At 27.8% G+C, this 67,753-nt stretch overlaps 4 protein-coding genes, 1 long non-coding RNA gene and 1 other non-coding gene across 12 annotated transcripts; all 6 read right to left on the bottom strand.

Moving 5' to 3' along the window:
• Positions 1–12,893: 12,893 nt before the first annotated feature.
• LOC114190875 (squamosa promoter-binding-like protein 9) lies at positions 12,894–16,526 on the bottom strand. Of its 2 annotated transcripts, none has more exons than XM_085675638.1 (3): positions 16,072–16,526; positions 14,101–14,240; positions 12,894–13,832 (listed from the first exon to the last, which is right to left on the bottom strand). In XM_085675638.1, exons 1-3 carry the CDS (start codon positions 16,440–16,442, stop codon positions 13,228–13,230), a joined length of 1,116 nt encoding a protein of 371 aa, XP_085531764.1. In that variant the 5' UTR covers positions 16,443–16,526; the 3' UTR covers positions 12,894–13,227. The 2 variants fall into 2 exon arrangements, with proteins under 2 accessions (XP_085531764.1, XP_027935739.2); XM_028079938.2 differs by having other exon boundaries at positions 12,894–13,829; positions 16,072–16,517.
• Positions 16,527–16,917: 391 nt separating this feature from the next.
• LOC146884527 (uncharacterized) lies at positions 16,918–18,742 on the bottom strand. Its single transcript, XR_014996505.1, has 3 exons — positions 18,623–18,742; positions 18,419–18,497; positions 16,918–17,178 (listed from the first exon to the last, which is right to left on the bottom strand). It is a non-coding gene; the product is annotated as an uncharacterized LOC146884527 (long non-coding RNA).
• An 18,218-nt stretch (positions 18,743–36,960) lies between these two features.
• On the bottom strand, positions 36,961–38,868 carry LOC114189598 (myb family transcription factor RLI1-like). The gene is made up of 7 exons (XM_028078207.2): positions 38,493–38,868; positions 38,277–38,412; positions 37,997–38,073; positions 37,868–37,907; positions 37,619–37,673; positions 37,462–37,531; positions 36,961–37,337 (listed from the first exon to the last, which is right to left on the bottom strand). Exons 1-7 carry the CDS (start codon positions 38,808–38,810, stop codon positions 37,266–37,268), a joined length of 768 nt encoding a protein of 255 aa, XP_027934008.1. The 5' UTR covers positions 38,811–38,868; the 3' UTR covers positions 36,961–37,265.
• A 4,825-nt stretch (positions 38,869–43,693) lies between these two features.
• Positions 43,694–46,846, bottom strand: LOC114190599 (uncharacterized). Of its 3 annotated transcripts, none has more exons than XM_028079550.2 (6): positions 45,664–46,842; positions 45,381–45,561; positions 45,064–45,180; positions 44,876–44,927; positions 44,675–44,744; positions 43,694–44,238 (listed from the first exon to the last, which is right to left on the bottom strand). In XM_028079550.2, exons 1-6 carry the CDS (start codon positions 46,249–46,251, stop codon positions 44,029–44,031), a joined length of 1,218 nt encoding a protein of 405 aa, XP_027935351.1. In that variant the 5' UTR covers positions 46,252–46,842; the 3' UTR covers positions 43,694–44,028. The 3 variants fall into 3 exon arrangements, with proteins under 3 accessions (XP_027935351.1, XP_027935350.1, XP_085531807.1); XM_028079549.2 differs by having other exon boundaries at positions 45,381–45,576; positions 45,664–46,835; XM_085675681.1 differs by having other exon boundaries at positions 45,381–46,846.
• A 9,508-nt stretch (positions 46,847–56,354) lies between these two features.
• Positions 56,355–60,382, bottom strand: LOC114192271 (uncharacterized). Of its 4 annotated transcripts, XM_028081938.2 has the most exons (7): positions 60,201–60,355; positions 60,014–60,075; positions 59,745–59,845; positions 58,123–58,599; positions 57,845–57,988; positions 57,343–57,752; positions 56,355–57,125 (listed from the first exon to the last, which is right to left on the bottom strand). In XM_028081938.2, exons 1-7 carry the CDS (start codon positions 60,237–60,239, stop codon positions 56,508–56,510), a joined length of 1,851 nt encoding a protein of 616 aa, XP_027937739.1. In that variant the 5' UTR covers positions 60,240–60,355; the 3' UTR covers positions 56,355–56,507. The 4 variants fall into 4 exon arrangements, with proteins under 4 accessions (XP_027937739.1, XP_027937740.1, XP_085531515.1 ...); XM_028081939.2 differs by lacking the exon at positions 60,014–60,075 and having other exon boundaries at positions 60,201–60,382; XM_085675389.1 differs by lacking the exons at positions 59,745–59,845; positions 60,014–60,075 and having other exon boundaries at positions 60,201–60,353.
• A 2,170-nt stretch (positions 60,383–62,552) lies between these two features.
• On the bottom strand, positions 62,553–62,635 carry TRNAL-UAA (transfer RNA leucine (anticodon UAA)). Its single transcript has one exon. It is a non-coding gene; the product is annotated as a tRNA-Leu (tRNA).
• Positions 62,636–67,753: the final 5,118 nt, after the last annotated feature.

Below are 67,753 nucleotides of genomic sequence, written 5' to 3'. Positions count from 1 at the left end.
AGCATTTCATTATTTTAAAATTTTCAAAGCATTGGTTGAAAAGGAGACTGAAGAGAGCATCTTATGCTTACGAACAAATAGGGGAGAAGAATTTACATCCCAAGAATTTGCAGACTTTTGTCAGAATCATGGAATTAAAAGACAACTTACTGTTGCTTACACTCCTCAGCAGAATGGAGTGGCTGAGAGGAAGAATAGGACCATTATGAATATGGTTCAGGCTATGATAATAGGAAGGAATGTCCCAAAAATATACTGGCTAGAGGCAACAAAATGGTGTGTCCACATTCTCAATAGAAGCCCCACACTAGTAGTACAAGATAAAACTCCTGAATAGGCATGGAGTGGAGTGAAGCCAACAGTAGAGTACTTCAGAGTATTTGGATGTCTAGCTCATGTTCACACACCAAACCAACAATGAATCAAACTGGATACCAAAAGTAAAAGTTGCATCCTACTTGGTATTAGTGAAGAATCAAAAGCATACAGGTTGCTTGATCCTATAAATAACAGGATCATAATCAGCAAGGATGTTATTTTTTAGGAAGGGAAAAATTGGAATTGGGAAAAGAATGATCAAGAGAGCCATCAAGACAATTTAGATCGGAGAGATGCAGTGAGCAGCACTAAAATCAATGATGCAGAACAACAAGATGCAAAAATTTCAAGTGATGACTCCATACAAGCAGAAGCCCATAATGAGCCAAATATTCCTGCAGCTGAAGCATTAGTTGAAGGGAGGGCCAGAAGGAGCAAACAACAACCAATCTGAATGGCAGACTATGACAAAGGAGAAGGTCTTTCAGATGATGATACTACAACTGTAATGTTGGTGACAGAAGATGATCCAGTTACATTTGAAGAAGCCATCAAGAGATGCCATGAGAAGAGAAATGGAGGCAATAGAAAAGAACAAAATTTGGGAATTAACTGACTTGCCGAAGGGAATGAAACCAATTGGAGTAAAATGGATATTCAAAACAAAGCTCAAAGAAAATGGAGAAATTAACAAATTTAAGACAAGATTAGTTGCTAAAGGGTACGCACAACAATATGGAATGGACTACACAAAAGTATTCGCACCAGTCACGAAACATGACACCATATGGATAATACTCTCAACAGCTGCACACCATGGTTGGAGCATTTTTCAGTTAGATGTGAAAAGTGCTTTCTTACATGGAGAACTAAATGAAGAAATTTATGTACAACAACCAACTGGTTTTATGAAGATTGGTGAAGAAGAGAAGGTATACAAATTGAGAAAGGCATTATATGGACTCATACAAGCACCAAGGGCTTGGTACAACAAAATAGAAAACTATTTTCTACATAATGGTTTTGAGAGATGTCTCTGGGAGCACACACTTTTCACCAAATCAGTTGAAGGAGGTAAACTTTTAATTGTAAGTTTATATGTAGATGATTTGATATATACTGGAAATGATGTGAGCCTATGCCATAGCTTCAAAAAATCTATGATGTCAGAATTTGATATGACTGACCTAGGAAGAATGAGGTACTTTCTTGGAGTGGAAATTTTACAGGACTGAAAGGAAATTTTTATTTGTCAAAGGAAGTATGCCCAGGATGTACTGTCACGGTTTGGGATGAAGGATTGCAAAGCTGTCAAGAATCCAATTGTTCCAAGAACAAAATTATCCAGAGAAAATGCAAGGACCAAGGTGGATGCCACTTTATTTAAAAAAGTGGTAGGTAGTCTCATGTATTTGACAACAACTAGACCATATCTTATATATGGAGTCAGCTTGATCAGTAGATTCATGACCAACCCCATTGAGGCTCACTGGACTGCAACTAAAAGACTACTAAGATACTTGAAAGGAACTACAAAGCTTGGGATATATTACAAGAGAGGAGAAAACACTAGTATAATTTCCTATACAAACAGTGATTTTGCTGGAGATTCAGATGATAGAAAAAGTACTTCAGGATCTGTGTTCTTCTTAGGATCTGGAGCAGTTTCTTGGTCCTCTAAGAAGCAACCAATAGTTACACTATCCACAACAGAAACTGAGTATATAGCTGCAGCCTCTTGTGCATGTCAAAGCATTTGGATTAAAAGAATCATGGAGACTTTTGGTTTCAATGAAGAAAATAAGATTCTGATGTTATGTGACAATAATTCAGCCATTCAACTATCCAAGAACCCAGTTTTTCATAGAAGAAGTAAACACATTGATGTTATATTTCATTTTTTAAGAGATCTTGTTAAGGATGGAAGGATTAATCTTAGTTATTGCAATACACAAGACCAAGCAATAGACATAATGACCAAACCACTTAAATTGGAACAATTTTTAAAACTTAGACGCATGCTGGGAATGGTTGAAGCACAGGAAATAAACTAGATGCAAGTATTTAGTTTAAAGGAGGGAATATTACCAGTTAATTGGTTTTAAATTGCTTTTAATTAGTTTTAAATTCTTGTTTAGCAGTTATTATTTGTGAATAAACCAGGTCAATAACTGAACCTATATTCTAGGTAGTACTAGAGCTAGCTATTTTCTAGCTCAAGTATTAGTCTGCTATGTCATTACTTTATGCGTGAGTAATGGAGTAGTTATTTAGTTTCCATTGACTTTAAATGTGTAATCAGTTTCAGTATTCAATAACAATTTTCAAGTACAGAATTTCAAAGCATATCTTACTTGTTAAACATTCACATTATCTGTATACAAATATATGGTATAAGAACACTACTTTCTATCATGTGTTTAATTATACATATGTTTATATTTTTCATTTGATACTCATACACTACTATAAAATTGTGAAATAATGATTAAAGTTATGTTTGCTTTTAATGTATACTCGATGATATCTATAATTTGTTTTGAGGGATATGTGAAAATTGATCCAGGGAAGAGAGAGAGGATGAATCGATCTTCTCATAATAGAGAAGATTTGCAGAGTAAATTACAGTATTATATATTATTTTACAAATTTATCCCTAACTTTTAATTAATAATTTGTTTATTATTATAATTTCATTTACATATTTGAATTAAAAAATATTAAATATTTCAATATTTACAGATTATAAATTAAATCAGTATAAACATAAAGTACTTCAAAATTTTACTGTTTATTTTACCCATTTAATTTTTTCAAACTCTCCCAAAATTTTCTGCTCTAAAACTTTTTTTCATTTTTATTTTCCACAGTAAAATTTTTTATTTTCCATTTTCGTTTCCAAAACAAGCGCTACATTAATGGCCCACTGCCTCAATGACTTTTTTATGCAATAGTAGCCGAAAAATTTAGAGAATGAAACATACAAAAAATGAGAATGAAAGAAAAGGTTGGTGCTAAGTGAACTTAAGAAGGATGCGTGGATTTATTGATATGTATTCATTGCAGTGCTCTGAGTCTTGCAGACACAGAACCGAAAGCATTAATATTCAAATAGGTAGGTTTAAGATAGTGTTAGACTGTGTTCAAGTCGTAGTGATAGAATTTAGATTCTCTAAATTTTTTTGTTGTGCTTTTATTTTTTATTATGCTTTTGATTATCAATTTCACGTTTTAAAATATATTAAAAAAATATTTAAAATATCAGTACATTATATTTTTAATATTCAGTAAAAAATAATAAAAAAAATTCAGTAAAAGTAAAAGGATCTGGACTCATGATAATAATAATAGTGCTAAACTCATTGTTAATCACAGTTATTGATACAAAGCTATAGAAACTTTCTTGAAAAAGACAGAAGAGTTTCTCCTTATTATAGCACGACAGCATGGAAGATTAAAGGCACACAACATTACATTTTACTGTAAAATCCACATTGCTTTATTAGTTATCTTTGGATGTTCATGGTCTCATTCACCCTCTTTTGAAGGAATAAACATTTCTAGATAAAGTTCTCATTCTGAGCTTCTTCCTTGCATTCTGAATATAATCTGAAAAAGGGTCTTCGTTTTGGTTCTTGTTGGTAGCCGGAGCCACATGATCTGCATGTGCAGGGTCCCTCTGATCCTCATTACACCCAATGTTTGAGTTGCTCCTGATTTTATACTTAGTACGTTGGATGTAATCGGAGAAAGTGTGATCATCACATAGTGGTTTCTCACCTTGTTCTTCTGTTGGGTACGCCCTAACACTCACCACTTCTGGATTTGTTGAGTGTTTCCTTTGCATGGAAACAACAACATACTGTGCCTGTGGTTCTTCGAATGAAGCAACCTTTGCTCTCAGTGCCTTAGAAGTTGCTGAGTTTTTGTTCCCCATTATTGATATTGCAAAGGTTGACGAGTTCACAAACTTTGAGGATCACTACTATAAGGGTTTTTGCAAAGAGGTTTAAAAGATGAGAAGATTGTGGGTTAAGCACACTTTGGAAGAGATGAAAAGGGTTGGTTTTATAGTGTGTAGATTGGGGTGAAAAGAGAAGAAGGGTTTGCAGAAGGTGTATATCTTTCAATTAAGATAAGATTCTTGGCCACACCATGTGAGACTTTCTTTTTTCTTCTAACTTTATCCTTTGAACCCACCTGATTGTTGGGAATATGAGGGCAGTTTCCCTAATCAAGAATGACCCTTTCAATAGGAAGAAGCCTTTAATTTTTTTTTTTGAATTAAATATGTTTTTGGTCTTTAGAGTTTCAGTGAATTTTTGAATTGGTCTATCTTCGAAACTTTATACCAATTTAGTTATTCATCTTTAAAATGCGTGAATTTAGTCATTCTTACCAAATTTTGTCAAGTTTATTTGACATTTTAAACGTATTTTATGATAATATTTGAGTTAATTTTGAAGCGAAAATGTGTCAAATGGTGTAAACAATTCAAATATTATCATAAAATGTACTTGAAACGTCAGATAAATTTAACAAAATTTGGTTAAAAGATTAAATTCACGCATTTTTAAAGATAAATGACTAAATTAGTCAAAAGTTTTGAAGATAGACTAATTTCAAATTCCACTTAAACTTGAGAGACAGAAAACATATTTAACCTTTTTTGTTTTTTATAAATAAAAGATGCAGTTAAACTAAATTTGATAGTTAAATATAAAATATAAAATATTTGAGTGAATTTATATAAACATGAAGAATGAACCTAATAAGGTAACAAGGCAAGATTGATTGATATATTATGATTGAAGTTATTTGAAGATAAAAGAAGTGAGGAGTGTTTGGGCGGTAGCATAAAGCAAAGAGTGTGTGGTTGTGAATATGGGCAAACAATAGAAAGGAAGATGTGAAAGATTCAAATATTCTGTCATATTTTCACACATGAAGATTTCATTCTGGGTACTCACATATCTCTACTCAATTGGATATATTATGATCATTTTCCACCGTCTATACATTAGTTTTTTCTTTGGTCAAGAGTAGAGCTCTTTTAAGGAACCATCTTCTATTGGATTTTTCACATCAGTATTATTTTGATGCCTCTATCATCTCGATGAAATTTAAATTTGATCTTCAAAAGATTTGCATTCATTTCCTTGTTTTAATTAGCTTTATATGAAATCCTTTCAACGTTTTATTTTCTTGTTAAAACTAGTTTTAGACGTGTGACGCACATGTGGTTTTTTTTTTTGTTTTGTTTTTTAATTTGGGTTAAATATTTTTTTTCCTTAACTTTTAGTAAATATTGAAATTAGTTTCTCTTCCAAACTTTAACTTAATTTAGTTCTCAATTTTTTAGAAATACATGGATTTAATTGTTTTTACCAAATGTTAAGTTTTTTTGATATTCTACACGTGTTTTATTGATAGTGTTTGATGCATTCTCGCTTTAATGTCAGCTGAGATGTTATCATGAAATATATTTCAAAAGTCAAATAATCTTACTAAAATATGATTAAAAGAACTAAATTCACCCATTTCTAAAATTAAGGGACTAAATTAGTTCAAAGTTTCAGAAATGATTAATTATAATTTTCAATGAAAGGTAAGAGACAAAAAATATATTTAATTCTTTTTAAATTGTAGTAAAAAACAATGAAAATATAATAATTATTATATTTAAATAAATAATTTATTTATATAATTATATTTAAATATTATATTTATGTATAATAATAAAAGTAACATTAAGAATTGAAAAAAAAAGAATGTTAAAAATTAAATATAATTATTGAATAAAATCATTACATTAATAATAGCAATAATAAATGATAAATATATTACAAATTAAGAAAGGGATGTGAATTGATTTTTGATTTTTTTTTTCAAAGTTAAATATAATCATTTTGATTAAAACATTTTGTTTCATTCAAATTATAAAAATAAATTAATATTAAAACTGATGTAAATAAAAGTAATAAGTATAATAAATATTTTAAATAAATATCAATTCAAAATTTGCTGAATAATAATTATACAAAGAATTTAAAATGAAGTATATTTATTGATTCAAACAATAATATAAAAAACAATAGTAATTATAATATTATTGCCAATTGATAATTAAAGAAAACACTTGAGTACAATATAAATATTTATTAGAATAATAATAATATTAAAATTAGTCATTAAAGAAATAAGTTAAATAATTGATGAAATCAATTAATTGGTGAAAAATTTTAAAAACATATGAAATAAAAAACAATTCATTTATAATTAAAAAATTCAAAACAATCGAATTAATCAGTTAATTAATAAAAAAATTTAAAAACAAATCATATAATTATTGATTATAAAAACAAATTTAAAATAATTCAAATTTAAAATGAATATTACCGGTCATGTCCAAAATAAAATAATTAATATTTTAAAATAGATAAATTTATACAAATTTAAAAAAGAAATAACTAAAAGATAAAAAAATCAAAATATCTTTTTAGAATTATGTAATAGAGGTTTTCTTCGGTTGTGTGCGAGTAATTTTTCATTTAGTTAATATATCATTCGTTTCTTTGGTTGTTATAGATGTTTCATTCGCTGCGGTTTCTTAGCAAGAAGATGTCCTCCCTAAGTGTTACGATTTCATTTTTTCTAGAAGTCTATCTCCACTTAATTTGGAGAAGGTAAGTGAATTTTTATTTGGATTTCGTGATTTGTTTATATAGGATTTGATAATCCTTATTTGTAAATCTTATTTTAGAATTTTGTTATTGTTTTTATAGTATTCAACAGTTTCACCATTTTTAAAAGTGAAGGTTTAAAGACGGTTTAAAAACTCATTCTTTTTTTATTTTTTGAGAAGTATTTTAAGGATAAAAATGTGATGGGACCAAGTTTCAAAACATACATCTCGAATTCATGTAACATTGATCCTAATGATTTTCCTGGGATCAAAACATTGATGAACTATCATTTATTATCTTTAGATGGATTGTTTTGCATGTTGAAGTGTGTATTTGATTTGAATTTGAATAAAGTTCAAAAAATCATTTTATAGGTCGTGTGTATGTTTGTATACATTGTTTTTGTTGAATATAAGGCTTGGGATTTATCTTGTGTTATTATTTTGTGGCAAAAAAATTCTTAAGTTTTAAGAAGGCTTTTACCGTGAACGGGCCAACTATTTATTGATTGGATCGAACTAATTCCAGAATCCGAAAAGGAATGTGCTCAATATTGAATTTGAGGAATCCCTACTTAGGTTGAGAAAGTTTAGGGTTTCATATGAGATTTTAAAATTTTATGATTTGGATGATGTTAATTATGTTGCTACCTATTTTTTTGGTGATAGGTAGCATCTATGACACTACTCCCCCACCACACCCCACCTCCACCACCATGTTTCTCCGCCACATCTACGACATTACTCCCCCACCACACCCTACCACGACCACCATCTTCCTCCCCCACCACCCACCACAGTCCCATTTCTCTGCACTACTCACAAGCCCACACTACCAATGCATTCAATTCACACACACCCCACATCTGTTTTTGTTGTTATAGAGGGACAATTTCGTAATGTTATACAAAATATGCGCAGATCACCTCAGTTTTGGGTGGATGAATTAAACCCTTCATCCCCGAAATTGACGCTCTTATTTCATTACATATCGCAAAAACCGGACACACTCTTTGCATGAAATATGTGCTTGCAAATTCACTTGAATATTGCAATCCATTGAAAGGAATACTACATTAAGTGTTACAATTCAAATTTTTTTTAGAAGTCTATCTCTACTTAATTCAGAGAAAGTAAGTCAATTTTTATTTGGGTTTCGTGATTTGTTTATTTGGATTTTGGTAATCCTTATTTGTAAATCTTATTTTAGAATTTTGTTATTGTTTTTATCGCACTCAATAGATAATTCCACTTTGTTTAGAAGTCAAGGTTTAAGACGGTTTAAATACTCATTCTTTTTTTAATCCTCTTAGGAACATTTTAACAACAAAACGGCGATGGAGCCATGCTCCAAAGTATACAATATCTCGAATGCATTGTAATTAATCCTAATGATGTCCATTTCTGGATCAAAACATTGATGAACTATTAGTTATTATTTTTAGATGGATTGTTTTGCATGTTGAATTGTGTATGTATTTGATTTGAATTTGAATAAACCTTAAAAAATCGTTTTATAGATCGTGTGTATGTTTGTATACATTATTTTTGTTGAATATAAGGCTTGGGATTTATCTTGTGCTATTATTTTGTGACAAAAAAATTCTTAACTTTTAAGAAAGTTTTTATCGTGAAAGTGCCAACAATTTGTTAATTGGGTCAAATTATTTTCAGAATCCAAAAAGGAATATGTTGAATATTGAATTTGAGGAATCCCTACTTAAGTAGAGAAAGTTAGGGTTTCATATGAGATTTTAAAATTTTATGATTTGGATGATATTAATTATGTTGCTACCTATTTCTTTGGTGATAGGTACTTTGAAATGAAGGTGGTTTACCTTAGATCGGGATGAAATTGATTATCTTAGTCTAGCATATTTCTATGCTCGTTCAATGTGTGTTTCCTTTCATATTTTTTTCATCCTTTAAGTGAAGTTTTCTCCATCAAAGGTGAACTTTTTGATTATTTTTTACATCCTTGGAAGGAATTAGAATCTTCTAACTGTTGTAAGATGCGATTATGTTCTAAAAAGAACGAGAGATTACAAAGGATGAAGATAGCAAAACGACAAGGAAAAATCTTAAAGAGAAAAACCTTTTCAAAAACTTATTTTACAACCTTATTTATAATATATCATTAATAATCTAATAGTAAAATTATTCTTTTTACTTTAAATCTTTTTATCATAAAAATATCAATTAATAACTACCAATAGTCTCATCAACAATAATTTGTCATGATTAAAGTTCTAGTAACTAGAAAACACAATGAGAACTATATATGTCAAAATGATCAAAAAAAATCTTACAATCGCTCTTTTCTTAAACATTACCACCAGCAACTCTTTTTAATAAAAAGATATTTAATTAAAACATAAAACTTAAGGAACAATGGAGTGTAAAAAAATAATGGGTTGGATAAAACAAAATTGGGTGAAAAAGTAAAAGAATTGAAAAACTAAATAAAGTAAAGGAGACAAAAGTATTTTTATTGAAATATTACTATATCCTGAATGATACCCACTCAAACACAAAGACAAACTTTTGCTAAAGATACAAGAATTTCTGCTTATTCTAACGCACTTGCCACAACAACTAAGATGAACTGCAGAACAACACATCACGAAAGTTGAATGTTTTTGATCTTACCCTCTTCTGATGGAGCTATTCCTTCTGGTTACAGTCCTTAACCTCTTCCTAGCATTCGCAATAAAATCTGAAAAATGATGATCTTTTTCATTTTCCATGTTTCTGTCGTTGGATTCACTGGCCACATCCACAGGAACAGCGTCGCTATGATCTTCATGGCCTCCGATGTTTGACTTGCTCCTCATTTTAAATTTTGAATCTTTGATGTAAGAGGAGAAAGTTTCATCGTTTCCCAGTGGTTTCGTACCATGTTGTTGTTCTGCTCGGTGCCCCTTTGGCCTTGAAGAGAAGTTTCTTCGGTTTGGAACAACATGGTGATGGTGGCGGGGTGGTTCTTTTAAAGCAATATTCGCTGCATGGCTGCTATAGTTTGCGTTTGAAGGTGTTGAGCTTTTGTTCCCCATTTTTGCGTAGTTTTCTGGAAGGGTTTTGAATCAGTATTTGCTTCTGAAGGAGAGTTTTGGTTTGAAGATTGTGGTTAAGTGCTTACTTGCTAAAGTTGCAGAACAATAGCTTGGTTTTTATAGTGATTTGAGCATTGGTGTGAAAAGCATATATTGAAGAACATGGGACAGAGAAAATAAAAAGATGTTATGGACTGCGTGAAAACCAAACAAACAGTTTCTGCAGAATCATTGTCTCATGGAATATGTTAGGTGTAATTAATCGGATGAAACTGTAATTTTATTTCGATGTGAGAGTTTGATACTATTTTTAAGAAGGTACCAATTGAATTATAATTTTTAAAAGGATACTTTTTAAAAATAAAGACTAAATTGACACAAATGAATATCAAATTGACATATCTAAAGAAAGTTAGTATTATGGAACTAATTAAATTTATGCGCTTACCAAAATTAAAAAAAATAAAATAAGGAATATATCTTTTAAAGCAATATTATGTACTTTATATACTTTATATTTTATTTTTCAACAAAAATAGAACATAAAGTATTTTTATAAATAAAATTCTATACTAAATTATAATATAATTTTTACATGTTAATTAGTAGTTGAAAAGAATATTTTAAATGATTTTTATATATTATAGAAATAAAATATTTATAATTTAATGAAATTAATCTTATTAAAACACTTTAAATAAAACCTTTAAGAAAAAAAAACATACTAAAAAAATTCTACGTATGAAGACAAAAGCCCTATCCAAAGTTTGAATAAATAGTGAGTTGTAAATTGGGGGCATTAGGTTGCCATTGCCACCGTGTGCCACTACAGCATTTTTTTCATCATGCTTTCCTTGTGCCCCTCACGTATATCAAACAACCCTCTATTTTCCTTTTGTGGACACAAATTAGGGTTCAATCAAATCACATAAAAGAAAAAAAAACGATTCTTCTTGAGAATAACACGTTTTGGCTGGCTAAGTGCATTCTTAAATCATCCTATTTATAGAATAATTATCTAATTTAAAGCAAAATATATCTTGAGTTGATGAAAAAAATCTCAAGAAAATATACCATGATAATATTTTATTTTATTTTTCTTGTAGAGTATAGTATTTTACGAGTTTAACCATAAAAATTATGATAATATAATTATGATTAGATGATAGAGTAACATTGTTTGCATAATTAGAACATAGGTTATTTGATACACAAAAACAATTTTGAAACTGTCTTACATTAAGTGTATTTTTGGATTAAAATATATTAGGGGAAATAGAGCTTATGATGAGGATATGATAAAAGGAACATGTTCTTTTACAAGAACAAATTCTTAACAAGATTAAATAAACAAAATTTTAGCATATGCTTTTTCTTAACATATAAATATATATTCGATCCTAACAAACATGAACAAAAGCTTTCGGCATTCTTCTCCTCTTTCATTTCACACCATAGCTGCTGCCACGTTTTTGCGTTTCAAGTTCAAGGTAGCTACACTATTTTGTTGAACCTCTTTTGGGATCCTTTGCATTACTATTACTTTACTACAACTTTTATAACAAATTTAGAATATGAAACTTTTTTTTTTTCTCAAATACATGTAACTACCTTTAGAAAGCTAGGAAGTATATTTTAGGATTATTAAAGAATTGACTATACTCAATTTAATTTTGAATAAATTGAATTCAATTAATTTGAATATTTGTTCAAGTTAAGTTTAACCACAAAATTTACTTAAAACGTCTGCATGGTTAAAACTTCTACAAGTTAAATGAACAACTACGAAAAATAAATGAAAAGAAAATTTTTAAATACTTTTTTTGTAAGCTAAAATCAACTTCTCATAAGCTAATTTATAAATATTCTTTCATATAGTTCTTCACTTCTTTTTCTTAACAAATCTTTGAATCAGAACTGCTTCTGGCTTTTTCTGTTGGGCTGATAACTGTGCTACTGTAATGGGGGCAAATTCTTTCTGCACCTCCAGATTTTTCGTTCTGTACTTTGATGATTAGGAAAATTCTTATTTTTTCTTTTTTTTTTGGATCATATAATTTGAAAGTTATTTTTAAAAAAGAAAAAGACTGCTGAATTATATAATCTAAAAGTTAAAATATTTGTAAATTATGTAATTTAAAAACTATTTTGTTAATCTTCTCCAATTTCTAGTAGTCATTTTTAAGTTTCTAAGTTTGTAATTATGCAATCCAAAACCTTTTTGAATCATGCAATTCTGGACTCTATCCAAAAATTTCTGGATTGCAAAATTCAGAAGTCATTTTTAAGTATGGGAAACTTAATATTCAGGGAGTGCAGGACGAAAATACATAGGTGTAGGAAGAAAGACCCAGTATAAAAAAGGCCATGTTTGCTCTAATCTTATCTTACAAAATCGTTCACATTCTTGTCAATATATATATATATATATATATATATATATATATATATATATATATATAGTTACTGATTAAAATCTAATATTATAAATCGCACATAGATAATAAAGATTTTAATATGAAGCGCTTATCACTGAAAAGATTACAACTTTTAAAACTTTGAAAGGAGGGCAACACTAAAAGGATTTACTCTAGAAGTTCTAATTTTTGCTCTTTTAAATAATTATACAAAAAGAGATCAAATTACTCCAAAAATATTTCTACCCCATCATTCATTTTTCTTTAAATTTGACAATTAAAAACGAAATATTTTTCAAACCATTAGATCATAAAAAACTATAATTTCATCAGCAAGTCTAAAGATTTTGGGGTGACTAACATTACCAGTTCTTCTAGATGCAATACAACATTAAAAAGCATTCAGTGGAATCTCAGACCTAGATGCAAGAAAACATTAGTCATGCCACATTCATCAAATGATCCATGTCTGAAATTTCCACAAAAATAAAACAAGGATACCCATCTTGCTAAAAAGTTCCAATACCAAGATAACAATGTCTGAAAAGTTCCACAAAACGAAACAAGGCTACCAACCTTGCTCACAACTTCAAACAAAATAAGAAAGTTTCAATTTTCAAAGTTCCACAACCAAAGGAAGGATACACTCACCTTGCTGCTAAGTTCAAAGAAACCATAAGTGTTTGGTAACTGATCAAGAAAGCACAGATTCCCCTCATTACCATTATTATGCATATGATTGCAAAGAAGATCTTTAAAGTGACCACTGAGAAGACTCACAGGCCCTGGAATCCCCAAGATCCATGTAATGCCTCCTACCCTGATGTGGCAGATCAAGCTCACCATGAAGATGGCCATGAAGAGACGGCGAAATTTGGCCTAGGCCGAGATCAGGAACACCCTCCGGCGAGTCAAGGGCCTTCAGGTACCATGAGGTGGCATGTGGAAGTTGATGGAAGCCTGCAACCTGTGAGGAAGCAGCAGTGAATTGTGCTATGGATGTCCCATTGAAATTCAACAAGTTATTGTTATTGTTGTTATTGTTGTTCAGTTCAACACTTGGTTGTGTGGTTCTGGAACCCCATGTTTGATTTGACAGAAGAGAGAGAGCACAGTTTGAGTCGGTGACTCCGGTGTAGCTTTCCACAAAAGGATGTTTGGAACCAAGGAAGCTTGTTCCACCACTTCCTGATCCATGCAGGAAGAATTCAGATGGTGTGTCTGAGCTCTGCCAGGTTGCAGCATGATTTCCAGGTAGTGGCTCGGTTGATCTTGGAGTTGGCAAGGTGTTTCTCAATGTAAGCTTTGGATATGAAGCAAATTCCATGAGAAAGCCACCAGCTCTACCATTGTTATCTGCTAAACATGAGTGAAACAGTTGAATGTGTTTTATAGGCAAGGAAGAGCAAAATCTGAAATTATTGATACGTCCTAGGATACATTAAGTGTGTGTTTGGTTTGGCATGGAATCCCGAATCCATGTTTTGGATGCAAAACATGGAAATTACTCAAAGTAGTTTCAGTTTGGATTTGGATTATGAATCAACATTTGACTTGATCCATGCCAAACCAAACATGCACAAAGCACATAAGGAGGTTTGAAATTTATGTTCTGATAATTTCTAACCAAAAATAGGGGAAGAAAGCCTGCCATAGCGAGAGGTTAATATGGAGCTGGGTGGAGGCTTTCTCCGGCGCTCATTATGGCCGGCAAGTCGCCGGCGGCAGCTTCGCTTTCCTTGATCAAATTCAGAGAGCAGATGAAACCTGGGCAAGGACTAACAAAGAGGATATTACCATTTCTGAAATATATATATATATATATATATATATATATATATATATATATATATATATATATATATATATATATATGCCATGCATGCTATAAAAGATAGTATGAGCAGACACAAGATTTCAGAAACATAACCAGGTTTAAGTAGTATGCTACAAAAGAGAAAGATTGCTTCTTATCAACATGCAGGAAATGTTCATGCATTAGATAATGGATAACATAATTGGCAACAGAACCAAAGGTTTTAAACTCAGGGTTGCAATGGCATGGGCTACAACTCAACTTTAAGTTCAATTAGTAACCAATTAGCCACAAATATTGGATATTCAAAACCATATGTGTGTCTCAATGCACAAGAGAAAAAATAACAACCCAAGTCTTTTTCCCACTCAAAGGGTTTCAATATGTACAATATCCATAAACCAGGATAGCATTCAAAAATTCACAACATTTTTTAGTTGTTAAATATCATTTTTCAAAATAACTGATTAACATCCATCATTTTCAGTCAATAAGATTAAACATGAAATCACTTGGCTGAGATTTCCTTTCAATAGTTGTATGAGATCCAAGATCAGTGAAGGTGTATGAGATCCACCATTATATTAGAGCACAAATTCGTATGTATGTTTCAATAGTTGGAAATTTTACAAAGGGTACATCTTAATCTGAAAATTTTAGTTCTTCATGAAGAGAATCAATCCATAAGATATCTCAATCCAGAACAGTAGCAGAAAAGTAGCAATTTGCCATCATGATAACCTTCCACTTACACACATGTCAGTATCATTTTGCCACTAAAAACATCCCAAAAAATGCCCTGTAACATTTGTTGGCACAATGAGTCACTGAAGAGAAAATTGATTTCAGATCTAATCAAGCTTGAACTATTAAACAGAAAAGGATAAACAGTTTTTAAGAGCTGAATCAGAATTCAGGTGCCATAATGATAATCTTTATTGAACAATAAAAAACACAGAACAATCCCTCCTCTGTTAACATCTAACTTCCAAAAGATATCAGTCTCTTCCTCACTTTCGTACCCTCTTCATATACTAGATTAAAAGGGGGAAACCTTGGTAACTTCTTTTCTATTCTATGCTATCATTTATAAGTCACAGTAACAATAGGTACATCAAATCCAGAAACATGAGCCATTCTAGAATCAATTAGTAGCATCAGAAACCAAAAAACAAAACAAAACTTGCAACACTTCACTTCACACACTTAATTTATGAAGAGAAGCGCATGAATCAACAGTAACAAAAGAAACTCTACAGAAAGCAATCACAAGGAACAAAAAAACAGCTTGCTGAAAGCCCTGAAATTTGTAAACAAGCAACACTTTGAAAATAAATGCAAAATATATAGTCAATAACCATGAAAAAGTAGATGCACCAATTTGATGTTTACCTTCATCAATGGAAAAAATAACTGATTATTTCTAACATTGAAACTAATCCTAGCACATCAGTAAATTAGAGTGCCAATTAACTTTTTTTTTTCAAAAAAAAAACAATATTAAAAAAAGCACTCAAAATAGAAAAAAGCACTCAATAGGAAAAGCACTGAAAATAGCAAAAACCAAGATGCAAAATGATGAAAGTAAGCAAAACTGGTAAAAATAGCAAAAAGCAAAGCAGGATGTAAGATGATGAAAGTAAAACAAGAAGACTACCCAATATAGAAACAACACCAAAAATAGCAAGAAGCTAAAGAATAAGAAAAAAAAAAAGATTTTTTTCCTTTATGAAGTCAATAATAAACAAAAACAGAGAGAGAGAGAGAGAGAAAGAGGGTAACCTGCTACACTGTTGGCAAAACCTCTGTTCCAGACCAGCCACAATGACCGTTGGGGACTTGGAATGCATGGCACAAACCTTGTGCCTAGAATAGTAAGCTTTGGCTCCACTCAGATCTGCATTGCAACCCTGAACCTGACACCTAGGAGGCTGAACCGGTTGCACTGAACCACCTCTTCCCTTCTTTGAAGAAGAAGAAGAAACCCCAGCACTGGTTTTGGCCCCTTGAGTGGTTGGTGCAGCTGCAACACTGACATCCTCAAAGTAGATTTTCTGGCCAAATTTCAAGCCATCAAGTGACTCAATGGAAGAGTTGGGTGATGAGGAGGAAGAGGGTAGTGCTACTTTGCTCACTGAACCAGAAAAACTCATTCTTGCTGCTAGCTTCTTCTGCTGCTGATGCTCAAGCCTCCTCTAGCTACCCATTTCTATTTTTCTTTATTTTTCAAAATTTATATTAATCTTTTCTATTCTTATTATTTTTATCTATATTTTAATTTTAAAATAATACATACACGTATTTATTACGTGGATGAAATAAAATACACAGCTATTTTCTTAAAATTAAATGAATTTATTTATATAATTCAGGTTATGAACATTAATACTTTACTTTGAATTATTTATATATTTACGTATGATATTTTAATATATTTGATTAATATTTATTTGTGAAATATTTAATTTATAAAACTATAATATATTTTTATAGTAAAAATATTTTTTTATTTTGAGAATAATGTATGTAAATTTAATTTGAATTTATACTAATAATTATATAATTATAATGTGACATCCCATTTTTAATAGATTAAACTGCTAAATAAAGTATCACAAAATTATAATAACGAGAAGCACTTAGATGAACATAAAACGTAGTAAAGGTAACTGTTACAGTCATCCAGAAGTGTACTGTGAAAACAAATTTGGACATACCACTATGCCATAAACAACATAAGAGAAAGTTAACAGTCATGCAAAAGAAAAGCTCCTAGAGCTAGAAATTTCAAGGGCACTAGGGCCATAGAATGCTCCTGAGAGTCACACAAACAGGTCCCCTAAGCTATACCACTGCTACCACCGGGCCTGCTCCCAGAACTTCCTCCATCTGCTCCCACCAAGGGTGATCATCGCAAAAGAGAAAACACAACAGGAACATAAACAGAAATGCAAGGGTAAGCTAGTGTAATTTAATCTTATCATGACATAACGGACAAGTACTTAAACATTCCTTAACATGCAACACAATAGACACAGAGCATCATGTTATAGCAAACAAGCAGGACATTATGACTCAATTATCCGGATAAATATACCAATATCAGATTCATTGGACGCTTGCACTTGTGGTGGCCTCTATTGCTCTGCAGAGCCATTGCCAATGGGTTTCACCCTACCACGCACAAGGTTAGCCTTTAAACGTCTAAGGCCATTATCCTGCCTGTAGACTAGGGTCTCCCGCTACTCTCACCACTTGGGTCAGTTTACTCTACTTGAGACTCACTGACCCTTTAGAGCTTCGGGATGCGATCCTTACTTGAATCCATACCTTAATATATACACTACACACCACCATGAGGTCTCCCCACGAGGCTCATGAAATTACGCCTATCACACAACAATTTCATGTTCCTCGTAATACAACCACCAATTATTTTCTCAACATTGAATTCCCATGCACTTTCTCAACCAACAAAACATAATCCCATACAATACTCATGCTAACATACAGAATTTCAGTGCATACTACCCACACAACTCATGCAATTACACCAAAATCATACATATTCGAAGTAAATAGCCACCCCCAAGTAAACAGGAATTAAAACACAAATCTGCATTGTCCTCGCCTGAGCCGCCGCGACCATCTCGCTTAAGCTAGGTCGTCCCGCCTGGGCGAGACCTGGAACAGTGGCCCTCTGCTGACCCTCGCCTAGGCGAGACCAGCTCGCCTGGGCGAGATCGCCTTTCGCCCAAAAATAAAACTCCCCGCTTAGAAGAGGATGCGAGCAGAGTACACCAGGTTTTCCTCGAGAACTCGCTTGGGCGAGTCACTCTCGCCTGAGCGAGACAACGCATCGCTCAAGACAAGAGCCCTCCGCCTGGGCGAGTCGCTCCAGCAGAACCTGGGCGAGTTTCTGCTATTCTCGCCTAGGCGAGATGAGCTCGCTTGGGCGAGAATATGAGGTCCCGCCACTGTTTCCCACATGCAGTACCAAGAATAGTCAACCCAAACCACGCAGTTCATTCATACATGAGTACAAGCATCCTTTAAATCATTTCAAGCATTAAACAAAACTTAAACACACCACATACTTCAAAACACAGAAGAATCTAGCTTCCCTTACCTTTTCTAGACACGAGAAAAGAAGCAGCAACCCAAGGAACGCAACCAGTCACAACAACTCTACGGACTAAACTGGTGAGCTGAAACAGAAACTCCAAGACCCAAAACGAGAGTAAGAAATGGAACCCTAACCGCAACAAAACGCCCAACTGGAAGAAGGTGGAAAGAGAAAAGGAGATGCTATAACAGATTCGGGGATACTTACCAAAAAAGAACACTGAGCTAGCTTGAAGATGGAGTTTTCTCTATGCCCTAGCAGAGCTCCTTGCTTGAGATGTGGGATGGAGAGGAGGACTGTTTCTGAAAAGGTGACAATAGGCAAATGAGAAAACTGAGTGGGTATAGAGGGTTCCTTAAAGGGCTGGTCTTGGGCCTACTAAAGGGCAGGCCCAAACTTCTTTGGGACAGCAAAAAGGGGCTTACATATAATGTTTATAAGAATTTTTAAATATTTTTTAATATGTATATCTAACATATATTAAAATTCAAAAAAATAAAATATTTATATTAAAATTATGTTATTATTAATTTAATTTTTTTTATATTAATATAATAATTTTAATCAATGTAAATAAAATATATTATTAAAATTTTAAAAATTAAACTAAATAATAATTTAAAATATTTTTAATTTGAAGATTTTTTTTAAATGTTTTTAAATTTTATTTTCTTAATTTTATTAAAATTTTTAAATTTAATGAATGTTTTCATTCTCATCAAATTTTATATAATATTTTAATTTAAAATTTATATAATTATTATTTATTTATAATATTTAATATGAAAAAAATAATTCATTTTTTAATATTGAATTTTTAGTATTTTTTATTTTTTTATTATTTAAAAATGAAATAAAAATTTAATAAATTTTTTATTTAATAATTTTTATTTTTATTATTATAAGAATTGCAAGACATGTCCCGTCCCGCACCATTGGGATTTAGCTATCTGATCCGTGAATACAGATTAATATTTCGTGTTCAGTTTTTAAAAACTGCAACTATTGAAAAAAAATATATATATATATATATATATATATATATATATATATATATATATATATATATATATATATATATATATATATATAACTATATTATAAAATGTTGCATGTAGTGTTTTTATAATGTATATTTTCTGAGCATGTTAAATAATTAAAATATTTTATGATATTTAGAAAGTAAATTGTAGAGCAACCAACTATATAATAAGTGTTCATATCTTTTAGATCTACAGTCTAATAGGTTTACTGTCTCGTAAAATGAACTTATCATTACAAAAGTTCATTCGTTTTAAGCACAACAATCAAGAAAATATGCACTGTCCACTTAAATATTCCAACACAAATATATACAAAATAAAGCTGCAAATCCTTATAAAGAATGTTCAACATAGTTGAAACTATTTTCATAAACCAATAAAATCTAAAAAACTAAAATATCTAAGTACATAATTAAAAGAACCTACAACATATTAATGTGATGTTATTACTAATACTCTCAAATCACATAAAAACTATGTGATTTCGAATTATCACATATTTATTATCTCAATGAATCTTTATCTAAATAACTCTATTTTTTATAATAGATTTAATTAGTCGGATGATATTCAATTTTTTTCAAATGTATCAGTTTAGTAGTCATTTTTAAAAACGTGTCAATCCAGTCCTAACTTTTGAAAAAATGTCTTAACCAGGTCTCTTTCAGACAAAAATTACTAAAATCGTTAACTTAACTCATGACTTTTACCACTAAATTTTGATATAAATATCAATACTTAATTTTGTAAGTCATTTTAAATATCAATATCATTAACGATGTTAATATTTTTTTACTGAAAATAACCTAATTGATACATCTTTTTAAAAGTTCAAACTTAATTAACATTTTTTTTATAAACATGTATCAAACTGACACATCTAAATAAAAATGATTATCATCCATCTAATTAAACATTTGATGATATATGAAAAAAAGTTAACACAGACATATTCCATGCTTCATTTCTTTCTCAATTTTATTCTTTAACTTTTGATGTCTTACTATTATTACTTTTTTATTAATTTTATGTATAAACTCAAATAAATGTTGTAATTATCACTTTTGTACTTCGAACCTACTCATATTCAAAAGATTCCGTTAATGTGTACGTGGACGGTTATAGATGTGAAAACTATTATTGGAATCTTAAATTTGTTAAGGTAGCATTATCTTTATCATACCTTAAAAGAAAAATATTATAATGTCTTGAATAGTACTATCTTATGTATTAAAAATTTTGGATAAAACTAATTAAAGTCTTTATAGTTTACTTTAGTCTTTCCTAATATTATATTACATTTTTTTTTGAGAAATTTTATTTTAATAAAATTTATTATGTTTTTACTTTGAAAGAAGGAGAGAGAATAAGTGGTAGAGTTACATGTAAAGATAAAAGAAAATAAAAGTTACTTAAAAAAAGTTGTCAGTGAGATGTGTCTGTCCAAATCCAAGGAGAACACAGGTGAAGAATGCATAGACAGAAAATGGAGCTTGTACTTTTTCTTACTATTTTTTTTTTTATATTTATTGTTTCCTTTATATTAACCACTATTCCTTCTTTATATTCTTTAATATCAATGGTACTTTTCAAGACAAAAATAACTTAATATTTAGTCATTTCATACGGTAAAGTATTGATATATTTATTTTTAATATAATAAAATAAAACTAGTATTTGATTTTTAATGATTATTATGTATTTATTATTGTTGTCGTAAAACTCGTGACAAAACACTTCTCTCGAAATTAGAATGAAATACGAAGAAAATGGGTTCCCTTTTCATTCAGTTTATTTTTTGAATTTTTAATGATATGAAAATATTTTAATTAGTGATAATAATATTTACATTAAAAGTACCATATAATTTAATAGTTTTTTTTGCATATATTCATTTTTTTTACCATTTTATCCGTATAATGATTATACTAATTTTAATAATTATTTATACATTTTTTAAAATTTTTTTATTTGTGACAATTATTTTTCTTACTGTAATAACTATTTGTTATTACAAAATATGTGTATCCATCGGTTATTTTCTGTTAGTGCTTTTGGTGTCTCTCACCAACACAAACTAGGTAAAAAGTTATTGCATGACGTTAACACATCTCTCGTGTCAAAGTGGGAACTGTGTCTGAAAATGATGTTACCAAACAAAATAAAGAATACTATATCTTTCTTTTCTGGATCTTGTTCGAAAATTTTAAATCAAATTCTTTATTTTGAAATTTAAAATAAATAATTTTGAAATGGTTTACTTTTTTTTTATAAATTTATAAAGGGGTATTAAATAATTTAAAATAATTACGAACTAAAAAAAATTAAATAAGAGAACAAAAAAAAATTCAAATTTATAAAGAACAACAAATTCAAATTTAAGAGACTAGAATATATATTTTAAAATTAATTTTAAAGTAATACATGCATGAAAATTAAATTAATTAATATAAAATTATGATAAATAAAGATCTAAAATAAATTATAAAAAAGTAAATACGTCTTTTAAGTATTGATTAAAAGGTATATAGAACCTAAGGTTGTCTATTACATAATATAAAATCTGAAAACCTGGTTTTCCATATTCGTTTCATATTTAGTTGCATGTATATACAAGGTTCTCGAGTTATATATATATATATATATATATATATATATATATATATATATATATATATATATATATATATATATATATATGTATATATATATATATATATATATGTATATATATATAGAATATGAAGAATGACAGGTTTCATCTGACTCATCGATAGAAAATATCACTTAAGTTATTACGATCAATTTTTCGTTTAATACCTTCACTTAGTATTAGAAGTATTAAAAGTGAATTTTAAGCCTAACTCAAATTTATAAAACCCGTTTGTAAATTGAGAATTGTACTCACTTATATATTGTGAATTGGCTTTATCTCTAGTTGATGTGAGACTTCCAACACACTCCCTCACGCCGGCCGATGAATATTCATCTCGTGCGTGGGACTAAAAATTAATGGGTAGTCGGTTAGCAACCCGATAGCGGATGGAACAGAATGTCCAAGAAATGTCGGTAGGATAAACTCTAACTTGACTCTGATACCATGTTATGGAAGTGGAGTTTAAGCTCAACTCAACCCCACAAAACCGGTTTGAAAGATGAGGATTACACCCACTTAAATATTGTGATCGATGTGAGACTTCCAACACTTAGCAAAAGTATAAGTGTTTAAACGAAATAAGTATATTTTGAATCAATCTAATGAGTAATTAGCTTCACATTTTCACACAATCTAGTTGTCTTTACTCAATTTTGATAGAAATGAGGATGAGACAAAAAAATCATATATATTAAAATGAAAATGAGAACAAGAACAACTTTTTAATTTAAGAATTTATAAGTATGAAAAATACTTATTATTGTTATTTTATTGGACCTCTTAATTGTACTCAATCATGTGTTTTGTGGGAAGTTTTAGATTGTTTTTAGGTTTCTTTTAGGTTATATATATTTTTGTGTTTTCTTGGAGATTATTGTATAGGAAAGTGAAGGATTGGAGAAGAAGTGAGGTTATTCTGTCAGGACCTAGTCGCCCAGCAAGATGGATCAGTCACCCAGTGAGTGTGCTCTGTCACCCAGCGAGTGATCATCGGTCGCCCAACGAGTAAGTCATCTCGCCCAGCGAGAGGAAAGTTTTCTGAAGTGGTTATAGTTTTGAAAGTTGCACGAAACTGTTGTGATGAAGTGTGGGAACGCGACAAGACCAGGAAAGATACGAAAAAGTGCCATTCTAGGGCAAGGAGACTTCACATTAATTCATCCATTCCATCAAATTCATCCATCCTTTGTTCTCTAGATGCTTAGGAGTGACTAAACTCCTCCTTCATTGGGGTTGGATGTAATGAACCTATACTCTTTGTAATTTTCCTATGCAATGTAATCTTTTTCGTGTTCATATGTTCTATCTCAATTATAAATGTGCTTGATGGAAATCTTTGCTATTTGCTTGTATCTAATTATTGGAAAATGAATTGGAACTTAACCTTAGATAGAACAACCATGAGATTGGATTCTAGGAATAGACGTAATTTCTAGGTCATTCTATACACTAAATCTTAATGCAAGTCATGTGTTAAAATAGTTAAGGAATTAATATTCTAACTATTTGACTTAGAACTTACTTCAAAGGAATTAGGGGCTAGTAAGCTTATGATGAGGATGTTTAAGCAAGATAGAGAAATTGTGTAGGAAATATTACGTTAGTATGGTTCATGACATCCAACCTTGGTGAAGTCTTTCCTAATTTCTTTTATCACTTTAGTGTTTATTAATTTTGCATGTTAATCTTAAACTAAACCAATCGTTTATGTTGGCATTATTGCTAAAATTAGTAAATAATCACACTTAGACAAACGAACACAAATCCCTTGGAAAAACTATACTTGGACTTCCTTTTTTACTATTTGTAACGAATTGGTACACTCCCCAAAGAGTTAACAAGAATAAAAATAAGATAATCAAATAAGATAACAAAGAATTGGTACACTGTGATATCTTTTAAGTAATTTTTAAATATTTATAAATTAAAAAAAAATGAAAAGTCATTTAAGAGATATCATCTCAAATTGTAAGAAAAAATTGTTAAAATTAAGTTGTTAAAAAATATTTTTTATCAGTAAATAATTTTTAGGACATATAATTGATGTATGAATACTAATATCAATATGTATTTGATGATTTGTAAATGTACCAATTTATAATTTTAACATCTCCATATTTATGATTGATATAAATGTTCTCTGTACAGGAAGAAGTAAATTCAAGTGCAAACTTTTAAAGTGGCCTTTAGAGCTTTTGTCTGTTATGTTATAATGTCCCTTTTATGAGTTTGTTTCTTTTGTAAGTTTTGGTGTACATGGATTAAATGGTTAAAGGTTTTTTTTATTGAACGTTACAAGTATAATACCACAATTTTTTAAACCACAAGAAAATAAATACAAAGAACATCTTATTTAAATATATAATAGGTTCATAAATTATTATTTTTAATTAGATCTTCAAATTTTTAAAATACATATAATTTAGACTTTGATTTCGGGTAAATTTTATAACTGGATCTCTAAAAGTTACCATAATTTCGTACTCCAAATATTAAAGTTATTAATTAATCACATTTTTTTTTAGAAATCAAGTTAAATATTGTAAAAAACAAAATTCAAAAGGCAATATAGCAAACCTTGTTTCAATTATTGAATACTTTTTCCCACTTCTCCTACATCTTATTACTTAACCCACATGACAATGTTCCTGATGTTATTATATCTAGAGATACTTGTGGTTTAAAAGATTACTTAAATAATTATTTAAGATATAAAGTAAAAATATGTTTGAAAGTATAATTCTAGATAAGACATATAATAAACATGAGCACACATAAACCTAATTCAAATAAGTTGTTTAATAAAGTATAAATTTTAAAATATAAAGAAATTCCATTTATAAGCATAAATAAAAAAATGTAATTTATAAAATTAAATTCTAAATTATTTTCCATTGATTAATATTTTTATTAATAACTTTAATTTTGTCTTTTATTTTTTAAGATATTTAAGTAAAATTATCAAAAAATAGTGGATATCCATAAATTAAACAGCATAATATCATATTTATTATATTAAAAAAGAAATAATTAAAATATATACTTATTATTTTTCTAATACCCGTGTTTAATTATTATTTTATATTTTACCTGTATACATTCAATTTATTTTTCATCGAGTGTACTATGTGAAACTAAAAATATTTTTCTACTTTATAAAATATTATTTTTTTTACTTTATAAAATAATATTTCTCTACTTCATGGGACACAATTGAGTAATAATAAGGGCATGTTAGTGTCGTACTACTACTTTAATTGGGAAATGCCCCCTGCTTTGGGGGCTTCAGTGCCTTTTACTTTGGAAAAGAACCTTTTCTTCTTTATTCTTTCTTTATAAGTCTAATTACTTTATATCACTGTTGCATCCGATTATAAAAGATATTCTGGGGATAAATATTTTTTTTCGAAGTAATTACTCAACTAAAATTTTTTATACTACCATAAATTTTTCTTGCAAATTGCTAAAAAATTTGTAAAAAAAACCTTTTTCTGTTATTTTTTTAAAAATTTTAATTGATAGATAATTTTTTTGTGAATAATTATTTTTTATAAAATTATAAAATTTGTAATTATTTTTTACAAAATTTGTTGCGAAAAATATTTTATACAAAATATTTTAAAAAAATAGTAACATTTTCTTGCAATTTTTTTACAACAAAATTTATATATATTTTTTACAAAAGAAAATTCAAAACAAAATTAAAAAAAAAATATGAATTTTCTTAACAATGTTAAAATTAAAAATAGTTACTAATCAAAATTTTGATATCATTTAGTATGTATTTTCAAAAACATTAGTTTTGATTCTTACATTTCTAACAATGTTAAAATTTATTTTGGTGATGATTCTGACATGTTATTTATTTGATTTTTAAAATGAAATAACACTTTTTTAAACATTATTAATAATATTTTTGAACAAAATTAACAAAAAATATGAATTTTCTTAACAATGTTAAAAAAGAAATAGTTACTAATCAAAATTTTGATATCATTTAGTATGTATTTTCAAAAACATTAGTTTTGATTCTTACATTTCTAACAATGTTAAAATTTATTTTAGTGATGATTCTGACATGTTATTTATTTGATTTTTACAATGAAATAACACTTTTTTAAACATCATTAATAATATTTTTTAAACATTTTAAATAACACCTGTTGTTTCTGACTTTTAAATTTCAATAAATAGATTTTATGAGTAAATTGTTAATAAATTTTTTTAAATATAACTAGTGAAAATACATGTTATTTTGTAGATTTTTTTTATTAAAAAAATTATTTCAGTTTAAAAATAAGTAATTTAAAAAAAATAAAAAAAATAAATTTATTAAAACGATTACTTACATAATTATTTTAATTTTAAAAAATAGTTATTTATTAAAAGATAAAATTGAAAATAAAAATATGAACATCAAGATGAGATATCTTTTATGTATAGGTATCAACATTAATTTTTTATATAGATGATATAAAAAAATCACATTAATTTAAATAATCAAAATAATTAAGGAAATAAGGCCTAATCATATAATATTTTCAGAAAAATAGAAAGGGTATCAACAAACGAATTATGAAAATTATATCAATTTGTAAGAAAATGCTTTTATCAATATTAGAAGATAAAGTTTAAAATTGGCGAACAATTATAATTTTATTTTAAATTAAAAATGATATATATATATATATATATAAGTTAGAATAATTTTATTTATAAAATTATTGTTTCTTTAAAATTAAATTTTTGACTTTTGTCTACCTCCACTTTATCTTTTCTCTAGAATGATTCAATAACGATCTTCCATTAACTTTTTTATGGAACTATCAGTTAATTATTAATTGAAGTTTATTGTAATGTAATTATTTATTAGGCTTTTACTTTTGGGAATAATTAGAGGATTTCGCATTATCAACATCATTATTGTTTTAGATCTAAGAGAGTACTTTTGAGTAAGACATTGTTCCGAAAGGAACCTTTATTTGAGTTAGATTATGAGAGTGGAGGAATCAACATGTACGTAGAATAGTTAGATACAAATTTAACTTGACTTTTTTTATCAGTAAATTTTTTTAATATATATATATATATAGATATAAATACTTTAAAAGTGTCTCGATCTTTATACAGGTTCTGATTTTACATTAAATTTCATAAATAATGTCACATCCCATTTAAATAAAATAATCTACTAAATAAAAACATCGCATAATTATAGTAATAAACGAGCAATCAGATAGACAGTACATATAAGGATTTACCATTACAGTCATCTAGGAAGTACTTAAAAGATATTGAGGCATATCAAACAAATGCCTCTAACAAAACATAAATCTAAAAGTTAACTGTTTTGCAAAAGAAGCTGTTCATATAACAGGGGATTACAAAGGCATTAGAGCCTTAAAACTGCTCCTAAGAGCCACACACAACAGGCCATCTAAACTGCATCGCTGTCGCCGTCAAGTCTACCTTCAGCGTTCCTCCCATATGCTTCCACAAAAAGGTGATCATCGCAAAAGAGAAAACAACACAAGAACATACACAAAATGAAAGGGTAAGCTAGTGTAAAACAGTTTTAATCATAATATGACAGGCAAGTACTTGTGACATCTCCAAGCATACAACACAGCACGCACAAAATCATGTTATGGCAGACAAGTAAGACACTATGACTCAATTATCCGAATAAATATAATAAGATCGGATTCACTGGACGTTTGCGCTTATGGTGGCCTCTATTACTTTGCAGAGTCATTGCCAATGGGTTTCACCCTACCACACACAAGGTTAGCTTTCCAGCATCTAAGGCCATTATCCTGCCAACGACTAAGGCCTCCCGCTACTCTTACCACTTGGATTAGTTTGCTCTACATGAGACTCACTGATCCTTTAGAGTTTCGGGATGTGATCCTTACTTGGATCCTTATCTTAATTATATACACTACACACCACCATGAGATCTCCCTACGAGACTCATGGAATTACGCATATCTCACACCAAATTCATGTTCATACCATAACCACCACCTTTATCTCAAACATCCAATTATCGTGCAAGTTCTCAACCAACCAACCAAAACCCATGTGTTACTTATGCCAACATACCAGTTTCAGTCCATAGAAATCAAACAACCACGCATATTCACATACTTCAGGTTTTGAAAGGGGTAATTAAACCAATCACATAAACCACCAACCAAACAGGAAATAAAACATAACTAAATCACCCCTCTACAGCAGCCTCGCTCAAGCTAAGCGCCCTCGCTCAGGCGAGGGAGGTTGCCTCGCTTAAGCTGCAGGCTCTCGCTTAGGCGAGTCTGCAAACAGTGGCCCTGGGAGATTTTCACGAATTCTCGCTTAGGCGAGACCTTCTCGCCTGAGCGAGACAGAGCGTCGCTAAAAATGCGAATGGGCTGCCTAGGCGAGCGCTCGAGGCTGAACCTTAGACGAGCCTCTGATATTCTCGCTTAGGGGAGACGAGCTTGCTTGGGCGAGAATATCAGTTCTCCCTCACTGTTCCACACATGCAAGGCAGAAAAACAACACAGAGCAACATCCAGGATATAAGTCAACCATTTACACATGATTAATATACCATTCAAGCACCCAAAACACACAACAACTCTCAAACATACAAAAATAGCTTTAGAACTTAAAAACCTAGCTTCCCTTACCTTTTTAGGCGCAAGAGAAGGGAGCAACAACTTAGAGAACGCAACCCAGGCACAACAACTCCACGAACTAAGATAGTGAGCTGAAACAAAAACCCCAGGACCCAAAACGATTATAAGAATCCTAACGCAACTAAAGCACCCAACTAGAAAGGGGAAGAAAGGCTATAACAGATATGAGGAGTAACTTACTTGGAGACAGAACAACCTTATCTAGCTCGAAGATGGAACAATCTTTGTGCCCTAACAGAGCTCTAATTGGAGTCAAGAGTGTTTGAGGGAGGGAGACAGTTTCTGAAAATGGAGACAAGTGCAGAATAAGTGAGCTGAAAGGGATATTGGGGTCCCCTGGTGGGCTGGTCTTGGGCCTACGAAAAGGCCAGACCCAACTCTTATAAGCTAAAAGAAATGGGACTTACAGTTAAACTAAAACAACCTAATAATTGTGATGTTGTTTGTATTTTACTTAGATTTTAGACTTAGAGGAAATATGTGGATGGTAAAATTATTTGGATGGTAACTAATATTAGCAAATCGTGTAAATGTTGAATTGACAAAACTAAATTATTTATTTTGGAAGGTTTGTTAATTATATTTAGATACATGTATATTGTAAGGATTAAAAATAGCCGAATACAATTGTGGGGAGGTTTAAATATATTTATTGTTAAAATGTTGAGTTTATAAATATAAAAAATGGTTATTTAAGTTTAGTTTTAATTTTTTTCTTTCTTTGACTTTTCTATAAAATTATGACGAATTTATTCATCATTTTAAAAATTAAAGTCTAACTTAGATATTCTGAGGTAAAGAAGAATAATCATGTTCAATCAAAATTTTAATTAAATTAAGTTCATCTTCTATCAATTTTCTTGAGTTATTTTTTATGTTTTGTCATACATGGGTAGAGTGATACTTGCATGTGACTCGTTTGGACTAAAAATGAATTTGTGTTTCAAATTATTGATATGAATTTTCTATACGTATGAGTAGAGATGACAAATAAACTCGTCCTTGTGGGTATTGCCCGAATCCGTCTCCGTTTTGACGGGAAATTCCCACATTGACTGGGTATGGGTATGGGTATGGATATGAGTATGGGTATGGGGAATCCCCGACTTCTTCAATTGGGTATGGGGATGGTTATGGGAATGTACATATTCCCGCCATAATACTCGTCCCCGCCATATCTCCGTCATCATTTAAATTATTAAAATATTCACAATTAATTAAGTAACATTATATATATATATATATATATATATATATATATATATATTTCAATTTTTTATTTCTTATAATTATTTGGTTTGTCATGAAACTCATTTGCATCTCCAATATATTTTTCATCTTATCATAACATTTATATAATTATGTTAAAATGATGTATGTCAATTAAAATTTTTTTATGTCTCATATTTGAATATTTCTATTATTTTTTAATATTTTTATTTATTGTATATTTTCCTTTCATATGAGTATGTTTAATACACTCAATTTAAATGTTTAACAGCATAAACATTTCATTTACTAAGTAATATAAAAAAAATTCTTTACTTATTTTTATTAATTTTTGTTTCATTTGAAGAACTCTTTTGTTTTGCTAAAACAATTATTTCTCAACTATTGAGTATATATGTTGATATTTGAAAAGTGATTTTAGATGTCTAAGGTATTTTTCATCTTATCAACCATTAATTATACATTCATTTTTCTTTGTGGGATTTCTTTCAATAGTTTCTTAGACATACATTTGTTAATTTTTTAATATTTTTATTTGTTGTTTATTTTCATCATGTAGAATACTATTTCAGTATATTTTATCTATTTATTTTTTATTTTCTAACTCATTATATCAATCATACTGTAATTTTTTACTATAAATAACTTTTATTTACTACAATATCAAAATTTAATGTAATTACCATGAATATTTTTTATCACCATCCAACATATATTGGAGTTCAAAAGATACAATATCCATGTTAAAAAAAATTTATTATGTTTATTAATTGTTATTTGCGTCATTTTGATTACGTAATGTATTATCATTTTTATTAGTGTATACAAAAAGAGATTCATTAGAATTTAAAAAATTGAAGTAAACAAACATTTAAAATATATTTTAATTTGAATATTTGTTTTTCTTTAAAGTTTTTAAAAATATTTTTAAATTTTATCAACTAGGTTTCATTAATGTTCGCAGTTTGCAAATTTAATAAATGTTTTAGTTCTCATGAAATTTTATTTGGTATTCCAATCTAAAATGTAAACAATTATAATTTATTTCAAAATATTTGATATCGAATAAACAACCATCCTCCTAATATTGAAAATTTGATAATATTATGTTTCCTTTACCGTAATTTTTTATTATTTTATAAAAATTAATTAAAATTTATATTGAAGTAGTAAAGAAACAGGTATGGGTATGGGTACGAGATTATACTCGTTACCCGGTGGGGATGGGGATGGAAAAAAAGTTTGATACCCGTTGGGTTTGGATATGGGGATGGGGATGAATCTTTTTTACGGGGATGGGTATGGGATAGTGAAACCCGTCCCCGCCCCGCCCCACCGGGTAACGGGTATAATCTCGTACTCATACCCATACTCGTTTTCTAACTACTTCAATATTAATTTTTATAAAAGAAAAAAATTACGGTAAAGGAAACATAATATTATCAAATATTCAGTATTAGGAGGATGATTGTTTCTTCCATATCAAATACTTTGAAATAAATTATAGTTATTTACATTTTAGATTAGAATACCAAATAAAATTTCATAAGAACCAAATGATTTATTAAATTTGCAAACTACAAACATTAATGAAACTTAGTTGATAAAATTAAAAAGTATTTAAAAAATATATATAAAAGGAAAAAAAAAATTCAAATTAAAATATATTTTAAATGTTTTTTTACTTCAATTTTTTAAATTCTAATGAATCTCTTTTTTATACACTAATAAAAGTTAGGTTAAATTATACATTTGGTTCCCATTTTCGTAACAAAATATCAATTTGGTCCTTTTATTTATTTTTTTATCTCAATTTGGTCCCTATGTTGGGAAGTTTGATGCAATCAAGTCCTTTCCGGGAGTGGTGTAATAACGGTGTCACTATTATACCAGATGTCATTTCATTTCCTTATTCTCAATTTGGTCCCAATATTTTAATTTTTGTCTCAATTTAGTCTCAATTTTTGTAAAAATTATACCATTTTGTCCTCTCTAAATTGAAACCAAATTTAATTTTTAAATGTACACAAATATTTCTATCAAAATTAATATATCAAGTAAATATTTTTAACAAGATTAAGTTTATTTTAATTTATATTTTACATTAAACTTTATTTAAAATTGTTTTAATAGAAAATAATGCTAATAACAAAAAAAAAAATTCATAAATTGTATTGATATTTTATTACATCATACTTTAATATTGTTTTTTATTTGAATTTATATTTTAAATAATTGCATATTTTTAAAATGTGTAAAATTCAATAATTTATATACAAATGTTTTAGTTGGTGTAAAAATAACAATTATATAAATTTTTAAAAAATTAACTAGTTTATGGAACAATAAAAAAAATAAATTAAAATTTTGAAAAATATTTTAAGTAAAATTGAATGTGAAACAAATTTAAATAAACTTAGTTTTGTTGAAAATATATAATAGAAATATCAATTTGAATAAAAACATCAAATTTAATAAAAATATTCGTATAATATTTATATAAAAGTTTTTTTTTTCAATTTGGAGGGGGACGAAATTGCACAATTTTTGCAAAAATTGGAACTAAATTGAGACAAAAATTAAAATATAGGGACAAAAATTAAGAATGAGAAAATGACACCTGACATAATAGTGACACGTGGCATTGTCACTGCCATGTGGCACGATGTCAGCTTGACACGTGGCAAAACTTTTAATTTTTTTAAAAATTAAAAAAAATTCAAAAGAAAAAAAAATAATTCAAAAAATCCAGAAATTGACACGTAACACCCCATCTAACGTTGTTACAACAACATTAACTAACGAAAAAGACTTGATTGCATCAAACTTTTCAAAATAGGGACCAAATTGAGATAAAAAAATAAAGGGACCAAATTGATATTTTGCTACGAAAATGGAGACCAAAGACATAATTTAACCTAAAAGTTATAATACATCACTGATCAAAATGACACAAAGAACAAATAATAAACATAATAATAAAATTTTAACTTAGATTTTGTATCTTTTGAACTCCAATATATGTTGGACAATGAAAAAAAATATTCATGGCAATTACATTAAATTTTTATATTATAGTAAATAAAAGTTATTTATATAATTAATGTGAAAAAATTACAATATGATTGATAATGAGTTAGAAAATAAAAAATAATTAGATAGAATATATCAAAATATTATTTTACATGATGAAAATAAACAATAAAAAAATGTTAAAAGCTTACAAATGTGTGTATAAGAAATAATTTGAGAGACTATTGAAAGAAATCGCACAAAGAAAATCAAATGTATAATCAAGGGTATAATAAGATGAAAAATACCTTAGAGAAATAAGAAAACTTTTCAAATATCAACATACATACTCAATGGTTGAAAAATAACGAAAATTATTTTAACGAAACAAAAGTGTTCTTCAACTTAAACAAAAATCAATAATAATAATAATAATAATAATAAGTAAAGATTTTTTTTATATTACATTAATTTGAGAGTATTAAACATATTCTCATGTTAAAGGAAAATATATAATAAATAAAAATATTAAAAAATGATAGAAATATTCAAATGTGAGGCATACCAATTTTTTAATTGACATACATCATTTTAACATAATTACATAAAGGTTATGATAAGATGAAAAATATAAAGGTCATGACAAATCAACTAATTAGAAGAAATATATATATATATATATATATATATATATATATATATATGATTACTTAATTAATTATGAATATTTGAATAATTTAAACAGGGACGAAAATATGGCGGGGATATATACATCCCCATACCCATCCCCATACCCAATTGAAAAAGTCGGGGATTCCCCATACTCATACCCATACCGAGTCAATGCGGGGATTCTCCGTCAAAGCGGGGACGGGTTCGGGCAATACCCATGGTAACAGGTTTATTTGCCATCTCTACGTATGAGAGATGGCAAATAAACCCGTCCCCGTGGGTATTGCCCGAACCCGTCTCTGTTTTGACAGGGAATCCCTGCATTGACTGGGTATGGGTATGGGTATGAGGAATCCCCGACTTTTTCAACTGAATATGTGGATGGTTATGAGAATATGCATATCCCCGCCATAATACCCGTCCCCGCCATATCTCTATCATCGTTTAAATTATTAAAATATTCACAATTAATTAAGTAATCATATATATATATATATATATATATATATATATATATATATATTTAATTTTTTATTTCTTCTAATTATTTGGTTTGTCATGAAACTCATTCGTATCTCCAAAATATTTTTCATCTTATCATAACATTTATGTAATTATGTTAAAATGATGTATGTCAATTAAAATTTTGTTATGTCTCATATTTTAATATTTCTATTATTCTTTAATTTTTTTTATTTATTCTATATTTTCCTTTCACATGAGTATGTTTAATACTCTTAATTTAAGTGTTTAATAGCATAAACCTTTCATTTACCAGGTAATATAAAAAAAAAATCTTTACTTATTTTTATTAACTTTTGTTTCATTTAAATAACTTTTTTGTTTCGCTAAAACAATTATTTCTCAACCATTGAGTATATATGTTGATATTTGAAAAGTGTTCTTAAATGTCTAAGGTATTTTTCATCTTATCATAACCCTTAATTATACATTTGTTTCCTTTTGTGCGATCTCTTTCAATAGTTTCTCATTTTGTTTCTAAGGCACACATTTGTTAATTTTTTAATATTTTTATTTGTTGTTTATTTTCATCATGTAGAATACTATTTCAATATATTTTATCTAATTATTTTTTATTTTCTAGCTCATTATATCAATCATACTGTAATTTTTTCACTATAATTGTATAATTAACTTTTATTTACTACAATATAAAAATTTAATGTAATTGCCATGAATATTTTTTATCACCATCCAACATATATTAGAATTCAAAAAATACAATATCTATGTTAAAATTTTATTATTATGTTTATTATTTGTTATTTGCGTCATTGATTAAGTGATGTATTATCATTTTTATTAGTGTATAAAAAAAGAGATACATTATAATTTAAAAAAATTGAAGTAAACAAACATTTGAAATATATTTTAATTTGAATATTTGTTTTCCTTTAAATTTTTTTAAAAATATTTTTAAATTTTATCAACTAGGTTTCATTAATGTTTGCAATTTGCAAATTTAATAAATGTTTTGATTCTCATGAAATTTGTAAACAATTATAATTTATTTCAAAGTATTTGATATCGAAGAAACAACCATCCTACTAATATTGAATATTTGATAATATTATGTTTCCTTTACATTAATTTTTTATTATTTTATAAAAATTAATTAAAATTTATATTGAAGTAATAGGGAAACGGGTACGGGTACGAGATTATACCTGTTATCCGGTGGGGATGGGGATGAGATAAAAGTTTGATACCCGTTGGATTTTGGTATGAGGATGGGGATGAATTTTTTTTACGGAAATGGATATGTCATTTTGTGAAAGTAGAAGTTTTTGGAGTTTTGATAATATAAAAAAGTTTGATCCAGATAAATAAATTGACGTACTGTTAATGAAGTAAGATTGTTTAAATAGATCAAATGTTTAATAAAGATTAAATTTCAAGTAATGAAAAGTTTATTGCACTGGTAATATTCGTCTCTGATTTGGAGTTAATATTTAGTACAATATATCTGATGAGATTTTTTCCAAACACATCGATAAATATATATTTTATTAAATATCCTTTTAAATGTTTAAGATTTATATATGTTGGTATATAATTAATGAAAGAAATAAGAATTTTGGACTTCGAAATATTTTATAGTCATGTACGTATAACTTGTTTATGAGATTGAATTATGCATAATAATTAAATTTAACATTAAACAAAAGTAATTTTGGACATTGCATATAAAATCAAATTGCATCCCATTTTATATACTTTGGATAAGATTACAAATTATTTGAGATGAAATATGAGAAGTGAGAATTAAGTGGCTGATATTATTCATTACATTTTTTTAGGAATTAAGCATTTATGATGGAACATTTATATAGTGGAATCCGACGTATCTCAAAGCGTTTATAACAATTATACTTGTTCATCAATTAAGCAACACCATTTTAAAAAAAGAATATAGAAACATATTGTCCATTATTTTTTATCTATTTGTTATAGTTAAACTTTTCATAAAATAATATTTTATTTCAAGATTTGTCTCAAAAAACTAATTTTTTTTAAAGTAAAATAAACTAGACATACACCCAATGAAGCGTTTATTCACTAAATTGTCAACACTGAGAAAACAAATAAAATTATTTTAAAATCTATTAAAAATAAGTTACTATAATAATAACTTTAAAAATAAGTTACTATAAAATAACTTTAAATTCCTTTTAAGATTAACTATTTTTAAGTAATTTATAAAATTTCAGTGTTTTTAATTGAATCTTTACTAAAAAAATATTTTATCAAGTGTTTGAAATATTTTTATTGTTTGATTTAATTTTAGTACGTAATTATTACTCTTTATTTTTCATTTGTCAATCAACTCATTTTTTTTTTCAATCTTATCTAACTCGTCATCCATGAAAAAGAAAAAAACAAAAATGATAGTTTGGCACATGTTTTAAATATAGATTTATTTGACATCAATTTTTAATAATAAAATATTAAATTAAGACACAAGCTTTTAGTAATATTATATTTTAATAATATATAATTTAATGTCTTAATTTAATATTTCATTATCAAAAATTGATGTCAAATAAATATATTTTTAAAAGTTTGTTTCAAATTGTCATTTTACAATAAATAAATGAGTGAGAGGTGATTGTTGAGGAAAAAGTGAAGTGTTAACTAGAAAACACAAATGATAATAATTATATCATTTCATTGAGAAAAAAAAAAGTCAAACAACATAGAAAACATAATGACTATAGGATGGCGACATGATTCTAAAGATGCAACGCGACAATGACAGAAAATGTCGACACTTGTAAGAATGATTCTCATTTCTTGGTCTTCATCATGTCGTAGTTCTAAATGTGAATGTGGACCAAAGATTGCATAAGAAGTGAAAGAAACCGAAGAATATCACAAGAATGACGCTAACAATATCATAAAAATGAAGCCCACACAAACACCTTTGCTTCAATATGTTGACACATTACTCTTTAAGTTTATGGCATCAGAACAAAATGGGAGAGTTTTTCTCAAAAGAAGATACAAAATTTCAGAACCTTAAATGATGATCTTCAATTTCCTTTCTTTGCATCGTTGACCTGTTTCTTTTGTTCTTGGACCAGCATTTGCAAATTTCGTTGAAGCTGAAAATCAGAAAAGTAAAAACATAAGAGTAGATTTCTATTAACTTTTTATTATCATAACATTTTCAAATTTTAAAAAAAATTGAACCATTGAAAATGAAAAATGAAAATTTTCATCACGCACCTCTAATTGTTCTTGAATACCCCTCCCAATCTCAAGTTGCAGTTTTCGTGATTCCTCAATTTGCATACATCTGCCACAAACATTCAATTACGTTATTACAAACATTTGTACATAATAATAGAATAAACCTAATAATTGTTGCATGGTACTACGTTACATTTTCTGTTGAAGTTCAGTGACCATGTCTCTGCCATCACTTTCTTCGTGCCCTTCTGCATTTTGAAAGGCAACAGTGCGAGGTGATTTATCCATACAATTGTATATGCAATTTAATTCAAATCTTTTTTCATTAATTTAAGTGATATTTAAGACTAACAAGCATGACGAAAAAGATAAATACATGTTCCATTTTAAAACAAGGCATGCATTTCTGCTATACATGAACACATTGAACAAGAACTTATACCTCTGAAAGTGTTCTTCACGAACATAGTGGATCGATATTTCTGCACCCAAGTTATGCCAATTATGTTACACTACTAAGTAACATAAAATTCAAGAACAAAATGCTAATTTGATAACAAAAGATTCCAACCTGCAAGTGGCTTTTAACATGAAAAATTGTCAGGGACTTTGAATTCATCATCCTTAGCACTGCCTTGGGCGTTGCTTCTGCAAGTTCAAAATAAACAAAACAGACAACGAAAATTTGCATGAGAATTTGTAGTTTAAACTTTATACATAGTTTAATGCAATATCTTTAACATTGTTCTCTAATAATGTGATATTTTCATAATCAAACTGAAAGCTCTGAAAACTTATCCCACCAAACTGAAATTTAAGACATAAAGTGATCAAATTTTAACTTAACTTACTTTGAGCACCACCAAGGCTGTTAACAGCTGCTACGAACTGTTCGTGCAAATCTTTGGTCCATTTTATTCCTTTTTTTTTCCTCGTTGGAACCATGCTAGAAGCTGTGTTTCCAGAAGTGGCACAAACAACCTCAACCTGAGAGAAGCAAAATTCAATATCAAATTCATAGGTCTGATTCAAAAACAAAACACCAAACACAAACATCAATCACCAACCCCATCAACTGGGGCAGAAGCACCACCCTCCGATACGTTATTTTTCTCGTTTCTGAAATGCTCGTAAACACTATACGTTTCGTAGAACGTGTCTTCATGGGTGGATAAGAAGGAATCAACAACACTTCCGAACAGTTGAGCCGAGTTGTCCCCAGAAGACTGACACAGAAAATTTTGCGAATCGAAGTTCAAACATGAAACGGGAACATCAAACAGATGTTGGTCATGATGTTGGAAGTTGAAGGTGTTGTTTTCTGAGCCTCCAACGTTGGCCACACTGTTATGAACTCCGGTGAACTCCTGCGAAGAATGATACATAGCTGTAGTCTTAGTGATGAAAACTTCGGTTCTTTGGTGTTTATATATACGTGTGCTTAAAAGTGTTACCTTTCATTGGGTTAATCTTCAATTTATTTCTGAAGATAATGGTAAGCAAGTATAGTAGATTCCAAGTTTAACGAGCTACTTTATAAGTTTAACAAAAATAAAAAATTATAAGTTAGTATTGAGGAGATGAGACCAGATGAGCTCGGTTTCAAAAGCACTAGAAAAATATATAACCTAAATAATGGTAATGATATTTTGAGAAAAAAAAATTTAAGGAAAGTTTGACAAACTACATTTTTAAGGTAAGGAAGGTACTATTTTATTATTTTATTTTAATTAAAAAATAAAAATTAATCTATTTAATTTTATTTGTAGAAAGTTTGTAAAAAAAAGTTTTTCAACAAATCATTTTTTAATAAATAATACTGTTGGGCAAAGTTGTCAGTGAGGAGTTGAAATCATAATCTCTATCACCTTCTCTTCTAAATCTATTAAACGAACTAATAGGAAGATTAAATTCAAAATCTTTCTATTTTTTTTCATCTAATTACTACAAGTAAACATATGATGTTATCCATGTAAAAACATTTAGTTCGTCTGTATGGATAAACTCTATTATAGTTTTCTAACATCTAAATTTTAATTTTTGTATATATATTATAATTTTAATTTACGAAAGAAAACGTATATCATGTTTTCTTTTATTTTTTTTACTTGAAAAAGTATAGAAGAAGTTTCACTAAAAAAACAAATGAAGTAGAGAAAAGAGAGAAAAAAAAAAACAGGAGTGTTAATAGTACTACTTTCATTTGCAGTACAGCATCTCTGCCGTTGGAGTACAACTTACAAAAAAACGAAAACAAAAAAACTTATTTAACGAACGCACAATAATAAGAAAATTAGACTTTCACAACTGAAAAAAAAACTCTTTTTATAATTGATTTAATGATATAATAATATACATAGACACTCTAAAAATAGAAAATAAGATTAAAATATTAATATTGTAAACTGTTAATTAGTGAATGTGTACTTACTATAACAGAAAAGATAATTGAAAGCTAGTACAAAAGGATACAAATCGATATTAACTTAAAAATAGTGTTGACTTTTTTGTATTTAAAATTAAAAACTGTAGAAGCATATATGCTAATAGTGTAACAATGCCTTTCTCAAATGAATGCTAAAAGTAACTTTCACTAAAACACTGTCCTAAATTTAATATAATATTAATTGCAACTTACTTAATTTGCTCTATTTAAAAATTATTTTAGTTAGAGTCTCTTAGGCTGATGTTAATAAAATATAAAGTAATTATTAGATATAGCATCAGTTTAATTGTAGTTAAGTGACTATACTTTTAGGTGTGTTATAACGTCTCTTTAATCCACACTACTTTTCTATATACAATTGAAATGAATTCCTTGCAATACACATAACATCACTAATTAAAACACCCCTCCGTTATTCCGTTATTCCTCCTTGCACTCAAAATTACCTAAATAAAAATTAGGCATTTCCAAATTTAAATTAAACCTTAACATATTACTTAGGAAAATTATATTATGATTATTATTTTTTAAAATGATCCAATTTCGTCCTTTCCTATTTTAGACCAAATTAGTAAATAAGCTTAATTATAATTTATATAAACATGTTAAAATAATTGTTTTGAATTTATACATCAAATCACTACACCTAAATATTCAAATTATTTTATTTTTTACAAGTGTAAAAAATTTCATGTATAAAAAATTACAAAGGTTAAAATGAAAAAAATAAAATAATTTAAGTATTTAGGTGAAATGATTTGATGTATATATATTATAAAAAGTTATTATAACATGTATATATAGGTTGTAATTAAGCTTATTTACTAATTTGGTCTCAAATGGAAGATGACGAAATTGAATGATTTTAAAAAATTGAGGTACTAAATTGAACCAAAAATTTAAATTGGGGTACTAAATTGAAAACAACTATTACACTGCCACGTGTCATGCTTGTAAGCTGCCACGTGGCACGATGATAAACTGACACGTGGCAGTTTTTTAAATTTTTTGAAAAAAAAATTAATTTTTTGAAAAAAAAAATTAATTTTTTGAAAAAAAATTAAAAAAAAATAAAAATTTCATGGTTTGACACGTGTCCTGTACGGACACGGTGTTAACTCCAACTTAACGGAGAGGACCAAATTGAACCTCTTTAGAAAATTGGGGTACCAAATTGAACATTCCTAAAGTTCGGGTACCACATTGAACTTTCCGAAAAAGTTTGGGTACCAAATGTATATTTATACCTATATAAAAAGGATTAAGATTCTATATCTTATAAGATTTTTTCACAATAAATTGTCACAAAAGTACATAGAAAAAAGAAAAACAAAAAAATAAATTGAAAAAAAAAGATTAAAAAATAAATGTTCACATTTTTTATTATCTCTCATGAATCGATGTTAATATATTATTATAATATATGTATATTAATATGTGAAAATAATGAATCTTAATATTATATAGTAATTTTCTGAAATGAATTTAAAACGTAAAAAATTACAAATTAACTTATATGTAATATTAGAACATGTCCTGTTTGACTTATGGTTCTTTTATTATTGTAATGTTTTTTTCTTAAATTGTATTTTTCTCAAATTATAATAAATAAATTCTGATTATAAATTTAGGGATTCTTTATGAAATTTGTGTAGATCCTAATTTATGTTTTTCATAAATTTTATGAACCCTACTTATTATATTTAAGGATTTTATATCTACCGCTCCTCTTTGATTTTAAATTAAAATTTATTTGGAGCCCTTATTTCGTAATTATGAGGATACACATGTTTGGGATGGGAAAAGTAATATGGCTCTGTTACTTGAATATATATGATTGAAATTTCCGATTGGATTAAATGAAATTGGAAAATCAAAATCCACCTTAATGTGAATATGAATCGCTTTATAGTGCATATTAATTTTGTTCATTTCATAATTGATTGTTCCCTGTACTGCATATGGTGTGATATTTATATATTTATGTCATTAATAATTAAAGAAATTATGAAGCTATAATGTTTGAAAACTGTTTTCGTTTGTGAATGAATTACGTTAATAACAACTAAATATATTTTTATTTCAATTATTTATAGTATATATGCTAAATTATAAATAATTGATTTATAAGTTAATTAAATTTATTATTATAAAACATTTCATTATCGTTTAAATGTTGATTAATATTCTGATAACTAATTACCTTAATTATAGATAATTTTGTAAGTATCATTAGTTTTACTTATACAATAAAGATAATATGTCATTTTAGTTCTAGTTAATACATATTTTAATTATCATTAATATTACGTAAAATTATTAGCATTATTATGTAATACATATTTTAATTATCATTAATTATAATATATATATATATATATATATATATATATATATATATATTTGAATTATCTCTAGTGTAGATAATTACATAATAAATTGTTAGGTTAAATATGTTTTTTGTCCTTTAACTTTCAGTAAATTTTGGAATTAGTTCATTTCGAAACTTTGAACTAATTTAGTCATTCATTTTTTCGAAATACGTAAATTTAGTCATTTTTAATTTTGTTAGGTTTATTTGATGTTTCATACACATTTTAGGATTGTATTTGAGTTGTTTATACTGTTTGACACATTTTTGCTTTAATGTTAAGTCAAATATTATTGTGAAACGCGCTTGAAATGTCAAATAAACTTAATAAAATTTGATTAAAATGACTAAATCCACATATTTTGAAAGATGAAAGACTAAATTAGTCTAAAATTTTAAGATAGACTAATTTCAAAATTCACTGAAATTTTAAGGACAAAAATATATTTATCCTAAATTATTTGTCATAGAATCAAGTGCAAATATGGTAGAACTAGTCCACTTACACGATAATGAGACCAAATTTAGAATTTTTTATCATATTTTTCTTTCGATGGCTATCCATTTATACCACTCTTGTTTGACTATGCATGAATATGCTTGAACAGTGGCTAGAGTAAGAGACGTGTTTTTATCATAAAATTTGATAATTAATTAACAAAAAGGATAGAGAAAAAGGAAAGAGGGTCCCATAGCTTGTTTGGATAAAATAAGCACAGATATTCTGCTCTTTTTCAAATATGGTCCTCTGTTTTATAATTCCATAATTTTTGTTCACAAAAACAAAAACTTTTCACCCAAAGTTCTTCCATCAATTAATGAAATTGAAAAATACTATCAGAATGTTGACACAGACGTGCAAAATAATATAAAATTAATTTCAAAACATGTCTGAGACAGCTCAAAAATGTAATTTCCAGCTATTGTATTTAAAAAAAGTTGCTTATAGAAAAAGCTAAATATTTGAGTTCGTGATGAAGTTGATAATTTTTCTCTAAAACATAAGCTATTATTTTGTAATGTAAAAAAGTGAAGTCTATTATTTTTTTAATTTTTTTTTCTCTTTTTTCACATAATTTTACTAGTTTTTTTTAAATTGAATTTTTTTTTTTCAAACAACTTTTCTGTTAGAAGTTTTACTCTTACTTTAATAAGTTTTTTATACGTTTTTTTTAATTTTGAATCATATAAATATAACTTAGCAACTTGTTTACTAATGCTATATTATAACAAAATTCTAAAAGTTTGACACTTCATTCAAGATATTATTTGTTCTGAAGTTTTAAAGTCTTTTACAGTTTTCTTTTTTAAAAATATCTTATATAATTAAAAAAATTGTATTTAATTTGTTTTTATCTAAACTTTTAAGTAATTATTGGATTTACCCAATGAAAAAGAGGAGAACAAAATATAGATATTTTAGATAAGGAATTGTTATACCATGAATAATGTAAAAAGTAAATTTGCATTTTCTCTGTTGAAAGCAAGGCCTGAAGATAAAGGAAATACAGAGGAAACAATACAACAAGACTGTGCTGAACTGAAACAAAAAAAAAAAAAAAACTCTATTTATGAAAATTACAATTAGAAAATTATGATGTTTTTTCAAGTAATATAAAAGCAACACACTCATCTTATGTGGACAAATTTATTGAGTTTGAACTTGAAGGATAACAAGAGTGATTTTCTTCCCAAAATGAAATTGTATGGTGTGGTTTGACTCTCTTGCAACTATCATAAAATTAATTGCTTATGAATAGAGCTATGAACATATGAGATTGCAGATCTAAGTTATGTTGGAAGGAACAAGTAATCTTTCAGAGCCTTCAGAAATTGAAACCTGAACATCTTTAGAACTAATACTTCTATCATTATTAGTTGTATTGTCCAAATTCTGAGTACTCAAGTTGCTGTCACTTGTCTTCTGCTGTTGATCAAACATCATTTTCAGCTGCTTACCTTGCTCCTCAATCCTCAACTGTAATTTTCTCTGAATCTGGAAACAGTGAAGCAAATTCAAAGAAAATTGCCAAGGAGTTCTGATTTGCACATCTTTGGGTTTTTCCACCCATCACACTTGCTTAAGCAAGATCAATTTCATTTCACAAACAAATTAAGAATAAATGAGTGAAGAAGTGGACATTAAGTTTAACTCGCCAGTAGATGGAACAATAAACTCAAGAAAAATTAATTTCATTAAAATAGATTCTGATCCATGACTCTGATATCATGTTAAGAAGTGAATTTTAAGCCTGGTTCAATCTTACAAAACCGGCTTGTAAGGTGATATTTGAACTCATTTATATAGGATGAACTTATTTCTAGTTAATGTGGGACTTAAATGTGATCAGATGCTACTATCTATTAATGTGTGATTAATATTTCCATGAGGTCATTGAAAACATAAGCATGAAGTAGCAAGTTTGATATACCTCTAGTTGTTCATGAAGGCGCCTCTGAACATCTAGCTGCAGCTGAAGTGCCTCTCTAATTTGCAAGCCACTGGCAAAGAAGAACAAGAAATTTAGTTGATTAGAGTCACAGCATCTTATGAAAATGTTAAAATAACCATGAATGGAACTATTTGAACTGTGGAATGGTAACAGCGGCTTAGGAAAAAGAAGTAGAGTTACGTTTTGGCATCAAGATGCACATTCTCTACATTGGTTCTTTTCTCAGATTTCCCTGAAACACGATAAAGTAGTCCGAAAATCAACAATAATAATCAATTTGACATTTAATAATTCAAGCTTTCTACCACACATGAAAAACTATATTTGGCATGATGTAGAAGCTACACTGAAACAGTGCCAAAAATTACCTTGAGTTGATTGTGGCATGTATTTGGCAATTCTATATTTCTGCAGATGACTCTTAACATGGAAGATGGTCAATCCATCTGATTCCATCAGCCTTAATATAGCTTTTGGCGTTGCTTCTGCAATCAAGCAGACAAGAACACTATCAGATGTTGAATATCTATTTTATGCAGTGAAAATTTTATCAAAGTTGATTAGTTTATGTCTGGTTCTATTTTCAGAAACTGTCTTGTTCTAAAAATGCAACTAAACAAGGTTACGATGAAATTATATTAGAAAACAGTTTTGAAAATAAAAGGGAATGAACACAAGCCCTTACTCTCAGCACCTCCAAGGCGATTCACACACTCAACAAACTTCTCGTGAAGTTCCTGAGTCCATCTTATTCTTGTTTTACTTGAGACTACTGCTCCATTTGAAGCAGAGTTTCCAGAAGAAGTTAACAAACTACCTGCTGAGAGTGTTGGTGACTGCATCTCTTGCTGAGAAGAGAAGCTAATCTGTGCAGAACAATCCTTCAGGGTAGTAGAAAACAAGCAATAACAGCATAAGCCAATTGAACAACACAGAAAACTAAAAATGGAGATGGCAAAAAAACTCACTCTTTGATCCTGATTTCCTTTGCAAGGAACTGAAGGGCTTGCAGCAGCAGCATCATCAATAATTGGAAGAAAACTGCTGCAAGGGAAATTCCCAGATGGGGCTTTATCAGATTTTTCAGAAGATCTAACACATTGATCACTATTGACATGGGATAAGAGCATTGCTTGCAAGGGATTTGACAACTCAAAGTTAGGAGCAGGTTGGTTTGCCAATGAAGCCAAGAAAAGGTTCTGCCTTGGAGATTGATACAAAGGGAATTCCACATCACTGATCATAGAGAATTGAGAAATCAAAGAGGGGTTACCATATTGTGGGAAACCCATGCAGATTTCTGTTGCATAAAAAGCTGAAGCTGGTGATTCAAAACGGCTTATAATGCTGCTAGAGGATTTGGTTTGGCCTATGTGTGGTTCCTGTTCAAATCCACCACTGGCCATAGCAAGTGGCTGATTGCAAGTTCCCATATTTGATGCCTGTATTATATCAAAACATTGACTAGAACAATTGCCAAACTCTGAACTCAAATCCCCATTCAGACCATAGCTTCGTTGAATCCGTCCAACACAGTCAATCTTGTAGTCGTTCATTTATAGACACTCCACACAAGATTTGAACAACGATTCCAAGAAGAGTTGCTCAGTAACAGATCAAATTTCTGAGGTAGCATGCATGAATGAATCTATGAGAGGTTCATCCTTATTAAGAGACACCCTTTTGAATGGTGAAGAAGAAAACAAGAACCAGAAAATGAACAAGAAGATTGGAAAAGGTAAGAATGGTTAGGCTAAATTCTACCCTTATGGCATAAAGTGCTGTCTTATATTCCTGAAGGCTTCAGGAATAAGATTTGAATCTAATTTGTCCAAATGCTACCATTCAAGGTCATTATTTGTTATTTCTTTGTTTTGTTTTGTTTTGTTTTGAGACTGCAAAATCCTCTACAGAAAACAATTTTGTTTGAGGCAAAGTGCTATACATGACAAACTTTTTTAACAATTACACAACCATTAGGATCGAAACCATTCTGTGTTGACACAACCGAAGTACAGAACACTGAAAACAACACAGCTCGATAAGCAAATATAATAGTTTTGTCTAATGTTGTCTTGAAGTGAATATAAAAGAAAATGCAAGAGAATCAGAAGAAAGATGAAAGCTTAAAGCAACCAAACTTGAACAAGTCACAAACAGAGGTTTAAAACCGCCCCAAACTATTACTAAATAGTTTAAGATGTTGAAATTGTAGAATATTGTTATTGGCATCAATAGTGTGATAATAAATGTTAGATAAAGATAGTGGCATAAATTCACAGATTAAAGATCTGCAACTATTCTTATAATGGATTCGGAAGAAATAACTTTAGGCAGGCACAGGATTAATAAATATGAACGTGTAGATAGCCAAATCTTTCTTTCCAAAAAGAGACAAAATATATTACACTAAAAAACCTTGTCCCATTGCATGAAACTGCATCTTCCAAAGTGGGGTATCAGAAATTACTGAAAAGTGTAACTACCTTCTTATATTCATCTTAAAAGCAGAACAGAATTTCAACTAGAGAATTCCCAACATTCATCGGTGTATTCATCATTGTATCACTTCCTTCTTGCAACCATTGATTTAATTTGGTCAAAATGCATGAAATAACAAGTTGAGTTGTTCATTTTTGGGTTAAATATGATTTATATGATTTTGTCTCTTAAGTTTGAAATTTATAATTAGTTCTTCTTCGAAATTTTAGACTAATTTAATCTTTTATCTTTAAAAATACGTGAATTTAGTTTTTTTAACCAAATTTTATTAAATTTATATGACGTTTCAAACGTGATTTACGATAATAATTGAACTATATTAAAGAGAAAATATATCAAAAGATATAAACATTTTAAATACTAACATAAAATGCGCTTGAAACGTCATATAAACTTAACAAAATTTGATTAAAATGACTAAATTCACGCATTTTTATAAATGAAAAACTAAACTGATCTAAAACTTTAAAAAGAACTAATTCCAAATTTCACTAAAACTTGAGGGACAAAAACATATTTCACCTTTATTTTATAATGGCTCCTCTAAAACTGTAACTTTACTCTTGTAATAGTTTTCACCTTAAGTGATAGTTGCAGAGAAAATGGTATATGCAATGATTTTGTAAATAACTTTCACATTAATGGAAATGAGATTACTTTTAGGTTGTCTTTTAATAACATAAAAAAGGAAAAGATTCACTTGTTTGGTAATATAAAAAGTGATAAAAAGTGTTTGTGTGTATATATATAGTAACATAAATATCTTCAATAAAAAATAATATATCATATAAACAATAATATTTTTTCAATTGTGTAAAATGGAGACTTTTCTTTTCTTTCCCCTTCCAGAAACAAGTGAATCCTGATAACACCAAACAGTATCTATACTTTCTTTTGTTCCTTTTTCATTTCATCCTTCTCAACACATCAAAGTAACAAAATATAATGTAATATCAATTATAATATCAATCTTTAAATTCACCTTTCATTATAAATGAGTAATTAAAGTAAAATAACAATAGATGAGAATGCGGCTAAAGCCACCAAAAGTGAAATTATTTAAATCTTTTTTGTCTGAAAATGAAACTGGTGAAACTGACTATTGACAAAAACAGTTTGATAGCAGATGATATATGATAAACAAATCTCATTAAGATTGATTATGACATCATATTAAAAATTTAATTTTAAATTTAATTTTAATATTATAAAATCGACTAAAATGAAATACATACTCATTTATATAAAAAAAATTAGCCTCATTTTGGATAAAAGGTTAAATATGTTTTTGGTTCCTTAACTTTTTGTGAATTTTAGAATTAGTTTATTTCGAAATTTTGAACCAATTTAGTCTTTCATCTTTCGAAATACGTGGATTTAGTCATTTTAGTCAAATTTTACTAGGTTTATGTGATGTTTTGTACGCATTTCAGAATTGTTTATACTGTTTGACACATTTTTGCTTTAATATTAAGTCAAATACTATTATGAAACATGTTTGAAATATCAAATAAACTTAACAAAATTTGATTAAAATGACTAAATCTACGTATTTCGAAAGATGAAGGACAAGATTGATCCATAGTTTCGAAATAGACTAATTCCAAAATTTTCTGAAAATTAAGGGATCAAAAACATATTTAATCCTTTAATAAATGATAAAAAAAACCTAAAAAGCTAGTTTTCATGTTCACCACCCTTGGAAGATATTTATACAGAAGCAATAAAATGTAGTATTTGTCCGTTGTGATGTATTTGTGATCCATTTGTTTAGTAAGAATAATTAATGCGAACAACAAAACAAAATAATAAAGACAAAACAAGTTGGATAAACAGCATTTTCATAGGGATGAAATTCTATAATGCAAAATATTAGGAATCCTCGTAAGAAGGTTTTGATTTTGCTTTGGATAACTCGAACGAATTAATCACCCAACTGGATAAGGATGATATAAATAATGTAGATATGGCTTCGTTCTTTGATTTTTATTTTTTTTTATGTAAAGTTTCATGTTGAAATTAATTATTACTTGAAAAAATAAAACTATATTAAAAGAGTTATTTATGATTACTTCTAACATAATTCTTGACTTTTAGTGTATTCACACAAAAAATCAATTCTAATTATGAAAATGAGTTATTAATATGAAAAATTAATTTCGCATGTAGATGATTTAAAAGATTGTGCAATATTAAATATGAGACTCTATTAAATAAATAGTGCAAGAGAAGTTAACTACTATGTCCATACCCTATAACAACTTTAATTCCAATTGAAAACATGATTAAATACTTAGAAATAATGTTTAAGTTTGATCATAACTATAAGAACGTGATCAAAAAGTACACAAGTGGATTTATTATTGATTTAGATTATGTGATATTTTAAAGTAAGTAGAAAATATATTTTATAAAAATTTTATTAACAGATTTAAAACAAGTTACTTTTCATTTGTTTTAAATTTCATCTTTCTGAATCTGTAAAATGCTTTACATTTTTTCTTAAGATTCTTAGATCTTCGATCTTTTTATTTTGGCTTAAATACATTTTTCGTTCTCATTTTCGTAGTGTTTGTTGCGGATGGTCCTTATTTTAACAAAATGTTTAAAATGATCCTTATTTTCGCAATTCGTGTTTTATTTGATCCTTTTATGTAACGTCGTTTAAATCAGTAATGGAGCACGGTACATGTGGCACTGTTTATATTACGTTGCATTTGGGTGTGTTACGTGTACTGTACAAATGGCTAATTAACGTTAACTTTTTAATTTGGAAAAAATTTTGCAATTAGGGCTTGAGTTGGATTGCAGTCGTGGGGATTTCTTCATCTTCGTCTTTCTTGAGCTCGAATTTGTAGAGGAAACAGCTAATACTTGCCATTTCATCGTTGGATTGCAGTCGCGCTTTTCATTTCAATTTTCCAATTAATCATCATCAACGAGGTAAATGAGTTTAGAGTTTTCTGGGTTGTGTTTGCTCGTGGGTTAGGGTTTTTGTAATTCTTTTTTGGGGTTTGTTTGTGTTTGGATTGTTGTGATATTCTGCATGGTTTCTAAATTATCACAACTGTACAGTACACGTAACACACCCCAATGCAACGCAATACAAACAGTGCTACCTGTACCGTGTTCTATTACCTTGACATTGAATAGATCAAGACACTATTAAAAAAACTCATATTTTTTATCAATTTTATTTTGAAAATTTTTCATAAAAAATATTTACAAATTTTGTTATGAAAAAAATTACAAGAAATTTTTATTAATTTTTTTACAAAATATTTTGTATTAAACACTTTTCAAAAAAAAAATATAGAAAAATACTTACAAATTTTATAATTTTGTAAAAAATAATTATTCACAAAAAAATTACTTGCTAATTAAAAATTTTAGAAAAAATGGTAAAAAAAGTTTTGAAGTTTTTCTTGCAAAATTTTTTAATAAATTTGTAAGAAAAATCTCATGTAATATGAAAATTTCTAGTAGTGATTTATTAAAGATTTGATGGTTCTATATTTGATTTTTTTGAAAGCTTTTGGATGATGGAAGTTAATTTTCTTAAAAAGTAAGCTATGGTCGAGGAGTTAATTTGATATCGTTTGGGATTGAAATATTGGAGATTATCTTAAAAATGCATTCATTTTTATGACATTAATTTTAACTAAATTGTGAGTTTGGAATAATCATTGACTTAAGATGTTCTTTTGACAAGTTGAAGTTAAATGAGTTTAGTGTGATCTTTTAAATTTTTTAAAGGCCAAAGATTGAAGAGTTAGGTGAAACATGTGTTAATTTGATTGTTATTGTTTTATGTTTTTTAAATATCTTACTTAAGTGTCAAGCTGTAATTTGAATGACACTCAAGCAATGATAATTATTGTTTGCATCAAGCATTGTAGTTTAAGCGTTATTGTGTGTGCTCAAGCTATGACTTAAGGTTTGAACATGAAAGATGTCAAAATAACTCTTTGTACTTTATAATTCTCAATTGTCAAGCAACAGGTGGTCACTCCAATGATCACTTAGAGTTTGAAAAATATTTTTGAATTTGATGGATTATAGTTGTGTTACTCAAGCCATGATGTAATAATGCTTGAGTAAGAGAATCATTGTTGATTATCTCTTTCTTCATATTTTGGTTGTTTAAGCCTGAGTGAACACTCAAACGAGAAAAATGTCATATCAATTATCTTTCTTCTAAAGTTAATTCGGTCAAACGATATAAAGTGTCCATGAAGTTGTGGTTTCAAAACTATACTGAGAGATTTTTCCTTGTTTAGTGAGGACATGTCACTCAAGTACGATAATATTGCTCAAGTAATATACCTCTCATTGCTACCACAAGTGTATATTTGTGATATATGTTTTAAGTAATATTTTGATACATGTATGTATATGTGAAATAATTGAAATATATATATATATATATATATATATATATATATATATATATATATGAATAAATGGGATGATACGAACCAATATAGATAAAGTTATATATATTGTGTGTGGAGATGATATTATGAATAATTATGGCCATAATATTTAGTACAATAAATTATCAAGAAAATAAAATATCCTAACTTCACTAAAATCTAAATCACACATTAATAATATTAGGTAGTGGAAAAAAAGTTTGCTTCGTGTTTTATAAAATAGAGTTGAGGTTGAATTAAGAATATTGTTTCTAATAGATTAGATTTTTGTTTCTAATGAAATGTACTTAACATGTAACACATTAAGGTAATGTCATTAAAGATCCATTTAAATATCCATATATTATTTGGATTGTGTATCATTTGTAATTATTGTTGTGTTATCGAAATTGAAAATGTACGTGGTGGTTATGATAGACATATGATTTGAGTGCTCATATATAATGTGTACATGAAAGGTATGATTATCTAAAAATATATCTTACCTTTATATTATATGTTATGATAATGTAATGATCATATCATACCATGTAATGTTCAAAGTTAATAGTAATGATTTTTTTTTTACCTTTAGTCTTTTTGAGTTATATATGGATTTTGAAACATAAAGTTTCAAGATACTATTTAATTATATATATGTATTTTATATTTGACAGAAAAGAAAGTATATAGAATAGTGGCATGTTTTTGTTACGAGGAATTGGTGATAGAGTGTGAATGTCATTATCGGAAGTGGAGAATAAAATTAATGGTTTTAGCATTGCAATTAAAGGTTGGAAAGCAATGTTCAGTTCATTCACTCAAAAAAGTGCCCCAAATTTGTCTTCAACCTTCAAACCTTCTAGCTAGGGATGACAATATGGGCCAGCCCGGCCCATTTAGGCCGGGTCCGCATAAGGCGCGCACATCGCAAACTGGTCCACCCCGTTCGCACAATTTATGCGGCTGCAATCACTGGTCCGTCCCACACATCACTTGGCCTGCAGGACTGCGGGCTGGCCCACTTTTTTTTATAATTTTTATGATAAAACTTTCAATGTTTAAAAATTGAGAAACTTTAAGAAATTCACAAAATTAAGTAAAGACTTTGAGAAGTTTGATGATAAATTGATAATTCAATATTTTCATCGTATTCATATTCATATTATGACATACACAATGTATTCTTTACATTTTAGCACATTAAAAAATATATAATACTTTTTTTTCCAGTTACACAAGAATTCGGAATGTTAATACAAGAGTACACACAAAAAATAACTAATATACACAAGTGCAAGTTTGTTTTATGCGGGCGCAGTCCGCAGGTTGATGTGGGCCAGGCTACTGTAGACCTGCGGGTTCACTATCCTGACTAGTCCCGTGTTTTTTTTTTGCGGACCAGACCCATATTGTCATCTACTTCTAGCTAATACATTTATGGGCACAAATCTTAATCCATGAACAACATCAATAATCACAACTTACACTCACATAACAAATATTAGAGATTTTTCATGTTCTAATTTTTATGGTGTCACAATCTCATGCTTACACTCACATAACAAATATTATCTCATCACTCATTATATCCTACTTCATTTTCTATATTCCAAAACCTAATAGCTTCTATATAACTTGACTTTATTCAAGGCTTTCCAAAGAACTATTCTTTCACATAAGACACATCGAGAATTATAAATAAATAATACTTAAATTTAAATAGTAAAGTGTTTAGAGTTTAAGATGAATTAAAAGTCTAATATTAAATAAAAAAAATTAAAGCAAAAGAAAATAAAATAAAGAAACTATTGGAAGATTAATAATTAACACGAAATTCTTGTGAGATCAATTTTACAATGGTACAAATTTATTAAAAAAAACAATTAAAATGTATGAGTTTATTTGAACGAATTTTCTTTATAAAATAGTTAAGATTTAGTTATACTTTATTTTTTTATATAGTAAAATTGTAAATATTCTAGGACAAGTAGAAATGAGTAAGGATGACAACGGGTCGGGTTTGGCATAGATAATGTCTATTCGAACCCAACCCTTAACAAAAATTTTCACCTATCGTTTACTTGTCGGGTACTCCTTTAAAAAATATCTATTAGTACCCGTGGATACCAACAAATATTTAAATAGAAATATTTTATAATTTTTTAAAATAAAATTTAAATAGAATTACAAAGATATAAAATTAAATATAAATTTAATTTAATCTAATAAAATATAATTTTAATTTAATTTAATTTAATAAAACATAAATTAAATCTTAATTTTCTGCAAATAACAAGATCCACATATACAAGGAACAAATAATATGATACTCACACACAATTTATTTATAAACGAATTTTAAAATATCTGTTACCCGTTATCATTACCTGTAGATATTAACTGTTCATCACATATGTCTAGGTATTTGCAGGCACAACTGCTACAAATATCCATGAGAATAAAAGAATAAACAACAAATAATTGAGTCGTTTGTTATTTAAAGAGAAAAACAAAAACAGTTGAATGTTGGAGATGTGGAGGTTCGATATGTTTCGATTCCTCTCTATGCTTTATTTTAATCCAAGAAAATGTTGGTGAGAGACTATACGTGCACGTTGCACCAATGCATAACCTAATTCAAAGAAGGACCACATTATCTCATTAAATTTTCCACTTCAACTTATCACCACCAATGTTAATTCATAGACATTTTTTTGGGAACAAAAATAAAAATAAATAAAATATGAATAGACTTGAAAACAAAATGTTGAAAATTTGAGGTCAATGAATGATACAATCAAATTGAGATACACAAGTGAGGGTCAACCCATTTTATAAATTTAATAGTACAAAACATAAACTCTGAGATTAACTAGTTCCCAGCATCATGGTCACATATTTTAATGACAATTTTTTTATGTGTGTTTTTCTGAACGTGTGCATGAATCAAGAAAACAAAAGTACAAGAAAAGAAGATAAGTTTTGTGTGAGAGGAAAATTAAAAGATAAACTTGAATCATAGATCATAATATGAGAGTTGAATGAGCAACATAAAATTGAATTGACCCTTAGAACCTCCAAGGGGCATTTTTAGAGTTCCCTTAGGTTTTTCCTTGGATGAAAGTGATGAGAAAGAATAAGATTATCCAAAACAAAAATTATTCGTCTACACCCAAAAAAGAATAGTAATTAATAAGCAATCAGATATGAATATGACAGACAGGGTTTGTGTTTGAAATTTGAACCAATTTTGTGAGGGAAAAGGAAAATTGCAACAATAGTAAATGGAAAAACATTTTGTGTGGCCAGTATAAATTGGAGATTCTCTTGTTGTAACATCATGCATGGGCGTGTATGGGCAGTAAATTGATGAGTAGGGATCGATATACTTTCAATTAAATGTTTACATGCATACTACTTTTCAATTCTCACTTTTATTACAGAATCATTGTATTGAATATATATATATATATATATATATATATATATATATATATATATATATATATATATATATATATGTTGAAACAAGAAAGAAATTTAGTTTTTGTTAAAAAAATTACATGATAAGTAAAAATACTTTTGTTTATGTCAAATTTATTGTGTATTTTTAGTTATACTCTTATGGACTATATAATTTGATTAAAAAAATTGATAAAGTTTGTATTTTTAACACACAAGAAAACTTTTTTTACTGTTTTTAAATCATATTAAATATTTCTTTCATCCATTTGGTTGCCGTCATGTGTTCATCGTTAAAAGTTTATAAAGAAAACTTTGTTAAAAAATAATTTTTTATTTTTATTTGTGGATGTGTTTCTGAAATTATATTTTTCTATGATGTGATTTCCTATTGTTGCATTATAATTGAAGTTATAACAAATGTAGGAAGAAGAGGAGGAATGGCTTTTGGAAAGTTGCTTTATACCTTTTGGAAAGAGATTAATGCTAATTATTTCAGTTTGCAATGGCTTCATTGGTTTGAATGGTATTTGTGATGGATTTCACTTTTAATATGAGTAAAATGTTAGAGAAAATAAAATGAAAGTTATTCACAATCAATCGAAAAATGTACGTTAGAAATTCATATTTGAATTAAAAGTCTCGTATTAAATAAAACTGAAAAAGTCGAGTAATATATAAAAGAAATAACATCCATAACCATTAAACTTTAAGAACTTATATTGGAAGTAATGTCAACTCATATTTAAAAGTGGTCGATTTCCCAGGTGATTTTTTTAAATAAAAAAAAATTTCTTGGTGTTTTTTCTAAATAAAAAAAATTTCAATAATATTATCAGAACCAATTGGGGTCACTAATTGGAGTCTCTGAAATTGTGTTGAAATAAATAGATAAGTAAAAATCCGTTAAGCATGGTAAGAAAAAGAGTCGCATCACTGAGTTAAAAGTCATAACTAAACAATTCGAAGTTCTATATATGGGTGGATGCATGTTCGAAGTTTCAGATCGACTAGAGATAAAGTCAATTCACAATATATAAATTGGTACAATCTTTATTTTATAAGTTGGTTTTGTAGAATTGAGTTACTTAAAGTACACTTCTAACATAATATCAGAACTAAGTTAGAGCGCCTGGATACTAAATCGAATTACTTAAATATGTATGCACACTAAATCTCACAAGCTAATAGACCCTGGTTCTTAATACTCAAGATTAAGTGACAAATAATAAAACTGATACATATATAAAATAAATCACAATGGTTACTTTACCAGGTATCCAAATTAAAAGAATATTTTATTTGTCCTCAAAACAAAGATAGGGAGACCAAAACCTTATCTCAACCAATAATATTTTCTTACAACAACATTAATTACACGCAACATATGATTAGAAAATTGAAATTGTTCTTGTACAACCCTAACCAACCTAGTGAATCATACGTCTACTTGGTCTAAATAGAAAACTACATATGTAAGCTGAATACACAATGTCAGACCACAAGGGAAACTGCAAAAATATAAATACAGGTATTGGTACAAAAGCAATTGCAGATATGAGGTTAGGAATCCACTTTACACCATCGTAATACGTTATAAAGAAGGCACTGCTGAATGCTACCATCATGCTAATCATTGAGATCAACAGTGCCAGAAGACCAGACATAAGTTTTAAGGGCAGTGACATAAGAAAATCATCCTCGGCATATCGAGAGACTAGGATAGACAAGAATATTAGGATCGAAGTTGATGATGAGATCAATGCAATGGAATCTGATAATGCAAATACCAAGAATGCTGGTTTCTGCAAGTAATTGGGACTTCCACCATCATTATCATCGGTACCACCTGGAACACTGAATGCAGCAGTGAAAACTCCAGTAGTGATGAGAGTTGAAACAACCATGCACGACTTTGCAGTTCTCTTCATCCAAGACTCTCCTTTCTCCAGCAATTCTTCATGCTCCGCAGTGAATACTTGCCGAGGAATAATGCCGCTATAATTTGGTTCCTCTATGGATGATAGTGGCATTATCTTTTTCACCTCCTGTCACATCAAGATACACATAACTCAAACTTATGAACTCATATATATATATATATATATATATATATATATATATATATATATATATATATATATATATATATATATATATATATGTCTAACCTTATAGATCTTATGAGTCTCAATACAAGAAGTACTTTCGATCCAAAACCTTAAGAGAATAATAAGTTTGTGATATTTTAAGAATGAAGTATACCTCAAACCATGACAGCTCAAGCATCATTTGAAGAGCTGCTCCAGAAACCATATTGAGTTGATCTGGTGGTGCTTGTTTTGCAGCATAATGAAGTAAATTGTTCCCTTGATCATCTTTGAAAGTTAGAATGAACTCTTTGATGGGGCCTATTTCGTGTATCAAATTGAAGATACTAGCATGACGATGCAAAACTGCAATGTGGATTACACTTCGATCCATGGTATCTAGTTCCCATATCAGATCAGGGTAAGTACTCAAGACCACGGATAAAAATTCAAAATTTCCAACTTCTGCAGCTATAAATATTACTTGAGATGGTTCCGAGAGGGTATCCATCATCATTTGGTCATCCAGGGAAACGACTATTTCCCACATTCGTTTCACAAGTTTGAGAATAGGAGTGTCCTTGTCTGAGAATTACAGAAAAAAAAAATCACTGAAAACAAAGCCATGATTATGTCATTCTGAATGGAAGTTGATTGTATCATTGTATGTCACTTACAGAAAGGTAGGAGGTGTTTTCTACATCTTCGAGTTTGGCAACCACAACCAGAAGTTCGAGCCAAGACATGCAAACCTGTCAAGTTGTCATCACCTCTGGCATAGGCTAGCGTGTCCTTCTCCTTTACCATTTCCAGGGCTAAATCTGCAAGATATTCCAACTTCTGTGGATTGTAAATTCTAATGACGCCATTAAAATTAACATAACAGTATTCATCATCACAGTTTAAAACCTCATCAATGTGTGCATGCAAGATTATATGAACCAAAAATGGTTACCGTAGAGGCCACAGTTTATAGAAAGAAAGAAAAGTGTGGTCCAATCGAGCTCTTGAAATATGTGTTTGGTTTTAGGGAAGAGATGCCATGCCATTTCAGTTCTTCCCTGTAAAACAGCCAAGTGAAGAGGAGTGAGATCTCCTCCACCCCTGATTGTTGGCAAGGATTCATTTTTTCTCTCCATCATCTCAGCAATGTGAACATTCCCGACTGCTGCAGCAAAGCAGAATGCAGTGTTACTCTTGAAGTCTTGCAATTCCAATTCATGAGGCTGCATTAAGTTGAGTAGCTCCTCCACAAAGTGAACATGGTTTGCTCCCACTGCTATGTGGAGGACTGTGGCCCAACCCTTTGTTATGGCAGATGTAAGCAGCAACCAATCTTGTTCCAAGATTTTACTAGCTTCTTTCCAGTCACCTTTCAGTGCAGCTTTGTGAAGGGGAACACACTGGCTCAGGTATCTTCCCTTGGCATCTTCTGCAACAAAGATAAATTTCTTCACTTCAGAGGATTTCAAAATTGCAGTGTCACTCAATGCAATTGATGCAACCTCTGACTCTGACTAACAAAGATGTGTGAAGTGGGACAAAATTTTCAAGAAAAAATTAGATTCTATTGTGAAGTTCTGTCAAAGTGTATTATTCTCTTACTAACAAGAGAACCTAATTGTTGTGAGGCTATGACTAAGGTGAGGGATCTTGTCATACTTCTAACGATTATATATACAATTTTACATTAGTTTCATTTCTTTATTTAAAATCTAATAGTTAAGGTTTTACTTTTGAATGAATAATGAATAGTAACTTAGTAAAACCATTATAATAAAATAAATTATTAAATATGGTTTTAGTGTCTAAATTTATAGTTGAAATTGAAATTCTTTCATGTCGTAAGTTTTGATACATTTTTGTTCTTAAATTTTAAAAATAAATGAATATAGATTTTTTAATCCAACAAAAATAATTCTTTTGAGTTTGTTAAATGGCATGACATTTGAACTCAAATGATATAAACAACTCAAACACCAAACAATTTTTAATGCAATTATATTAAAATGACTATATCTATTTATTTTTAAAATTGATGGACCAAAATGTATAGAGATGAATTCTAATTTTTCTTTGAAATTTACACACTAAAAACATACTTAACCCTAAAATAAAATAAAATAAAATAAAAATTAGAAAGAAGAATAACAAATTTGTTATACAAATATAAAAAATCCTTGTATTTTATAATTAATGATTTAAAATGTTTGCTTAATCATCTATGATCAAATAGCCATACTTAATTTTGTGCTTAATCTTTTTATGTTAAATATATATTTTTGTAAAACTAATCATTTGAAAGTTCATATCACATAAATTACACATATGAAATTTAGATTAATTTAAAATTATTATAATATATGTTATATAAATTAAAATAAAAATAATCCAAAATTTTAAATATGTTTAAGTATAATAAATTTAATCATCTATTATCGTTTAACTTTAAAATAATAAATAATGAGTTTGTATAATAAATTCGTGTAAATTCTACTGAGCTAAGTGAGAGATGTGTGTGTTTAGCATTTGAAGATGTTTGTGAATGGAAAAAATTTGAAGAGAGAAAGAGGTTACGAGTGGACACAAGATGAAGGAGAGGTCTCCTAAACTGTGCTGAAACAACCCTCTGAAGTAGTTGTTCTGGGACACCTACTGAGTCTGTTGTACCCATTTCTCTGTCAACAAAACACAATTTCAAATTTAACCCTAATCACAACCAATTCTACTGCAAAATTATCTTTTGCACATTTCAATTCTGATTCTGATAGGTTCCACCAAAAAATTATCTGTAACATGATCCTGTCTCAGACCAATAATATTAACAATGAAAGATACAGTAATACCTCCATTCATGAGAGAAACGGTGAAGAGAGTAAGCAAAAGCATCGTTATTTCCCTCTATTATCTGAAATAGGAAATTTTTCTATCCCGTATTCTTCAAATTTGTTTTTTAATCTTATTCCATCAGCATGGCACAACAGAAAATCTATAGGTAGGAACAGAAAGAAAAAACAAGTAAGATTTGATTACCTTGAAAGAAAAATGTTTAGAATTTCTCCAATTTTCCATGGAGCATGATTGCCCCTTTTTACTCTGAAACTGGCAACTACATATGCAGAAGAAGCAGAGAAAGAAGAAAGAGAAAGTTTTAGAACTCTTGGTCAAGTCAATGATAAATTATTGCTGAATAGTACTTTTTTAGAGAGGGAGCACCATATTTTCTTCACATCGTTTACTTTTAAGTCAATTTAATATAATCCATAACTTAAGTCACTGTAATAGAATTTTGTTATATTATTTATTTTGCATATAGTTTTAAATAATGTAAAATCTTCAACATATTTTTTATATTGTAAAATGATGATCTCAATGGCGCAGTTTCAATAAACTTAGTTAGGATAAAATTAAACGGTTTTAATATCATTTTAATGAGAAAATTTATGTTTAATTCATTATAGTCAAACTAGCGTGTAAATGGAATAACTTTTTCTTCTAGTAAAATGAATTGTTTTCTGTAAATATATTTTATTATATATTATTGTTTTAAAAAAAATAACATAACAATAAATATTTTATATAAATTTAATACTTACATACTTCTTTAGTCTCTCATGATATAATGTCAATACATTGTTTTAAAATATGTATCTCTTTTCATAGGCTACTTTCTAATTGATTATGTATTAATTTTTTAAAATTAAAAATATTGTCAATTACTTTAACTCATAAATAATAAATGTTGTGAAATTATCTTTTTTTCTTTCTCTAAGGAAATTAGAGAATAAGAAGAAGTTTACTTTCAAATTAAAACTTCATCATTACTATCAATATAGCTAATTAATTACTTAAAGATCATTTTTGAAAAGTATTACAATTATAGAAAACCATAATCATACGCATTAAATTAGTTAATTATAATTAGTATAGATTAATTAACAATATTTCATATTTTGTAATAAAATTTTCATTTAATATGACAGTGTCTCTTGTATATACTTTTATTTTTGTCTGATTCAAAGTGATATTGCTAATATTCAAACATTGAATTATTTCATTCAAAGACAAGTGTTGTTATCATATCAAAAACAGTATTAACTTTACTATAGATTGAGAGTTCATATACAAGAAAACATAGGTTTGATTTATAATACAATGGTTATTTGAAAAACCGTAGTTAAAGAGGGTGTGTGACAATGATTATAAAGAAATTGTCGTTGTAGAATTCAACCAAATTACAAAAGTATTTATCAATTAATAATTGATAATGATTCACATTGATTATTTTGCACTAGTAGATGGAGTTTAAATTTGTGGATTTGAGTAATAGAAATCAAATTAAGTATCTTCTTAATCTATTGAGTTTGAATTACTTTATCCTTTAATTTTATAAATTATTTTTTAGCTCTTAAATTTTGGATTTTTTTTATAACCTACTAACACAATTAGCAACATTGCATCAAAAATAGAACGTGTGATAAAAATAGTGACTTAGATTTTTTATTTTTTCGATTTTTTAGGTAAATGTCTTTTTAATTCTTTCAAGATTTATTTTAGTCCCCCCAAATTTAAACATGGAAGTTTTATTTTCTCGAATCAAGAAAACAAATTTTCTCTAATATTGTTTAATTATTTTAAAAGAGATGCCAATTCTTGATGATGATTAATTAATATTGTTTCATTTGTCTCTTTTAAAAAAATAAAAAAAGATGGAAATTGAAAATCTATATATATATATATATATATATATATATATATATATATATATATATATATATATATATATATAACATCTACATCAAGCTTTTTTTCTTTGTATAAGGGGGTTTTAGTGACTAACAATTGTAGAAATATGATTTGTCTCAATTTTAAACATCCAAAATTTAGAATATTGAATGTTTTAATATAAATGTTCATGATTGTTAGGCATTGAAAATCTAATGATGTAAAAAAAAAAAAGAGTATGTTATACTTTAATCTCGAAATAAAAACAAAAGTTAAAGCTTCATCCATAATAATGTTACCACGAATATTATGCTACTAATCACACAAACTGCTGTAAAAAGAATAGGAGAAAAATAAAATAAGAAAATATTTCAAAAAGTGTTAAAAGAGTACTTCTCAGATAAACCACAAGTTAATGATTTTTAGATATGATACTTTTATTAAAAAAAACACATTTTTTTCATTTGAGAGAATAAAAATACCATTTTTAAATTTGAGAAATTAAAATAAAATTTGATCCAAATTTTAGAAAACAAATTTGAAAATTTGAGTTTAAAAAACATATTTTTAGTTTAAAGGATTAAAATATTATCTAAATTTTTCAATTAAAAAAAATATAAAACTACATTAATCATTTCTAAAGATGAAAAAAAATAAATTTGCAGGCTGTGGGGTTCGAACCCACGCGCACTTATGTGCAGAAGATCTTAAGTCTTCCCCCTTAACCACTCGGGCAAACCTGCTTGTTGTTTGATCTTGGACATTTATATTTTATATTTATTATTTAACATGGTGAAAAAGTTGAAATTGTTGATCGGTGGAGTGTGGTTAATCTTTTCTTTAACCAAAAGTGACAAAAGTGATCACATCTTAGTCAAAAGAAAAGGAATATTTAAATGTTCTTTATGAACTTCACATAAGCCCAAATATTCTCATTATTTGTAAATTGACTGAAACAAAATTGATTTCCTTTGAAATTTGGCACTGCCTTATTACTTATTATACATTGACCAAAATATGCCAAGGACTACAATTAAGAATAAAAAAATTTCATTTTGATGAAGATAAATAAATAGGCTTGTTGAAAACTTTTGATAGGAAATTGAAGGTGGTTAGTTCTATTGCCACACGGTATATTAAATTATCTTTATGAAAATGTTAAAAAACTTTTATAAAATCAAAGGTTTAGGTACAAAGGCTTGGTTTTAACCACATATTGCAATGGTAGGGTTTGGTGGAGTAACATAATAATTTTTCTCCTATGCATCTTTTAAAACAAAATATTTATATCTATATGTAAGTGTAAATTGTCCAAAATATATGATGAAAGTTACCTTCATAGATGTATTTATATTATTTAATGCATTTATCTTTATGGATTTGGTAAACTATGTAACAAATACTTATTTAATTATTATTTAATTATACTCAAAGATCTTAGGTTAATATTGTATAAAATCAATTAGGATTTGCAAAACTACACAGCTTGCTCATTTTGGCTCTTATGATCCTTGGTCCGCGAAAAATGGATTGGATGAGGCTGTCTCGTTACTGAAAAATGGGTCAAAAACTTTAGTTCATTTTGTCACAACACGGACTAGTGGGCTGACAGGTTAGACTGTCACTTTTTTTAATTTTTAATTTATAAAATTTGTTTATATATTTAATCGTATAAATATATTTTAATCTTTTAATTGATCAATTAATATATTTAATTGAATAAATTAAAATAATTATTATATTTACATGTTGTAAATGCCAATGATTTAAATTATAATAGTATAATAGTATTACATATTTAAATTTACACAAAATATAATATAGAAAAGTTATTTTTTTAATTATTTTCAATTTAAAAAAATTAAAAAACAAACTATCAGGCTAGAGGTAGGTTTGACCTGCCAATTTGATCAGTCAGATAAACATACTAAAACGGGTTGACGAGTTAAAAATGTCAATCTGACTCATCCTCTTGTTGGCGGGTTAGCGGACTGGTTCGATGAATCGTACCTGCTTTGACATTCTTAAAATCATTGAAATATCAATTATTATGCATTTATTGATATTGTGATAATATTGTCATCTTTGTTTAAAATTGACCATATGTTATGTTTAATTTTGATATCTTTTTTCAATAGAATTGTTTTTTCTTAAAAATTTGATATTTAACTTTTCAATTATCTAAAATAACGTTACAAATTCCAAACCCATGAAACTAAAAACAACTAAATATAATGTTATTCAAACGTATAAGTCATAATTAAACAATATTAAAAACATATGTATTCTTACATATCTAAACTGTGCAATGTAATTATTTACATTAGATAATTTAATACTATATGTATAACTAGGACTCTAATCAATGTGATGAGCAATTCCGGTATCATATGTTTAAATTTCTGAAACAGTTATAGTAACTTATGTTTATTTGTTATGCAAATTTACATTATGAGGATGTATGTTATAAACTATTTTTGAATTTCAATCTATTTACATTTAATTTTAAATTTTGAATTATTGCTAAAGAAATATCTCTATTGTGAAAAAAAAGTGGTAATAAATATGTGTAACCAACCCTTTTAGTTTTTTCTTAACAAAAAATATGTGAATGGGTTTGGTACTATAGTAAATGTACTATTTATTTTAAATATTATGAATCAACAATCCATTTTGTTTTGATCTTCAAATTAGTTAATATTTACCTTATATGTAAATCTTTTTACAAATACCCGTGGGCTATAATACACTGCAGCTTTCAATAATCACTCATAAAAGGGGTAAAACTTGTATGGGTCTTTCTTCCTACGCCTTCAAGCATTTCTTCTGTATCTCCAATTTTCTTTTTAAATTTCTAAAATACCTTTTGACTATTTAAAGAAACTCAAGAACATCACACCCCCAAAAATACTTTCGGATGTCGATTTCCGGAAGACAAAATATATGACTTTCGAAAGTTAAAATATATTACCGGAAATTGACTTCCGAAAGTCAAAATATATCACCGAAAGTCAATTTCTGAAAATCAAAATATATCACCGGAAATCGATTTCCGAATGTCAAAAATCATTACTGGAAGTCGACTTCCAAAATCAAAAAACATTACCGGAAGTCGACTTCCGTATATAAAAAAATTATATATTTTATTTCATTTTATCTTTTAAATCACGTATTAAAAATTATAAAACATATAAATTAAAAAAATATTAATTTAAAAAATTAAAAATTTAATAATAAAAATACTAAATAAAAAATTGAAAAATAAAATTGAAAAATAATTTAAATTTAAATAATAAAAATTTAAATTTAATATATATATATATATATATATATATATATATAAACGGTTTTTGACTTTCGTTTATATATATATATATTTTTTTTTCTGCTTTTAATTAAAGTTTTATTGTTTTAATTTAAATTATTTTTCAATTTTATTTTCAATTTTATTTATTTTATTGATATTATTATAATTATTTTATTTATATATTTCATGTGTATATTATTTTATATTTTATTTGAATTTTTTATTTTTTTAAAATTTGAATATTTTATTTTAATCAAATTTTAAAAAAAAATTCAATTATATATATATTTTTTATATTTTTAAATTTATATTTATTTTTATATAATTTATTAAAAATTTAATAAAAATAAAAAAGAATTAAAATAACTTATAGAAATAATATATAAATAATGAAATTTAAAATTAGAAAAAAACGAATATATATATATATATATATATATATATATATATATATATATTTGTATATATATTTTCTTTTTCTTTTCAATTTAAAGTTTTATTATTTTGAAATGAATTTAAATATTAAATAAAGTTAAATGAAGCAGAATAGATTTTTTATTCTTTTTGTTTTTTTATTTAAAGTTTAATATTATTTTAATTTTACTTATTTTTATATTTATATTTATTTTTAAGTATATTAAATAAAAATAAAATTATATATAGATATTAATATATTTTTTAAAAATATATATTAAGAAATATGAAAACATAAAAAATAAATAAAATAATAAACTAAAAAAATCATTAAAAGTTAAAAAATATAAATTTTAAAAAGAATTAAAAATATTCAAAATAAAATTTGTTTTTTATTTACGAAAGTCAACTTCTTTTTTGACTTTCGGAAGTCGATTTCCGGGAGTATTTTTTGACTTCCGAAGTTGACTTCCGGTGATGAATTTTGACTTCCAGTGATACATTTTGACTTTTGAAAGTCGACTTTCGGTGATATATTTTGACTTCCAAAATTGATTTCTGGTGATATATTTTGACTTCTAGAAATCGACATAATTTTGGGGGTGTCTGCAGGTTTTCTTAAATGGTTAAAGATGTTTTTGGAAATTTAAAGAAAGTTTGGAGATGTAGAAGAAATTTTGGAGGTGCAGGAAGAAAGACCCAACTTTTATTCTATACTGTAAAATTCAAATGCATACCAAATCCATCTTGATCAACCTTTATTCACCTCAAAACAACTTGGTAGCCCAATACGCATCAAAACTACCGCGCCAGAAATATGGCCCAACCCAAGTACCAAAATTAACCTGACATTGATTTTATCAAAACAAAAACTAAATGAATTTTAACCCATAAATTAAAAATAAATAAACTCCCTTGAAAGACTATATAGTATAGAAAAACTTAGTTTAGAGAAACCTAAAAATATTCAATAATTTTTATTCATCATACATTTTTTTTTAATTTCTAAAGACTAATATTAAAAAATAAAAAATTTCAAAAAATAATGTCATTATATTAAAAAGCATAGACATAATACATGGGTCATATTCATTTTGTTTTAGGATTGGAAAAAAACGTGAAAAGTTTTCTAAGTTGAAATAATTACACAATAAAACAGTTACAAGATTAGAAAAAGGAAAAGTTTCCGTCACAAGTATGGAACACATATTTTGATGTTTGACTATTAATAATTATTAGATATGATTTTACTCTCTCTCTCCAATAGTAATTTAATCTTCAACATATTTTAATTATTTAATAACGAAAATACAATAACCAAATTAATCTGAGTAAAAAATAATTTAGGTTTATTAAGTATGATATAAAATTTGAGTTTTACAAAGTAAAAAATACAATTTAGAAAACTTTGATGGGATTAACTAACTGATAATAAAAATAATTTTGCTTAATTATAGATTATCTATATAATATATAAAGGGATTCTCCTTTTTGTGTCCACTTTTAAAATACCGATTTTATTTTTTAAATATAACAATTTATTAAATTTTTAAAAATTGACCGTTACTTTTATAAACTTTTTATAAAATCAGATATCTCTACTTCTTCTCTTCTTCTTTATTTATCAATGGTTATTCTTTTATTTGTTCTGATATATTTCACTTTATTTTAATAAATATAATTTTAATATATATATTAACTTAATAACATTATAATATTATCACTTACTAATATAATATCACGCATATTTAAAAAATACATACACACAGACGCGATAGCGCCTGTGTTACGCTAGTTATATATAATAATTTTATCACTTTTTTGACAATTATTTTAAAATTATACAAATAATATCGTAAAATTAAATAATAATAATAATAATAATAATAATAATAATAAAAATAATATAAAATTGCGTCTGCCTGTTCAAAATTTTTTATTTCCTTTCATTAAATTATTTTAATCTTATTATCTCTTTTTTGTTTTGTATATCTATGATATTATAAATATTTTTTTTATTACTTGGTGGCAGGTGATGAGAGTTGGAAGGAAGTAGAAGGAGAAAAAATAATAGAAAGAATCATAGGATTCTAAAGATGGAAAATAACCTAGATTCTGACACTAATACCTTGCAGGCTTG

This window comes from Vigna unguiculata, chromosome 7, assembly GCF_037176805.1.
Source record: "Vigna unguiculata cultivar grain cowpea cultivar isolate G323 ecotype 2 chromosome 7, ASM3717680v1, whole genome shotgun sequence".
Classification (NCBI taxonomy): domain Eukaryota; kingdom Viridiplantae; phylum Streptophyta; class Magnoliopsida; order Fabales; family Fabaceae; genus Vigna; species Vigna unguiculata.
The sequence above is the reverse complement of the archived record's forward strand: the minus strand, read 5'-3'. Positions and strand labels throughout refer to the sequence as shown.

Coding starts and splice junctions, on each gene's coding strand:
- LOC114190875 (XM_085675638.1), bottom strand. CDS start 16,442: ATGAGTTTTTCTGGTTCAGTGAGCAAAGTAGCACTACCCTCTTCCTCC. Junction 14,241..16,071: donor TTTTGCCAACAGTGTAGCAG/GTTACCCTCTTT, acceptor GTCCTTGCCCAG/GTTTCATCTGCTCTCTGAAT. Junction 13,833..14,100: donor GCTTTCTTCCCCTATTTTTG/GTTAGAAATTAT, acceptor ACTCATGTTTAG/CAGATAACAATGGTAGAGCT.
- LOC114189598 (XM_028078207.2), bottom strand. CDS start 38,810: ATGTATCATTCTTCGCAGGAGTTCACCGGAGTTCATAACAGTGTGGCC. Junction 37,908..37,996: donor ATGTTAAAAGCCACTTGCAG/GTTGGAATCTTT, acceptor ACTTGGGTGCAG/AAATATCGATCCACTATGTT. Junction 37,532..37,618: donor ACTGAACTTCAACAGAAAAT/GTAACGTAGTAC, acceptor TGTTTGTGGCAG/ATGTATGCAAATTGAGGAAT.
- LOC114190599 (XM_085675681.1), bottom strand. CDS start 46,251: ATGAACGACTACAAGATTGACTGTGTTGGACGGATTCAACGAAGCTAT. Junction 45,181..45,380: donor TCGCCTTGGAGGTGCTGAGA/GTAAGGGCTTGT, acceptor GCTTGATTGCAG/AAGCAACGCCAAAAGCTATA. Junction 44,745..44,875: donor GTGCATCTTGATGCCAAAAC/GTAACTCTACTT, acceptor CTTCTTTGCCAG/TGGCTTGCAAATTAGAGAGG.
- LOC114192271 (XM_028081938.2), bottom strand. CDS start 60,239: ATGGAAAATTGGAGAAATTCTAAACATTTTTCTTTCAAG. Junction 58,600..59,744: donor CCTTCATCTTGTGTCCACTC/GTAACCTCTTTC, acceptor TCTTTGTTGCAG/AAGATGCCAAGGGAAGATAC. Junction 57,126..57,342: donor TTGAGCTGTCATGGTTTGAG/GTATACTTCATT, acceptor TTGATGTGACAG/GAGGTGAAAAAGATAATGCC.